The 72,089-nt window shown below is 33.9% G+C and overlaps 2 protein-coding genes and 1 long non-coding RNA gene across 3 annotated transcripts; 2 read left to right on the top strand and 1 right to left on the bottom strand.

Moving 5' to 3' along the window:
• Window positions 1-27,782: 27,782 nt before the first annotated feature.
• On the bottom strand, window positions 27,783-28,759 carry PDE337 (VQ motif-containing protein). The gene has a single exon (XM_079016101.1). It carries the CDS (start codon window positions 28,645-28,647, stop codon window positions 28,099-28,101), a length of 549 nt encoding a protein of 182 aa, XP_078872227.1. The 5' UTR covers window positions 28,648-28,759; the 3' UTR covers window positions 27,783-28,098.
• A 23,183-nt stretch (window positions 28,760-51,942) lies between these two features.
• LOC145066919 (uncharacterized) lies at window positions 51,943-52,386 on the top strand. Its single transcript, XM_079014158.1, has 2 exons — window positions 51,943-51,982; window positions 52,052-52,386. Exons 1-2 carry the CDS (start codon window positions 51,943-51,945, stop codon window positions 52,384-52,386), a joined length of 375 nt encoding a protein of 124 aa, XP_078870284.1.
• Window positions 52,387-67,040: 14,654 nt separating this feature from the next.
• On the top strand, window positions 67,041-68,940 carry LOC145071255 (uncharacterized). Its single transcript, XR_013690328.1, has 3 exons — window positions 67,041-67,887; window positions 68,019-68,120; window positions 68,742-68,940. It is a non-coding gene; the product is annotated as an uncharacterized LOC145071255 (long non-coding RNA).
• The last annotated feature ends 3,149 nt before the right edge of the window (window positions 68,941-72,089 follow it).

The raw sequence follows: 72,089 nt of genomic DNA, 5'->3' as shown, positions 1-72,089 counted from the left end.
GGGGTTCCCGGGGCACCTAGGTGTAAGATCTTCGAGGGTTTCCACAATATTCTAGCTAAAGACCTCGGGGGGGGGGGGGGGGGGGCTCCTGAGGCATTAGGGTTTAAGAGCTTGGAGGGTTTCTTTGGCATCCTTAGTTAAGACCATGTGGGGATTCCCATGACATTGTGATAAGACCATGTGGGGGTTCCCATGGAACCCAGTGTAAGACCCTGGAGGGTTTCCAGGGCATCTTTTCAACATCTTATCCAAGTAGGTACTTTGACTAAGTTCAGTTAGTCTTTTAGTCCTGTCTCTCAATAGCCTTATCCCAAGAATATAGGCAGCTTCCCCAAGGTCCTTCATAGCGAGACACTTCCCAAGCCAGGCCTTAACCTCCTGCATGGTCGGGATGTCATTTCCTATGAGCAGTATGTCATCCACATACAACACCAGAAAGCTAACTATGCTCCCACTAACTTTGACATATACACAGGACTCATCCTCGCTTCTCGAAAATCCAAATTCCTTGACTTTCTCATCGAAACAAAGATTCCATCTGCGAGATACTTGTTTCAATCCATAGATGGATTTCTCAAGCTTACACACTCTATTAGGGTACTCTGCATCGACAAAACCCTTTGGCTGACTCATGTAAACATCCTCAGCCAACTTTCCATTAAGGAAAGCGGTTTTAACATCCATTTGCCATATTTCATAATCATGAAATGCAGTTATGGCTAGCATAACTCTAATAGACTTAATCTTTGCTACTAGGGAAAAGGTTTCATCATAATCAACTCCCGGAGTTTGAGTAAAACCCCTCGCAACCAGTGACGCCTTATAAATGTGTACACTCCCATCCATGTCAGTCTTCTTCTTGAAGATCCATTTGCACCCGACTGTCTTATGACCCGGTACATTGTCAACCAAGTTCCAACCTGATTTTCATACATGAACTGAATCTTGTTGTCCATCGCCTCCTTCCATTTAATAGACTTGGGGCCAACCATGTCTTACATGTAGTTGTTAGGTTCATCCAAATTTATTAGTGTGATGTCATTGATAAATGTGTCACCCTCAGATGTTATATGGAAACCATATAACACAGGTGGAACACTAACTCTACTGGAACGCCTCAGAGGTATGGACTCGTCAATCGGCTTAACATGAGTTTCCTCCTCAGGTTGATTGCAAGTGTTTGAGGTTCCTTCACCATTTGAATCTTGAAGTTCTTCAAGGTCAATTTGCCTCCCACTTTCCTCTTGGCTTATGATCTCTCTCTCACGAAAGACTCCTATCCTCGCAACGAAGACAATATTGTCACTCGGTCTATAGAAGAGATAACCAAAGGATTTATGTGGGTAGCCGATGAAAATACACCGCTCACTCCAAGTTTCAAGCTTGTCGTGAGTCTCTCACCTCACGAAAGCCTCACAACCCCAAACCTTGATGTGGTCTAATGTGAGAGCTTTTCCTATCAACATCTTGTGAGGTGTTTTGGCAACCTTATTAGTTGGGAGTAGATTAAGGATATGGGCGACAGTCTCTAAGGCATACCCCCAGAATGACATAGGTAACGACGCTCGACTCATCATGGAACGAACCATGTCCAACAAGGTTCGGTTGCGCCTCTCAGCCACACCATTAAGTTGTGGTGTCCTAGGTGGCCTCAACTGTGAAACAATTCCATACTTCTTAAGATAGTCTAGGAACTCGATACTAAGATACTCACCACCCCGATCAAATCGGAGCATCTTTATCTTCTTGCCCAGCTGATTCTTCACTTCTTGTTTAAACTCTTTGAATTTCTCAAAGGTTTCTGACTTATGCTTGATTAAGTAGACATATCCATATCTACCGTAATCATCGATAAAAGTTAGATAGAAGCGGTTAGCATCGCTTATGGCGGTTCTGAAGGGCCCACACACATCGGTGTGTATGAGATCCAACAAACATTCACCCCTCTCACAAGTACCATTGAAAGGTGACTTGGTCATCTTTCCAAGTAAGAAAGATTCGCAAGTGTCATCCGACCTTAAGTCGAAGGACTCCAAAACTCCAGCCTTTTGGAGTTGGCCTATGCGCTTCTTGCTGACATGTCCAAGACGACAATGTCACAAGCATGCTTTATCCAATTCATTGGAAGAACCGATATGCAACACATTATTTCCTAAGTTGTCTACAACATTCACAGTTTCATATACACCATTACAAGGTAATGCTTTAAAATAAAAAATACCATTATAGTAAGCATTAATAGCACCAATTTCATTATCAAATGAAAAACTATAGCCTTGTTTGTACAAACCACGAAAGGAAATAATATTTCTTGCCATATCAGACGAGTACCAACAATTATTCAAATCTATTTCTAACCCACTACTAATAAATAAAGAATAAACTCCAATCTTGGTGATAGGTGAAACCTTCCTATTCCCCATGATCAGGTTCATCTTCCCGTGCTTCACATCCTTACTTCTTTTTAGGCCCTACACATAAGAACAAATGTGAAAACCATAACCTATGTCAAGCACCCCAAGAGTTAGAATGTGATGATTTTTTAGATAGAATAATATAAATACCTGCATGAGTAGGTTTAACCTTCCCATCCTTGACATCTTGCAAGTATTTGGGGCAACTTCGCTTCCAATGCCCTTTATCGTGACAATAGAAACACTCTGCTTCCTTTGGAATGGAAGAGGGAGCAGCAGTACCAGCCTTGGTCCCACTTGAAGATGATCCATCAAGAGACTTTCCCTTGTGGCTCTTTGAGGGAGCCTTCCTCTTCTTCCCTTTCCATTGTCCTATTGCCAGAATAAGGGCAGTTGCGGTAGGAGTAAAAACAACATTTTTACCTTTGAGACCATTTTCAGCGGTTCTCAAAAGCCCTTGAAGTTTGCTAAGTGTGACCTCCTGCTTGTTCATATGATAAGTCATGCGGAACTGATCATAACATGGAGGTAAGGAGTGTAGACTGGTATCTATGGCCAGCTCCTCAGGAAAGTTCAGATTTAACTTTAGCAAACAGTCCACAAACCTTTTCATTTTCTGCAAGTGGCCCGTGATGGGTTCACCATCCTTCATTCTTGTTGTTATCATGGAAGAGATTATTTCATACCTCTCTTGACGAGCACTCTGATGGTATCTTTCCATCAGGTCCTGGTGCATCTCAAAAGGGTAGAAGTTCTCATAGGAATTTTGGAGTTCAGCTGTCATGATGGCCAGCATGATACAAGACACCTTGGTGGCATCCTTCTCATGTGCCCTATACTCAGCGATCTCCTCAGGAGTAGCAGAAGATTCATCAATTTCCTTCAGCTCCTTGTCAAGTACATCTTCCTTGTCCTCATAGCAAGTGACCATCCTGATGTTCCTAATCCAATCATTAAAGTTGGAACCATCAAAGATGACTCTCCCAAAAAGGTTCATGAGAGAGAAGGAGCCAGTAGGGTTTGAGCCAGACGCAGTGTTGGAAGACATCTGAAAAAGAAGAAAGACAAAGTTTACATTAGATATAGAGTCCTTAATATGACACCCAAAACGAAATATTAAGGCTAGGACCCAACACAATATTTTACAAATTGGAAGAGGGATGCCGTAATCCAACTTGCAAAATACTTTAAGGTAGGTAAATGACGATTTACCAATTTCCACAATGAAAAACGAAATAGATATTCAGTTTTAATTGGATTGAAATTCCTAGATCCTTTGAGATTCATTGAACAATTCAATGGCATGTTTGAATCTCGATTATGCCCTTCGAGTTTGTGACTGGGATACTAAGGATCATAAACAAGGTGTGAATGACCATGCAAAATGTGCTTGGTACTCCCGATGTCATTTATCACCCAATCAATGTGCCAATTAACCACACACGCTCCATTAATCTTATGATAAACATCGAGCAACCCTTTGCCACCCTTACTAGTCCAAGTTAATATGCCGGTTAACCACACATGCTCCATTAACGACTTGGCAAGGTGCAAAGTGCAATTTTCATGGATTAGCATCAATTTCACATTTTCCTAAAGTAACAAAGAATGGGAATTTATAAAAGGTTGAGTTACTTTATTACTATCATTATACTTAATGAGAATTATAGTCCTATCCTACCCGTTCGGCTAATGACCCTCCACCAATCAAGGAAGCGATGGGTGAGAGTGGACACCCATTAAACTATCATTTTATAAGCAGTAACCTTATACCCCCCTTATAGACTAGCTTCATGAATGAGGCCTACTAATGGTAAGACTGACTTGATCTTATATATATATATATATATATATATATATGTATATATATATATATATATATATATATATATATATATATTATTAACTTATAATACCATAAAGTATAAGGGTTGAATTTTAATATATTAAAATTCTAGGGTTTGGAATTAAAGTATTCTAAATTGAATTTACAAATTCCAAAACTTGAGGGCAAGTTTTGAAACTATTCAAAACCTTTCATTTCTATAACTTATGAGTTTTAATGACTTTTAAGGAAAAGATTTTTGGAATTCCATAACTTGAGGACAAATTATGGAGTCCATTAAAAGGAATTTTGGTCAACAATTAAACTAACATGAAATGTCAAATGATATCTATGATCTAGCAAAACTTATAGGCAAAGATAATTCACATCAAAAATTTTCAAGAAATCATATAAACTAATGTAAAACTTGAAACTTTGACAATTATCTTCTAATTGGACAAACATGATCATTACCCTATAAAAAAAACAGGTTTCATAGTTCCAAAACAGTTTAGGGTAATGATCCTAATCCAATTGCGAGCCAAAACTTGAAATTCTGCTCACAGATGCATCACCACGTCGTGGTATATAATAGCTTCCACGTCGTGGTGGGCATGCAGAAATCAAATTGGCAGATTTTCTCACTTTGAAAAACAGTAAAACATTAAGTATAATCGAAAACAAGCCTAGGCTCTAATACCACTGAAGGGTTTTGAGCATTCTAACACTCCTAAGGTGTGCATGCAACCCTGAAAACCTTGGATCTATGTTTTCTCTATTATACATGCAAACTTTCATTTTTCCAAGGTTTCATCCTAACTAGCATACTATGAAGTATATGTAATACAAAAATCTAGTAGAATGACATACCTTTTCTTGTAGCTTGATTCCTTAAGCCTTTAAGAGCCTAGCACCCCAAGTGTGATGCCTCAAATGCTTCACACAACACCACCAACAATTGGAAGAACTAGAGAGAAGTTTCTTGCACTCAAAATCGGCTAGCCTCTTTCCTTTCACTTAAGTGCCGATTTTGGTAGCTATGGGGTCTTTTATATAGCATGACACAACTAGGGTTACACCATGTAAACCCTAATGTACATGACTTTCCACATTCCTCATGCTCCATGGTTTTTAACCTCCATGGAGTATCCATGGGTCACCACATGGGTTTAGCCAACATAAAGGATTATGGATCATAAGCCCACTTTATAAGAATGAATGGTTTACACAATCAATCCCCATTTATTTAGTTAGTCTCTTTTGATCATAAAATTAATTCCAAACTAATTCTTGATCAATACTAATTAAATAATATGATTTCATATTAATATATTAGAACTTATAATATATTAATAAATCATAAATATCCTTTTCTCAAAAGTCCATCCTACAAATTGTTCCGGTGTCATGCAACCCAAATGGACCATGCTAATCTCGGGTCAAGTACATATCAATTATAGTTATGGGCTTAGACACTAAATCCAACAGTTTCCTCCTCGGGTTGAGTGCCAGTGTTAGAGGTTCCTTCATCGCTTGATTCTTGAAGCTCTTCACAATCAATTTTCCTTTCATTGTCCTCTTGGAAAATGAGTTCTCTTTCTCGAAAAACCCCTCTCCTCGCAACGAAGACAACATTGTCACTCGGTCTATAGAAGAGAAATCCAAATGACTTCTACGGGTAGCCGATGAAAATACATCGCTCACTACGAGGTTTGAGTTATTCGTAAGTCTCGTCTTACGAAAGCCTCGCAACCCCAAACCTTGTTATGTTCCAACGAGGGAACCTTCCCTATCCACATCTCGTGAGGTGTTTTGGAAACCTTCTTAGTTGGGACTAGATTAAGGATATGGGCGACAGTCTCTAAGGCATACCCCCAGAATGAGATAGGTAACGAAGCTCAACTCATCATGGAACGAACCATGTCCAACAAGGTTCGATTGCGCCTCTCAGCCACACCATTCAACTGTGGTGTCCTAGGTGGCGTCAATTGTGAAACAATTCCACATTCCTTAAGATAGTAGTGGACTCGATACTAAGATACTCACCACCTTGATCAGATCGGAGCATCTTTATCTTCCTGTCCAGCTGAGTCTCCACTTCTTGCTAAAACTCCTTGAACTTTTCAAAGGTTCCTGACTTGTTCTTGATTAAGTAGATATACCCATATCTGCTATAATCATCGGTAAAAGTCACATAAAAGCAATTCGCATCCCTTGTGGTGGATCTAAAGAGCCCACATACATCTGTATGTAAGAGATCCAATAAACCCTCACCCCTTTCACAAGTACCAGTGAAGGGTGACTTGGTCATCTTTCCAAGCAAACAAGATTCACACGTGTCATCGGACCTAAGGTCAAATGACTCCAACACTCCATCCTTTTGGAGTTGGGCTATGCGTTTCTTGTTGATATGTCCAAGATGACAATTCCACAAGCATGCTTTGTCTAAACCATTAGACGAATCAATATGCAACACATTATTTCCTAAGTTGTCTACAACCATAACAGCTTCATATATACCATTACAAGACAATGCTTCAAAATAGAAAGTACCATTTAAGAAAGCATTAATAGAACCAATTTCATTATTAAATGAAAATCTAAAACCTTGTTTATACAAACCATGAAAGGAAATAATGTTTCGTGTCATTTATGACGAGTAGCAATAATTATTTAACTCTAAACCTAACCCACTAATAAGCAATAAAGAATAAACTCCAATCTTGGTGACAGACGATGCTTTCCTATTCCCCATGGTCAAGTTCATCTTCCCATGCTCCACATCCCTACTTCTTCTTAGACCCTGAAAATCAGAACAAATGTGAAAATCACATCCTATATCAAGGACCCAAGAAATATCATGTGATGAGTTGTTAGATTGAATGGTATAAATACCTACGAAGGTGGGCTTTATCTTCCCACCCTTGATGTATTATAGATACTTCAGGGAGCTTCGTTTCCAATGCCCTTTGTCGTGACAGTGGAAGCACTCTGCATCCTTTGGATTGGAAGAGGGAGTAGCAGAACCACCTTTGGTCCCACTAGAAGAGGATCCGTCATGGGATTTTCCATTGTGGCTCTTAGAAGGAGCCTTCCTCTTCTTCCCTTTCCCTTGTCCAATTGCCAAGACAGGGGCAACAACAGTAGGAGTTGATGCAACATATTTTCCTTTCAAACTACTCTCAGCAGTTCGTAGAAGGCATTAGGGATTTCTTAGAGTGACGTCCTCCTTATTCATATGATAGGTCATACAAAACTGATTATAACAAGGACGCAAATAGTGTAGAATGATATATATATATATATATATATATATATATATATATATATATATATATATATATATATATATATATATGGCCAACTCTTATTCGAAGTTGACATTCAACTTCAGCAAGCGGTCCACAAACCTTTTCATATTTTTAAGTAGGTTGTGATGGACTCTCCATCCTTGATCTTCGTAGTGATCATGGAAGCGATGATCTCGTACCTTTCCTGCCTCGCACTTTGATGGTACCTTTCCATCAAATCTTGGTGCATCTCATAAGGATAGTAGTCCTCGTAGGACTTTTGGAGTTCGGTAGTCATGGTCGCAAGCATGATACACGACGCCTTTATCGATTAGTCTCATGAGCATCATATTAAGCCATTTGCTCAGGAGTAGCAGTGTTATGGTCAATCTCCTTTAGCTCCTTATCGAGAACATACTCCTTGTCCTCGTAGCGGGTGACCATGTGAATGTTGTGAATCCAATCGTTAAAAATGGATCCATCAAAGATCACCCTCCCACATAAGTTCATGAGGGAGAAAGAGCCAGAAGGGTTGGAGCAAGAAGCGTTGTTGTTTAAGGTAGACATTTGGAAAAAAAAGAGACAAAGTTTAGATTAGATAAGAATCCCCAATTTAACACCTAAATGAAAAATTAGGGCTAGGACCCAACACAATTATTTACAATTCAAAAAAGGGATACCGTAATCTAATTGCAAATAATTCGAAGGTAGGTAAATGAAGATTTACCAATTTCCACCATGAAAAACGAAAAAGAATATTAAGTTTTAAATGAATTGAAATTCATAGATTCTTTTAAGATTCATTGAACTTTTAAATGGTATGTTTAAATCTCGATTATGTCCTTCAAGTTTGTGACTGGGATACCGAGGATCACAAACAAGGTGTGAATAATGATGGGTTTTGAGCAATACATCATTCCTATGGTGTACATGCAAACCCTAATAGCTTTTGGATCTAGTTTGTCTAATGAACATGCAATTGAATATCCAAAGCTATAAACCCTAGATCTAGCATACAATTAATCATATTAACATAAAATAGAGTTTAGATTCGACCTTATATTGTTATATAGCAATAACAATCAATCCTTAGCTTTAGAAAGCTTAGTGCCTCAAGTGTTGCACCTCTAATGGAGTCACAAACACCACTAAGCAACTAGATGAAGAAGGAGAAGAGAGGAGGCACCCAAAAACGTCTAGAAACCCTAAGGAATTAGTCAACCACGTTTTTGGTGCCTAAGGGCTCCTTATATACTTATGTAATTAGGGTTATCTAACAAGGAAACCCTAATTTGACTGCTTAAGCCCTAAGCAGCCCATGGACTCCTTCTTTAGAAGCCTTGGACGATTTCTAATGGGTTTCCCCATAGAATTCGTCCACTCCACCTTCTATGGAGTCCATAAGCCCATCTATGTAATTATCTTATAATTACACAATAAGTCCCTTAAGTTTAATTAATCTCTTTTAGCCACAAAATTAATTCTTAATTAATTCTTGACTAATATTAATTAAACATTATGATTTCTCCTTTAACATATTATTCTTATAATATATTAATAAATCATAATTAAACATTTCTCTCCTTAATTCATCCTACATATTGCTATGGTGAAGGCAACCCAAAAGGACCATGCTCATAATCGGGTCAAGTACATACCAAAATAGTTATGGACTTAGACACTAATCCAACAGTCTCCCACTTGGATAAGTCTAATAACTATTTTCTGTATGACTTCAGAACCTGATCAGCAATCTTAGCTTTCACAAGCCGCTATCAACTATGATCTTATCAGATACATGTGTCCTTTAGATAAGGGATCATATATGTTGGATTAGTGTCTAAGTCCATAACTATTTTGGGATGTACTTGACCCGATGGTACATGGTCCTTTTGGGTTGCCTTCACCAAAGCAACTTGATAGGATGAATTATGGAGAGAAAGGATTAAATATGATTTATTAATATATTATGGGAATAATATATTAAAGGAGAAATCATATTGTTTAATTAATATTAGTCAAGAATTAATAAGAATTAAGTTTGTGACTAAAAGAGATTAATTAAACTTAAGGGATTGGAATTGTAATTATAAGATAATTGCAATTGGGCTATGGATTGCCTTATATTATAAGGGTGGACGAATTCTATGGGGAAACCCATTGGAAATCGTCCAAGGCCTTTAAGGAAAGGAGTCCATGGGTTGCTTAGGGCTTAAGCATCCAAATTAGGGTTTCCTTGTTAGATAACCCTAATAGCCTCACTATTTAAAGAGACCTTATGCATCAAAAACGTGGACAAGCTTCCTTCTAGGGTTTCCTCACGTTTTTGAGAGCCTCTTTCTCTTCTCTTCTTCATCCTCTTGCTCTTGGTGTTTGTGAACCATTAGAGGAGTGACCTTTGTGACTCTAAGCTTTCTAAAGTCATTACAAGGAGGATTTGAGATTGTTATTGCTACATAACAATCAAGGTATGATCTAAACCCTAATTATATGTTATATTGACTATCATATGCTAGATCTAGGGTTTATAGTCTTGGATAAATTGCATGTACAATAGAGAAACCTAGATCCAAGCATTAGGGTTTGTATGAGCACATAGGATGTTCTTGTGATCAAAACCCATCAGTGGTATCAGAGCCTAGATTGGTTTCTATTGTATTGATGCATTATGTAGCTGAAAATCGAAATCTGGCTTACTATTCGACCTGACTCGGCAAGTCACTACTTGGACTCGGCGAGTCAGCCCTACTCGGCGAGTTCCAATGTGTGACTCGGCGAGTCGGAGCGTCAGACAGAGGAAATTTCGGATTTTGTTGCTGTTTTGCTTAAGAATAATTACCATATTCGTTTTAAACCTATAAAATACGAATTTTATTGTTTCTTAAAGAATATCCTTGCCAAAACACAAGATAATTACCAATTGATTAGATAATAACTTCCTTATATGATAAAGATTGAATTATTTGTATTAATTGGGTAACTTATTTTGCAAGAAATTGAAATTAGGTCAAATATAGATAATGATGAAATTAATTGTTTAATTTATATTATTTGTCATTTGATCCTTGTGTTATGAAAAGTTTCAATTTTTCCCTTTAGGTTTTATAGTTTAAATTTATACTCAAAAGTTTAGTTTTGAAATTTAAATAGTTGAAACCCTAATGTTTTGAAAAGGTTTCAAAACTTGCCCTCAAGTTTTGGAATTTAAATTTTGATTAAAAGTTTAATGTATATTTAAATTCTAAACCTAAATGTTTTGAAATGTTTCAAAACTTTCCCTCAAGTTTTGGAATTTAAAAGTTGATTAAAAGGTTTAATTTAGGAATGTTAAATTCTAAAACCCTAGTATTGTTTTGAAAAGTTCAAATCACACCCTTATGGTTTTATTAATTAATTAAGGTGTATAATTAAAAGAGGTTTAATAAATCCATAAAAGTTTAGGTTTACAATTTAATTGAATTAAAAGTATAATCGTTAAATTTGACCACCTAGTATTTTAAAAGTGTAAAATACACCCTATACTATATATAACATTAAAAGTCTAACATTATATATATATATATATATATATATATATATATATATATATATATATATATATATATATATGTATGAGTAAAAGCCAGTCTTACCGTTAGTAGGCCTCATTCACGAAGCTGGTCTATAAGGGGTGTTTAAGGAAATTGCCTATAAAATGGCGATTGAATGGGTATCCACTCTTACCCACCGCACTCTTGACTAGTGGAGGGTCGTTAGCCGAACGGATAGGATAGGACAAAACCTTCCATTATAAGTATAAAGAAGTACAAAAAGTAACTAAATGTTTTACAAATTCCCAATCTTAGTTACTTAGGCAAAAGTGAATTGATGCAATTCCATGAAATTACACTTTGTGCCCTTGCGAAGACGTTAGTGGAGCGTGTGTGGTTTACCAGCACACTAAATGGTTCTAAGCAAAGGTAGCAAAGGGTGAATCAATGTTTGTCATAGTTCGGTGGAGCATGTGTGGTTTATCGGCACATCGAATAGGTGACTGTAACATGTGAGGGCACCATGTAAGTTTGCATGGTTATTCACACCCGCTTTGTGATCCTCGGCATCCCAGTCACAAACAAGAGGGGCATATCGAGATTTAAACATGCCATTGAAATGTTCAATGAATCTCAAAGGATCTAGGAGTTTTCATAAATTTAAAACTTAAATTTTTTTTTCGTTTTTTCGTGGTGGAAATTAGTGAATCGTCATTCACTTACCTTCAAATATTCTGCAACTAGATTATGACATCCCTTTTCTAGGTTGTAGTGTATTGTGTTGGGTCCTAGCCTTAATATCTCATTTGGGTGATTTATTAAGGACTCAATCAATCAACTAACTTGAATTTGTTTTCTCCCATTTTGTAGATGTCAAAGTACGACAACTATGGTCTTCCCAAATCCCGTGGAACAAGCTTTCCACATGAAGATGATATTCCACGATTCGATCGAGGAACAAGAAATCATGCTTCACTTCCTCCACCTCCTCCAATTATTCTCCCTAACCCACAAGTTCGAAGGCTTGAAAAGTTCAAGCTCACTCAAGCCCTTTTGGCAAGTAAACATGAAGAGGGAAAGTCGGTGTGTGCACACGTCCTAGGGATGAAGTCACACATTGATAGGTTAAGAATGTTGGGATCCGTTGTCTGTGAGGAGATGGTTGTTGATTGGGTTCTTCAGTCACTTCCTAACTCATATAGTGAGTTTGTAAGAGACTACTATATGATGAATTGCGACGTGACCCTTATAGATCTCACTTATATGCTTATTGCTGCTAAATCAGCAATGGTTTGGCGCAATAGAAAAAGCAAAGTTGATTGGTGAATCTGCCTTCAAGACCTCTATGGATATAGACAATGGCAACGAAAGACATGCTATGATCGAAAAGTTTGATCATAAGAGAATGGCAATGTCTGAAGTAGTTCCATGTCCTGTTCCAAAAGAGTCAATTTGCTTTTATTGCCAAGAGAAGGGGCATTGGAGACGAAGCTGCCCTATTTACCTAAGAAATCTAAGAGATGGGAGAGTCAAAATGTATGACTCTGCTTTAGGTAAAATCCATTGACTAACTCTTTTAAGCTCCTATTCTAGATTCTTAATACATAATGTGATAAGATTACAATTGATGTTTTGTAGGATCGAAGAAAAGAGAGGAAGCTTAAGGGAAGAAGTGAACAGAATCTAACCGTGAAGAAATGGATTTCGATCGCATTACTTGAAGATTAGATTCTTGAGCTACTACTTAGAGTTAGAATTAGATTGCTAATAAATATGCATTAGCATAGTTTTTCAATGAATTGCATTGTAAGGACAAGATTTTTCCGCAATAAAATAAATTTTGATTTTATATTATTTATTTATCCTTGCAATGGCGTGTATGAAAAAAATTGATGTTTGAATGTTTCTATTATTAGCAGTAATGGATTTGATTCTTAATTATGGAAATGTCGAAAATTTACCAAATAAGGAGAGTTTCTCATTGCCCAAGTTTCAATTGGACAGAAACTTGGAATCATGCAACTTGGTTGCACGATGAATGAGAAATTTCATATTTGAAAATTAGACTAATTCATTGACAAAGTGTCAAGTGAAGGACTAGGAGATCGAGTACACAAAGTTGTGTGTTGATCAAAGTCCACCATAAGAGTAACAAAGATATTCGTCATGATTTACTAAAGGTTTAGTAAATATGATTATACTTATAAGATTAAGTGTAATTCTGATTGAAAAGGTTTAAATCAATAGCAGAACGAATAAGAAGAATAAAGTAGGCAGAAAGATAAGAGTTTCTCCATTCTAAGAAGAAGGGAGAGTACCTTTTACGCTTTATGATAAGTCTTAAGGATTAAGAACCATATCTCAATTGATCCTCTAAGTGAGTCTTAATACAATTGTATGTCTAAGAAGAGGAATCAAGAATTAAGGAAATGGTTAAAATCAAGAAGTCAATGATACTTCGTTCCAAAACAAGTCTTAGAGTTAAGATTGTGACATTGAGTGATAAGTATTAAGAAGGTTTATAACATTCATCAAATGAGGAAAGTTGTGATGTCTTAGAAAAGACAAAGACCAACTAGGACCTATTTATGAAGTGTTTTGATAAAAACTATACTAACTCTTGAATATTTGTCAAGAAATGTTTATTGACAAGAGAATCTTGTATGTCGAGGAGTCAGTGGGAGTTTTAATGGTCTTGAAAGGTTTCAAGAACAAATCAAAATAGAGCTTATTGATCATCACTAGCACACGAGTTGAGGTTTACAACCTATCGTGTTAACACTATATTGTTTCTGTGCCGTTCCAATTAAGTTAATTATGCATGTGAGCCCTATGAGTGCTCATTTGAATGCATAAAAGGCAAGGACCTTGATCAATGAAAGGTACATTGATAGGAAAAGGTGAGCTGCTTAACTACTTGGAAGACATGGTGGACAGTTGTGCTACCATAAGGCAAGAAATCAAGATTAAGAAAGTTCGGTCCATATGAGTTTGAATTTGTCGTAAACTTTGGTTTTGACAAATTCACATGGATAAGAACACATACACCATTAAAATCTAAGTGTCATAAGATTCCCTCCTTCATGAAAGTGACTGTGAGGAAATGCTTTCACTAAGAAAGATTTTAATAAGATAGTGATTGTGAAATTGAATTCTCGAATTCGATTATGGTTACAGTATCCCTTTCCATGATTCGAATTGTGAGATTTGGCAATTAGTCTGAATTGTTTAGACACACATATGAGCTATCTGAAGGAAAGGTGTATAAGCTTAGATAAAGGATTATCAAAGCATTAGGTATTAGAAACATGAACTTAAGGAATTCAACAAGTATTGTTTTTCTAGAAGTTAAGCTGGTTTCTGAATACATGTCAAAGCTAGTGGGAGCATAAGTGTTATGTTTATAATAATCATCATGATAGTGGGAGCATAAATGTTATGATAGAGTATGATTATTATGGAAAGTATTGCAAGTTAGCAATATTAATTATAGAAAACAAGAGTTATAATTTGCAAAGTCGCAATAGTTGAAAAGTTGTTTTGCTATAATTAAGGGAGAGAATATTATGCTTCATTTCAAATCTAAAGGCTTAGGTTGTGGAATGTTAATAATTTAGTCAAGAAAACATAGTGTATTCACAAATTTCGATTATGATTACGGCATTCCTCTTCATAGTTCGAATTTTGAGAACGTAGCACATAAAATATTATGGCAGAAGATTGATAAAATATCAAATCTTTATGTAAGACGTTATGCATCGTGTCCAATACGCTTCGGGTATGGGATCGATTGCAAATGATATAATATTTGACCATTCTAAAATTTTCCAAATGTCTAGCGCATTTAGAGGGAAGAAGGACAAGAATCGGTTTTGACTAAGATAATTAAACAACTATCAAAGGACAATCCAAAGTTCGCCTAGGATTGGTCGCTTGTGAGTAGTTGGAAGTATAGTATTGGATGGACCATATCGACATTATTATGAATAGATAAGATTCTATTAAGAATGAGTTGTCATATTGGGAATTGAATATTGAAAATCTATGTCTAGATTAGAAACTTTTATGCAAAAGGATGTTCAAAGGAATATACTTTGAGTGAGAGACATCATATCTAAGGAATTGCATTGTAACAATCTCCGATAGAGGACTTTGTAATATCATTGGCAATAGTCATTGTGACTTTTGTGCTATGACATTACGAAAGGATCATTGCATAAAATGTTAGAATCTAGCATATTCTATAAGTGGCAAGAATTTGATATTCTTTCACTTATGAAAAAGGATTTGGAGTTGTGAAATGAGTATGATTGGAAATGTGTTCATTTGATCTATTTCACAAAGTAAGAATCATAGGTAAACATTGTGTGCATGCTAAGAGTGTGGGACAAGTGTTGTAATAATTCAAGTAAAAAGTTGATTACCTGAAACAACAAATAATGAGTAATCGATATGGTGATAAATAACATGTGTTTTATTTATGCTCAAAGGTTTGAGGCCATATGGGATTAGTATTATTCTTGTGTTTCACTTTGCATGTTTTGACTTTCTGAATAATTTAATTGGTTTAGAACAGTCAAATTATTCGAATGGGCCACAGTCGTTCATATGTTGGAAGTAGGTATGAATAAAGACTGTCGTGAATTGGTGTGTGGATTGTCTAAAAAGCATTAGACATAAGCAAATGTTTGCTGCAACGTTCATGAGTGCTTATGAATATGATTTGAGCATTGGATTAAACCCAGGCTCACTTGGATCACTCCATGAATTGTATCACAAGTGATTGGTGAGACGATAATATCTTATATTCTTGAAACCGAGATGTGTGAGTTGTATTGTGCAAATCGGTTGCACATTGATAATATGTAAACGCACCAGTAACTTGATGTCATAAAACATATTGTTGTGTGTGATTCGATGAGTGAGTGCAAGCGAGCACCGAATCAAAGTTTATCCGTTCCTTTTATCCAAAGTAGGATAAAAGCAATATCTTTGGGCCCCTCGATGATTTAGTGATGACAAATGTAAATGCTCGGCCGGGTTAGGGCTAATTTGATTTGTTCAATTAATCAGTCGTCATAAATCGGAAGTCGAGAAATGGTACAGAGAGAATGATTAGAAATCATGTCTTATACGATATCTAGAATGGAGGAATATATGATCCCTTATCTAAAGGACACGCATATCTGATAGGATTAGAGTTGACAGCAGCTTTGGAAAGCTACGATTGCAGATCAGGATCTGAAGTCATACACAGAATGGTTATTAGACTTATCCAAGTGGGAGACTGTTGGATTAGTGTCTAAGTCCATAACTATTTTGGTATGTACTTGACCTGATGGTGCATGGTCCTTTTGGGTTGCGTTCACCAAAGCAACTTGATAGGATGAATTATGGAGAGAAAGGATTAAATATGATTTATTAATATATTATGGGAATAATATATTAAAGGAGAAATCATATTGTTTAATTAATATTAGTCAAGAATTAATAAGAATTAAGTTTGTGACTAAAAGAGATTAATTAAACTTAAGGGACTGGAATTGTAATTATAAGATAATTGCAATTGGGCTATGGATTGCCTTATATTATAAGGGTAGATGAATTCTATGGGGAAACCCATTGGAAATCGTCCAAGGCCTTTAAGGAAAGGAGTCCATGGGTTGCTTAGGGCTTAAGCATCCAAATTAGGGTTTCCTTGTTAGATAACCCTAATAGCCTCACTATTTAAAGAGCCCTTATGCCTCAAAAACGTGAACAAGCTTCCTTCTAGGGTTTCCTCACGTTTTTTAGAGCCTCCTTCTCTTCTCTTCTTCATCCTCTTGCTCTTGGTGTTTATGAACCATTAGAGGAGTGACATTTGTGACTCTAAGCTTTCTAAAGTCATTACAAGGAGGATTTGAGATTGTTATTGCTACATAACAATCAAGGTATGATCTAAACCCTAATTATATGTTATATTGACTATCATATGCTAGATCTAGGGTTTATAGTCTTGGATAAATTGCATGTACAATAGAGAAACCTAGATCCAAGCATTAGGGTTTGTATGAGCACATAGGATGTTCTTATGATCAAAACCCATCAATATATTCCTCCATTCTCAAGATATCGTATAGACACAAGACATGAATTTCAATCATTCTCTCTATACTGTTTCCCGACTTTCGATTTATGACGACTGACAACAGACTACAATTGAACACATCAACTTAGTCCCGAGTTGGCCAAGCGCTTAGGTGTCATCACTAAATCATCAAGGGGCCAACATATATCGCTTTTATCCCACTTTGGGTAAAAGGAATGGATAAACTTCGACTCAAATGCTCACTTGCATTCACTCCTCAAATCACACACAACAATAAGTTTTATAACACCAAGTTACTGATGTGTTTACTTATCATCAATGTGTAACCGACCAACAAAAAACAACTCACACATCTCGGTTTCAAGAATATACAATATTATCGACTCACTATCACTCGTGATAAAATCCATGAAGTGATTCTCGTGAGCGTGGGTTTAATCCAATACTCTAATCTTATCAAAGCACTCATGAACTCTGCAGCAAACTTGTGTTATGTCTAAACTCTTTAGACAATCTACAGACTCTTCATGACAGTCTTCCTTCATACCTACTTCCAACGTATGACCGATTGTGGAGATTCGAATAACCCAGTTATTCTGGAAGTCAAAACATGCAAACTAAAACACAACAATAATACTTAATCCTATATGGCCCCAAACTTGTGGGAGTAAATAAAACACTTTTGTTTAAACACCATATTGATTACTCATTATTCATCGTTTACTGTTTCAGAAAATCAACTTATTACTCAAATTGCAACAATAGTTGTCCCATGCATAGAGCATGCACACTATGTTTCCTATGGTCCATACTTTGTGAAATAGATCAATTGAAAACTTTTCCAATGATGCTCATTTCACAATTCCTAATCCTTATCATTAGTGTTAGAACACAAGGTTCTTGCCACTACTAGAATATGCTAGATTCTAACATTTATGCAACGATCCTTTCGCAAAGTCATAGCACAAAAGTCACCAAGACTTGGCCAATGAAATTACAAAGTACTCTATCGGAAATTTTTACAAGACAATTCCATAGACGTGAAGTCTCACATTCAAAGTACATTCCTTTGAACATCCTTTTTGCATAAAATTTTCTAATCTAGACATAGACTCTCAATATACAACTCCCAATATGGAAACATTTCCATATTTGCCATATGACAACTCATTCTTAATAGAATCTTATCTATTCATAATAATGTCGATATGGTCCATCCAATACCATACTTCCAACTACTCACAAGCGACCAATCCTCAGCGAACTTTGGATAGTCCTTTGATAGTCTTTTAATTATTTTAGTCAAAACTGATTCTAGACTTTTTTCCCTCTTAATGCGCTTTGGAAAATTTTAGAATGGTCAAATATTATAGCATTTGCAATCGATCCTATACTCGAAGCGTATGGGACACGATGCATAATGTCTTACATAAAGATATGATACTTTATCAATCTCCTGCCATAATACTTTATGTGTCATGTTCTCACAATTCGAACTATGAAGAGGGATGCCGTAATCATAATCAAAATTTGAGAACACACTATGTATCCTTTGACTATATTTATTAAAATTTCTCAATCTAAGCTTTAGATTCTGAACGAAGTATAGTATTCTCTCCCTTAATTATAACAAAACAACTTTTCAACCCATGTAACTTTGCAGATTGAATCTTTGTTTTTCTATAATTAATATTGCTAACTTGCAGTACTTGCCATAATAATCATACAAGCATAACACTTATGCTTCTACTATCATGATGATTATTATTATATAAGCATAACACTTATTCTCCCACTAGCTTTGACATGTATTCAGAAAACAGCTGAACTTCTAGAAAACAATGCCTATTGAATTTCTGAAGTTCATATTTCTAATACCAGATGCTTCGATAAGCCTTTATCTAAGCTTCTTAAACTTATACACCTTTACCTTAGATAGCTCATATGTGTGTCTAAACAATTCAGAACTTATATCAATAAGTCCCAAATGTTAGACTAATTGCCAAATCTCACTATTCGAATTATGGAAAGGGATGCCGTAACCATAATCGAATTTGATAATACAATTTTCACAATTTCTGTCTTTTTAAAATCTCTCTTAGTGAAAGCATTTCCTCACAGTCATTTTCATGAAGGAGGGAATCTTATGACACTTAGATTTTATGGTGTATGTGTTCCTATCCATGTGAATTTGCCAAAACCAAGTTTGTGACAATTCCAAACTCATATGTATTGAACTTTCTTAATCTTGATTTCTTGCCTTATGGTAACACGAGTGCCCACCATGTCTTCCAAGTAGTTTAGCAACCTATCCTTACCTATCAATGTACTTTCCATCGACCAAGGTGCTTTGTCTTTATGCATTCAAATGAGAACTCATAGAACTCACATGCATAATTAACTCAATTGGAATGGCACAGAAACAAAATAATGTCAACACGATAGGTTGTAAACCTCAAGTCGTGTGCTAGTAATGATAAGGTTTATTCTTGATTTGTTCTTGAAACCTTTTTCAAGATCATTAAAACTCCCACTGACCTCCTGACATATATGATTCTCTTGTTAGGAAACTTTCCTAGAAAAAACAAATATTCAAGAGTTAGTGTAGTTCTTATCAAGACAAAACACTTAACATAATTGGTCCTAGTTGGTCTTTGTCTTATCCAAGACATCACAACTTTCCAATTTCAAATGTGCAAGAATTAGAAAACCTTTCCAAATTCCACATTTGATGAGTGTTATAAACCTACTTAAGACGTTTCACTCAAGTCACAATCTTGACTCTAAGACTTGATATTGGAACGAAGTATGATTGACTTCTTGATTTAACCATTTCTACAATTCTCGATTCCTCTTCTTAGACATGCAATTTCACTAAGACTCACTTAGAGAATCAATTAAGATATGGTTCTTAATCATTAAGACTTATCATAAAACACAATAAAAGGTACTCTCCCTTCTTCTAAGAATAGAGAAACTTTTATCTTTCTGCCTTCTTGATTTTTCTTATTCGTTCTGCCATTAATTGAAACCTTTTCAATCAATTCAGAATTACACTTAATCTTATAAGTATAATCATATTTACTAAACCTGAGTAAATCATGACGAATATCTTTATCACTCTTGTGGTGGACTTGATCAACGCACAACCTAGTGTACTTGATCTCCTAGTCCTTCACTTGACACTTTGTCAAAGAATTAGTCTAAATTTCCCAAATGTGAAAGTTTTTCATTCATCATACAATACACGTTGCATGATTCCAAGTTTCTATCCACTTGAAACTTGGGCGATGAGAAACTCTCCCTATTTGGTAAATTCTCGACATTTCCACAAATAACATAATTAAGAATTAAATCCATTATTGCTGATAATAGAAATCTTCAAACATCAATTTTTCATACATGCCACTGCAAGGATAAATAAATAAGACAAAATCAAAATTTATTTTATTGCGGAAAAAAATTGTCCTTACAATGCAATTAAATTGAAAAACTATGTTATTACATATTTCTTAGCAATCTATTTTAACTCCAAGTAGTAGCTCAAGAATCCAATCTTTAAGCAATGCGATCGAAATCCATTTCTTCACGATTAGATTCAACTCACTTCTTCCCTTAAGCTTCCTCTCTTTTCTTTGATCCTGCAAAACATCAAAATGTAATCTTATCACATCATGTATTAAGAATCTAGAAGAGGAACTTAAAAGAGTTAGATAATGGATTTTACCTGAAGTAGAGCCATACATCTTGACTCTCCCATCTCTTAGATCTCTCAGGTAAACATGGCAGCTTCGTCTCCAACGCCCCTTCTCTTGGCAATAAAAGCAAATGGACTCCTTTGGAATGACACAAGGGACCATCTTAGAGTTTACCTTTTCTGGATTTCCAATGTCCATTTAAGTTTGGGAGTTTGATTCACTAGAAAAATTTTCTTGACCAGCACGCCAAATCATTGTTGATTCAGCAGCTATAAGGAAATAGGCGAGATCAATGAGGTTCACGTCGTGGTCCATCATATAGTACTCTCTAACGAACTCACCATATGATTCAGGAAGTGACTGAAGAACCCAGTCAACAGCCAACTCACTTGAAATCTCGACACCCAACTTGCTTAACCTATCAATGTGTGACTTCATCTCTAAGACGTGTGCACACACAGGTTTCCCATCTTCGTGTTTACCAGCCAAAAGGGCTTGAGTGAGCTTGAACTTTTCAAGCCTTTGAACTTGTAGGTCAGGGAGAACAATTGGAGGAGGTGAAGGAAGTGAAGCATGGCTCTCATTTCCTTGATTGTATCTCGGAACGTCATCTTCATTTGGAAAGCTTGCTCCAAAGGATTTGGGAAGACCATTGTAAGATTTAGACATCTACAAAACGGGAGAAAATTCAAGTTAAGTTGATTGAGTCCTTATTAAAACACCCAAATGAGTTATTAAGGCTAGGATCCAACACAATATTCTATAACCTAGAAGAGGGATTTCGTAATCTAGTTGCAGAATATTTGAAGGTAGGTAAATGACGATTTACCAATTTCCACCATGAAAAACGAAAAGGAAGTTTCAGTCTTAAAGGAATTAAAACTCCTAGATCTTTTGAGATTCATTGAACTTTTCAATGGAATGTTTAAATCTCGATTATGCCCTTCTATTTGTGACTAGGATGCCGAGGATCACAAATAAGGTGTGAATAACCATACGAATCACGTGGTGCACTCAATGCTACTATCACTTAATCAATGTGTTGGTTAGCCACACACACTCTATTGATTTATGACAAACATCGAGCCACCCTTCGCTACCAATGCCATCCCCAAATTAGTGCGCCGGTTAACCACACACGTTCCACTAACGTTTGACAAGGGTACGAAGTGTAATTCCGTGGATTAGCATACAATTTCACATTTTGCCTAAAGTAACTATGATTTGGGAATTTGTAAAAGCATTTAGTTACTTTGTACTTCATTATACTTATAATGGAAGGTTTCTGTCCTATCCTACCCGTTCGCTAACGACCCTCCACTAATCAAGAGTGCGGTGGGTAAGAGTGGATACCCATTCAATCGCCATTTTATAGGCAATTTCCTTAAACACCCCTTATAGACCAGCTTCGTGAATGAGACCTACTAACGGTAAGACTGACTGTTTACTCATACATATATATAATATTAGACTTTTAATGTTATATATAGTATAGGGTGTATTTTACACTTTTAAAATACTAGGTGGTTTAATTTAGTAAATTATACTTTTAATTTAATTAAATATAAACCAAAACTTTATGGGTTTACTAAATCTCTTTTAGTTATACACTTTAATTAATTAATAAAATCATAAGGGTGTGATTTGAACTTTTCAAATTACTAGGGTTTAGAATTTAAAATTTCAAATTAAGACTTTTAATTAAATTTTAAAATCCAAAACTTGAGGGCAAGTTTTGAACATTTCAAAACATTATGGTTCAACTATTTAAATTTCAAAACTAAAACTATTAAGCTCAAATTTAAACTATGAAACCTAAAGGGTTAATTTAAAACTTTTCCAAACTTTATCAAGAACATTCTAGATCACAAAATTCAAATAAGGCAATTATCTAATTTTAACCTAGTCCAATTTCATGCAAGATAATTCACCAAATAATTCAAATATTTAAATTTTATCATATAAGGAAATAATTATTTAACTAATATAAAGTTATCTTTATTTTGGCAAGGATAATCATCCAATATCATAAAAATCTGATTTATATCAATAAAAAATGTTTTGGTAACTATCCCACAGCCAAAGGAGCACAAAATCCCGAAATTACCTCTTTCTGACCAACTGACTCATCGAGTCAAGCATGGACTCGTCGAGTTCACCATGGACTCGGCGAGTTCAGCCGTGAACTCGGCGAATCCAGCCCCTAGAAACCCTAATTTTCGATTTTAAAGCATGAATAATCAACTATAACATCAAATACATCAAACAAACAACCCTAGGCTCTGATACCACTGATGGGTTTTAAGCAATACATCATTCTTATGGTGTACATGCAAACCCTAATAGCTTTTGGATCTAGTTTGTCTAATGAACATGCAATTGAATATCCAAAGCTATAAACCCTAGATCTAGCATACAATTAATCATATTAACATAAAATAGAGTTTGGATCCGACCTTAGATTGTTATATAGCAATAACAATCAATCCTTAGCTTTAGAAAGCTTAGTGCCTCAAGTGTTGCACCTCTAATGGAGTCACAAACACCACTAAGCAACTAGATGAAGAAAGAGAAGAGAGGAGGCACCCAAAAACGTCTAGAAACCCTAAGGAATCAGTCAACCACGTTTTTGGTGCCTAAGGGCTCCTTATATACTTAGGCAATTAGGGTTATCTAACAAGGAAACCCTAATTTGACTGCTTAAGCCCTAAGCAGCCCATGGACTCCTTCTTTAGAAGCCTTGGACAATTTCTAATGGGTTTCCCCATAGAATTCGTCCACTCCACCTTCTATGGAGTCCATAAGCCCATCTATGTAATTATCTTATAATTACACAATAAGTCCCTTAAGTTTAATTAATCTCTTTTAGCCACAAAATTAATTCTTAATTAATTCTTGACTAATATTAATTAAACATTATGATTTCTCCTTTAACATATTATTCTTATAATATATTAATAAATCATAATTAAACCTTTCTCTCCTTAATTAATCCTACATATTGCTATGGTGAAGGCAACCCAAAAGGACCATGCTCATAATCGGGTCAAGTACATACCAAAATAGTTATGGACTTGGACACTAGTCCAACAAATAACCATGCAAATGTGCTTGGTACTCTCGATGTCATTTATAACCTAATCATTGTGTCGGTTAACCACACGCACTCCATTGATCTATGATAAACATCAAGCTATCCTTTTCCACCCTTGCTAGTCCCAAATTAGTGCGCCGTTTAGCAACGTATGCTCCGCTAACGACTTGGCAAGGTGCAAGTGCAATTTCATGGAATAGCATCAATTTCACATTTTTCCTAAAGTAACTAAGATTGAGAATTTATGAAAACATTTAGTTACTTTATAAATCATTATACTTATTAATGAGGAATTAGTTTGTCCTATCCTACCCGTTCGGCTAACGACCCTCCACTAATCAAGAGTGCGGTGGGTAAGAGTGAATAGTCAACCTCAATCATTTTATAGACCGCTTCCTTAAACACCCCTTATAGATCAGCTTCGTGAATGAGGCATACTAACGGTAAGAATGACTCGTCTTATACATATATAAAATTATTAATCTTTTAATATTATAATAGTATAAGGGGTGAATTTTAAACTTTTAAAAATGTAGGGTTTAGAATTTAAATATTTCAAAAATAAAACTTTGTAATTAAAATTTAAATTCCAAAACTTGAGGGCAAATTTTGAAACTTTTCAAAATATCTTTTAGATCAAATTTGAGAAATAATTAAATAATCATATAATTAATATTTATCACATAATTTGACCTAATCCACTTTCAAGACAAGATAATTCAAATCAAATAATACAAATAATTAATTTTATCATATAAACTAGTAATTATCTTTCAAGACAAGATAATTCAAATCAAATAATACAAATAATTAATTTTATCATATAAACTAGTAATTATCTTATAATTTGACAATTATCTTCTAACTGGATGAGGATAATCATTACCATATTATAAAATTTGAATTTTATCAGTAAAAATAGTTTTTGGTAATTATCCTAACCCAATTTTAGTCAAAATCCCGAAAATCTGCCAACAGACCTGCGAACTCATCGAGTCAGACTTGGACTCGTCGAGTTCACAGTGAACTCGTCGAGTCCATGCTACAGATTCATATTTTTGACTTTTTCCGCTTTAAACAATTAAGCATAACATCAAATACAATAGAAAAACGACCTAAGCTCTGATACCACTGATGGATTTTGAGCATTACATCAATCCTATGGTGCACATGCAACCCTAAAGTTATAACCCTAATCTAGCATGCATAAATCAAAATTTATATCTAAAACAAAGTTAGAATCTCACCTTTCAATTGTAGCTAGCTTGATCTTCAACATTTGAGAACTTAACACCTCAAATGTGATGCCTCTAATAGATCACAAACACCACAAGCAATGGAAGAATATTAGGGACAGAGGGAGAAGCACAAAATTGGCTCAAGATCCTTCTAGGGTTTCTAATGGCCAATTTCTGCATGCCCAAGGGTTCCTTATATAGTTGAGGAACTAGGGTTTCAGTCAAAGCCCTAATCCAGTTGCTTAGTCCTTAAGCAGCCCATAGGATCCTTCTAGAAGGCCCCTTGGACGAATTCTATGTGGAATCCCACCTAAATTTCGTCCGTTCCTTCCTTATGGACCCTAAGCCCAACTTTGTAACTATCTTATAATTACAGTACCAGTCCCCTTAATTTAATTAATCTCTTTTGACCATAAAATTAATTCTAAATTAATTCTTGACCAATATTAATTAAATAATATGATTTCTCTTTTAATATATTATTCCTATAATATATTAATAAATCATAATTAACCTCTTTCTCTACAGTCAAGTTGCTATGGTGAAGGCAATCCAAAAGGACCATACTACTATCGGGTCAAGTATATACCAAATATAGTTATGAACTTAGACACCTAATCCAACATATAAGTGTTTCAACCATTACCACTGTCATTCATTTATGGGATCATTCTTTCATACAATTTACATACAAATGCTGTTATCAATAGTACCATCAAATACAAATGTTCCCAGATTTCCAAAAACTATATCAACCATACATTAACCTGCCCTAATCATGTACCCATACATCTAAAAACCAAAAACTTTCTAATATGATGATAATCTACCCATACACTATCCAAAAGACTGTTCGGAATTATATATCATCAACCATTAATACTACCATATAATCAGTCGCAATTCAAGCACACTTTAACCACATCCCAATGATTGTAATGAACAAAAAACAAGGATAAAAATTTAAGGTAAGTCTCCAGCATAGCATTTTCCTTGTTCAGCTCCATAAACTCTCTTGAAAACTTCCTTCTCAACTTCGCTAGTTTGCTGCAGTTAAACACTTTCTTCTGAGCCTTCAAAACCTCATTGTAGTCTTCCTTTTTATGTAGCTCAAACCTTATCTTACGAAACTATTCATTGTAATAGCCGTCCTCCATTTCATCATCTTTCCATAGGAAAAAAATTTCATTTTGGATCTTCATTTGATTGATTAAAAAGGAAGAACACAATTAGGGTTACTATGAAAAAAATATGTACATTTTCCAACTAAACATACCAAATAATGTGTAAGTAAAGAGAAGGAATACTCACCAAGGAATTTTTGCAGTTCCAAAACCTCCGAGCTACATTATCATCAATCCACACAGTCCTTTCGATGTTGATTCCATCTTTACAGTCACATGGGGGATATTGTTCATCATCGCCATGGTATCGGAGACGAAGACTGTTGACAGATCGACCAGATAAGGCAGACATTGCTTTGGTTTTACCGATCAAGAAGATGGGTATCCGGAAGGAGAGAATGATCTAATTTGGGGTAAGAACGTATTAAACTTGGTTCGATTGAGGGTTCCATTTAAGGAAGGTATGCCACTATATACAGTGACATGGTCTAGCATAAGTCCAGATATGTCAAGACACGTCAACATGTGACCCATAAACCGGATACAATTTCCTCCAAACCCTTAGTTAGTTGGTATTTTCTAATGTTAAGGACAAATTACGCACAAAAAATACTTTAGTGACTAATCTGTAAATTTGTCAAACTTTGTTGTGTTACAGTGCCAAAACCCTAATGGTATCCCAAATCTCAAGTGTTGTTCAAATAATACTTCTTCTTAAGCTGCAACAAGATGTCGAAAATCTCTTATGTAACTTCCCTATTAGGTTTTATTGGTAGCCTTTTGGCTTTTTTTTTAATCTAGCTTTTTTTTCTACTTTTTTTTTTCTTTTAATAATATTGTCTTCCTTAGAATTGTAAATTCTTGATTTTCATAAATATAGTAATTTTAAACATAAGGTGTTTACGGCAAAACAAGTTGGTAGCGGATAATTGGTATCTGGTAGCATTTTGTTAAACGTTATATGATATAGCTTATGGATTTGGAGTGTTTTATTTAAACTAAACGTTAAAAGTTTGTAGTGTCAAACGAGGTTTTTTTTGTTCAAAACGGAACGTTTTGTTAAACGCTAGAAGCTAAAAGTTTTCAAACGCTCTGTACCGAACATGCTCATAGAATATTTAATTAAAGAATATCTTATTGATGGTAAAATATAAGAAATCGTGAATCAATTCATATAAATCTAAAATGTTTGTCTTAACTCAGCATAATTTAATGATTTTTTTTTACAATTATATAATTCTTAGAAATGTTTTTTTTTAATTTACAAATATAGTCTAGAAATCACAAAACAATCAAAAAATTTACAGAAAAGTGTTGCTTTTTTATAGACACCAAAGAAGTTCAACTTTTTGCAACTTTGTGTAACTTTGTTAACAAGTTAACGTTTGAATTTAACACTTGGTTTATCAAAGCATTAAATACTTTGTTAACTTAATTGATAAGAAAGGTACTATAAGTTCATAGGATAAACAAACAAATACTTTGAAGACATGATGGCCAATTTACGCCATATCAATTTTATTCGACTTTGATCTAATTATATATGATTACATCAAGAATCCCTCACAAACCAAAGAACAAATTAAACATATTCTCATCTGACAGATCTACCTGTGGATCAAACCCTAATCACAAACAACTATTTTCGAAATCATGAAGTCTTTAAAAGAACAAGAACTCATGAAGTCTAAAACAATGAACAACAAAGAACAGCGTTTAATTATGGACATATATATGTATATAATATTATGTTCGGATGTTAATAAATAAAAATCAGTAAGAGGTTGAATGCTTCAGTCAATATTCAGGAAGTATTTTCATGAGCTCGACTAGGGAACTAGGCGATAATGAAGTACTAATATTTGGAGACGACGATACCATATCAGTGAACCGAAATAAAGGTCGAGGCGAGCAGAAGTAATCACTTGAATTTGGTGTAAAAAGGGGGATATCAGCCATGTAAGGATTCAAAGGAGCATTAAACATCGGACTCTTGGCTTTCATAATCGTACTTTTCTCATGTGTGACACCAAAATCATTGGAAATTTCATTATCCTTTCGATCATATCCATCTTTCTTTACGGTTTTCGATCTTCTTTCTTGATCTTTAGAGCCAGAATGACCCGTGAGCTTCTGAACAAGAGCCATGAAATCATGAGGTTTGGTATGGATAACTTCAGGAGAATAAGTGTAGATTATGACCGGCTTTCTGATCTGCTGCTGTTGTTTTTGAATGGTGTGTGATTCTTGTTTGAGCTTTAATGGCGTCGGTCGTGGACCATTGATCGCCACTCCACTTTTCACCTGTTGTTTGTGATCACCTTCAAGAAACCTTCTAGGGCTCATGTTGCCAATGAAGTTACAAACTTTTATCACGCAACAAGAAAGAAAGAGATGTTTTCAATCAGTTGATGTAAGGTTGAAGAGGGTATCGGAAATTGGAATGGGTTGTTGTAATAAGGCAATGATATAAATAGTTGGTTCGAAAGGGAAGGTCAACTATTCTGACTGTCATGGCCGCAACACCATTGTTGAACATTTTATTTATCAGAATAAAAAACAAAGAAAACCCTAATCTGACCTTTGACTTTTGTAAACAGACGTATTAACCACTGTCAAATGTCACGTCTGAGAAAAGTCAACTGCGGCAAATGTATGGCGGTCGTGACAGAAAAATATTGCCGATGCCGGTTGCGTTTCCAAGAAAGAGACATTTTCCATTAGCTTTCTATTTTATTCTTTGTTTATTTTCTTCAAAGACTCTATATTTTATCTTTTTTTCTTATTAGACCTAAAAAAAAAATTCTTTTTCAAAAAAGACCCAAGTTTTACTTTTTACTTGTTATTTTATCCTAAGTATCTTTATTTCATAAAAAACCCTATATTTTGTACTTTTTTTCAGTTTAGACCTAAAACGTTTTTTATTTCAAGACTAGCTGTATAAAAAAACATGAGTATATCATTTTAGTTTAAAAATAGACATCCATTTAAGCAATGTAATTATTATGCCTACATTTATTTATGATTGAAAAATTCTTTGTCCACATATATTTATAAAAAAAAGTAGTTGTAAAAGCTATTTCTTTACTACACCAAGTTCATGTAGCTTAATTTAGTCAAGTCATAAAAAACATAATTATATTCTTTTAATTTAAATAATAGACAACGATTTAACATCTCTTGCATCTTTTTGTATTATATTGATTTACGCATGAAACATTTTTTAAAAGCATTACACATACAAGGAAATTGTGTAGTATAATCTTTTTTTTTCACAAGTATAATATAAATAATAACAAAATGTTTTATCTACATTTGGGAAAATTTAGAGTTTCTAGCTCCAAAACCTTTTTTTTATATATTATTGGTTTGATTAGTTTTTCAATTTCAATTACATAAAACAATTACCAAAAGCTATGAGTTAAATACATAGACATGTGAAGTCAAATTTCCTAACAACACAAAAACGATTTAATATAATTTTAAGATCATAAATTCAATTGAGTACCAAACACCTTCAAGCTTTTTTTAAATTAAAATGAAATCCTAAATTTTATTTTGGTGATTATTATGATTATACTTAAGAATCAATAACCGCGATAAACAAACACTATGTATTGATCTAAACACCATGCATACATAAGATAGATTAATAAAATGATGTAGTAGGCCAACTATTCAAATTTCTTTTTTTCTACAAAAATTTCATAGTTTTGTCATTTTTGCTCATTTACCACATTCCAACCATTAATAATAATGTCAACAATCGTATTTGGATATTTAAGTGTGCGGTATCATTTTTGTTATTTGGATTTTCAACTTATGCTCAAATGGTTTCATTACCATAATATGGTTTTATGTGTTTATATGTGATGTTAACATTTTTTAAAAATGTCTTAAACTTGAATCTGATATATCTAAACAAAACTATCACAAATGTTTAGGATTAATATTTTTATGTGTGTATTTGATATAGTTATAACATATTATTCAATAATAGGATAATGCTACAAAATATTCGATGACTTTGGTTTTGGAGTATGATAATCAGTGCATTTGTTAACCGTTCTAAAAAACTTGATTAAAAAATTAGACCAAAAAAATAGTATTGAAAAGTGAGAGAAGGAAATATATCCAAACTCACGAAATAAGTATAATAGACAAACTAAAAAAATTTATTTTGTATACAGTTTGTTAAATTACATGGTATGTTTTATTCTACAAATAAAAAAAAAATTGATATTATGCTAAAAGATTCTTCCTAGCCATGTATTGTCCATTTACCACAAAATATCAAATTAACATCGAACTTTTTATTAGCGGTAATAATAATATTTTTTATTAAACAATATATCAAATTTAATGATATAATATATATCCAAGATAAAGTTTAATTATATTTTTTAGACAAAAATAAAATTTTGCAATTCTTCTAGGTTATATTCGCTCAAAAGATAATAGATCAATTAACATTTTTTAATGTATATATGTATATTTTCTGTTTCGATGTAGTCAAGAAGTACCTTATATATTTGGTCTCGAAAATTACAACCAATTTTAAAGTTGAGTTTATTTTGGAAAAAAAAAACTATAAAATATAGGGTCTTTTATGAAACAAAAATACTTTATTTACCTGTTGGTGACCTGCTAAGGTCTGAAATAACAAGTAATAGGTAAAAGTTGAGTCTTTTACGGAAAAAAAAAATTCTAAGTCTAAGAAGAAAAAAAATCAAAATATAAGGTCTTTTATGGAAATAACCCTTATTCTTCCAAACGATTTACAAATTCAAACAAATTATATAACGACTTAACGATTAAGCATTAAAGCAACTCTATGCTTTATATTTATCTTTAAACTCGTGAAAGAGTGTAATACAAACAAAAACAACTTTAATGTCTTTTTAAAAAATAAGAATATTCAAAACCGGCCAAATTATGTTCAAAATATGTATAGAAAACTACATGTCATTATTCTAAAAATGATTTCGTTTAATGCATTTGTGTATTAAGTTTTTGTTTTATATATTTTCATATTTCAACTCTTTTACATAATTTGTTAAATAAAAATCAAAATTTTTTGTTAATATTTATTCTAAACTAAACATACTACTAAAAAAAGTATTTCTAGGTTTTTTTATTGTTTTAAATTGAAACCTATATATTACAACACTAAGCTACAATAGTTAGGTTGGTAGGTATGAGTCATAACATCGTGAAGGAGGCTGAGGTGGCCTCCCTCCACGTGATGCTCCATACGGAAAAACTGCCCTAAGGGCCACGCAACGTGGCTAATTGTGGATGCACCATTGGACAACATCAAGGGAGAGAAAGAAAGGGGAAATGTCATTGTAGCATCATAAAGTTAACGTTTTTTTTTTAATTTGGTTACTAAAGTTTCTTTTTTGCACATTCATCATTAGACCACTATACTCCTTTTTTACCTGTTAATTACACAATATATGTTGATTTGAACCGATTACCTAGTGACCAACTCTACATGGAATTTAATTTCACTTTCCTTTTTTATTTTTCATTCTTTTAAATGATATTTTGTTATAATAAATGGTATTGGATCCCACCCACCAACCCCTAATCTAAAGAGTCAAAATCAAGTCATTACCACCGTGATTAAACACCCTCCAACATACATCCATTTTCACTCAATACAAAAATCAAGTTTCAATTTCTACATCACGATAACGAATCTTTCCATTCTTAGTCGTAATTTTAGTTTCGAGTTTTGTAGCAAATAAAGCTCTGGGAGGGAGGATGAAGGTAACTGATGTGAAGTCAAACAAGGAGCTTCAAGAGCTCGGAAGGTACTTAGTCGAGGAGTACAATGCTTTTTGCAACAGATCTCATTGGGGAAGAACGACGAAGATGTAACTTCTTTCATGTGATGGAGGTAGAGAAGTAGGTAGCGGCGATTTCCCAACTAATTTGGTGAAATTTTGTTGGAATTGGAATGGAAGCCATCATCGGTGTGTAATGTAATGACCTAGTTGTTGTAATTCCGTTTTTTTGTCTCAAATCATTATTTAATCTCGTGTTTATTGTCAAGATATGGTTGGTTGAATGTGCTTCAATTCAGTTTTTGTGTAATCGATGTTTCTTTAGTTCATGGATTTGGGCAAATAGATGTTATTTAAATCGTGGTTTGTAGAGGCATCCTTTGGTGTTGCTGCCAGAAAGGAGAGAAATGACAGAGGACAGAAAGATGAGACTTAAATGTGGTGCGGAATAGTACATCTGCCAGAAACTTACACATGCCAGAAGCCCCTTACTCTGTAATTCATCCCCACTTCCACTGATTTCTGTTTTTCAGTCACCTCAGATCAACGTCACCATTGGAGCCGTAAACTGAGTTCTTTATCCCTACTCTTACTCGTCTTTTCTTCCAATGCTTCTTGTTGTTCATTAGAAATTATACAAATAGTTCAACACAACTAGTAATTTTATGGATCTAGTGGGTATTTGTATTTTCATTTTGAAGAAGATAGCGAACTCAAGACTTATCAAGAACCAATCTTTCTCTTTCAAAATACCAGCAAATCAAAATCGAAATTAGCAAATTTGGAAAAAAAAAACCCTTCTCAAATCATGGACCCCGCTTAGGTTTAATCCAATCAAATCAAAACCTAGAAGAAACAAATCGAAAAAAGAACCAATAAATCGGAACTTAATTTGGGCAGGTGCAAGGATGAAAGCCAAGTGTGAAGAAGAAGCAGAGGAGGAGGGGGCACGAAGATGAAAGAGATGTCCAATGATATCAAAGGTTAATTAAACCTTCTAAATTTTGAAAAATTAAAAATGTATTGTTATCTATGTGGATTATATGACGTAACTCCCAAACTATAAAGATAAATTAATTATAAATGTCACAACACCCTTGTTATAGAACCTACTAAATTCAAGCAAAGTGGTGTAATTAATAGGTCAAAATGAGTTGTATGGTCTTATGTGCAAAAAATAACTTTAATGACCAAATCGGGAAAAACCATTAACTTTATGGTGCTACAGTGACATTTTTCCGAGAAAGAAATGTATCCTATCCACTTTGACGTTCAACCATCTCTCATTTCACATGACATATAATAACAAACAAAATGATGTTCGGAGGAAACTCATACCCACCAGCCTTATTGTTAACTAAAAGTTCAATAAGAATAATTGAAAATGAAATGCAATATTCAAATGAAACTCCTAATTTTTATATAGTAATTTAGCAATTAATAGTTTGGAATTTCATTCACATTTAATTCAAAGTAAAAATTAAACTTATTCGATAATAATTATCTAATAAGCGAACAATAGTTGAGGTTTTTTCATTCTGAACTTTTATTATCATCATATTATTTTTACTAGGTGATAGGCCTGTCTGAATACAAGAGTGAGGATAATGATCTTAAAAATAATTATACGGCATACAAACATACTATTGAAATTAAAATCAAGAATTAATTAAATATAGCAAACACATACACACACACACACACACACACACATATATATATATATATATATATATATATATATATATATATATACCATATATTTTAACATATAGTCAAACAACATCAACCCAGTCTTGTAGACAACGTTAATTGTTGTGTTTAATAGGTTCCTTTTCATTCATTATTACTATATTTATACCCTCTTTGACACAACATACAGTTGTCCGTGGGTGAACACATGTCTTCACAAGAATAACCCAACTTTAGAAAGCGATTGACATTGGCTTTTTATTGATTGTCATTGCAAAAGACAACACCAAGGGGAGTTGTTTATGGATAAATTTGAATGGCATCCGTTTTTTAGATGGAATTAAACGAATCCTAAGTATGAACGGTTGAGCTCCAACATTATTTCTACAAATGATTTCTGCTTTAATCGCACATGTTGATAGGTTGATTACATGTATGTGTGTCCTATTACATATCCCTAGAGATTGATCAAGATTGTGCAACAACATTACTGAAGCACAAACTTTCAAGTTTAATCCATGATTTGGTATTCCTGATAGTTTGATGGGGTTTAAAACATCAAGTGAGTACAACACTCCGGTCAAAGAACTGTATTGCTCAAAATTGCACAATTTGTCTAAACTTAAATATGTTTTAATCATTAGGTATCTAATTAAGCATATACTCATTTATCTTGTCTTCTTCTTCATTTGTAGGTACTAAAATAGCACATTAATGAAAACAGTTACTAGTTTCAGTACTTTGTAATTCTAATAAGAAAGAATGGTATACCAAATCAATAATTTCCTTAATAGGATCACAAACATCTTTAATCAACATGTAATTCGATATTCAATCCTCTGCTTGCCATCATTATCCTTACCTACAACACCATCACCAATGTTCAATATCCGTTGTGCAAATTCTTGTATTTCAGCCAATTGTTTTAGATTGCAACCTACTCGTAGCCATAATAGACAATCAAATTTAATACCTTACAATTCTACCAAAGTTTTGAATAATTAAGAGATGCATTTATGATATCTTGTTTGCTTCTTTTTCGTATGACATGTAGTGTTCACCTAAAATCCCCTTAAAAAACAACTTTTCCACTAAATGGTGGAACATTCATGCCATTATTTTCATTCCTAAAATGTCAACAATGATCTGATCTAAAGCTTCAACACAATGTTTATGCACCATTAGAGCCTCATCCCAAATAATTAGTTTTGTCTCCTTAAGCAACTAACATAAATTATTATCGATAGCAATAGGACACATTAAGTCTTCGTCAACATTAATTGAACCTCTAAATCTTAAATGAGAAGCGCACCTTCCTGTAAGAAATAATAAAGCTATTCCACTTGATGCAACCAAGGTCGACCTTACTATATATGAAATTAAGCCCTTGCTTAGGGCCCCTACTTCTAAAGGGCCCCACTTAACCCAAACTTCAATTTAGGGAATTATGAATTGTCGATTAGGATTCTCCATTCACACGCATCAGTTGCAGAAACCATTCGGTAGAAACGAGAAACCATTGTCCACTAAATGCGACTCAGCAGTTGTTCTTCACTTCTTCTTCTTTCTCTGTCCTCTGAATCTGATTAACTAATGTCATTAATTCTTCAATCTTTATGCTCCTTAAAAACACAGAAAGCCAGAAACCATTACCAGTGATTCTATGATTCTCGATTCTACTTTCTTGCTCTAAATTCTAATCGACTCTATTTCTTGATTGTTCAAAAACCAAAAAAGTGGTTAGCTCCATTGTTGATTCTTCTTCTGAAAGGTTGTCAAGTGACAAGAACTCCCTGAATCCTAAAAGGCTGAATTCTAAAAAGTATGTTCTTCTTGAATTTGTGATAATTTGATAATCTATTATCTTTGATAAATTTTGTCATTTTGATGAAGTTAAATGTATTATGATGTAGAAAACTAGAAATTTGTTTTTTATTTTCTTCACAAAAGAAGTAATAAATCTACCTTTTGAAGGGCCCCGAAGTTTTGGAGGGTTTATAACAGTAGGTATAATATGCAAATGGTCCCAAATTTTTAGTTTGCTTAAAGCCTCCAGACTTGAGCCGCCCTGGATGCAACAATAAGAAAAACATGTTTCATGATTTTTATGACATATTTACTAAAATTGTCGTATTTTAGTCTTTTATATCTACATGATGTCTTATATGGTGTTTAATCAAATTCATGTATTTCAAACTCAATGTTACTATCTAATAACTTCAAAATGTTCAACTTTGGCCAATTTCTAAGGCTCTTTACTTGAGCATAAACCAATAAGCACTTTACTTACTCCATTTATTTTGTTAGATGATTAAATTCCTGATTTCATTCCATTTATTTCTTAATCATCTTGCTTGTGATTTAAACTTATCATTATCATGTAAGAATATATTTTCTCCTAAATAGAAAGCTTTCATTATCCCTTTCAACCATAAACATGTAATTTCATTTGATGTTAAAGGTTAGACTTTAACCGAAGAGTCAAATTTGTCCATTTTTAGGTAGATTACATTAACTAAACCTCTTAAATCCAAATGCTTGATTGTTGAGTGTTTGTAACTCATTACAAACTCAGATTCAACACAAATCAATGATATTCAAGGTAATTTTGATTTTTGATTACCAACAATTTCAACATATATCAATGATATTCAAAGCAACAACGACAGAACGTCAAAGCTACATATATCAATGATATTCAAAGTAATGACAGAAAGTCAAAGCTGTCAAATCTTTAATAGCCAATTTACATGTTTTTGATCATTTCATAAACCCAACTTTGACGTAAGATATATCTAATGGATTCCAACTAAATCTTGTATGTATTTAACAATTTCATATGTCATTCCATGAATCAAATTCAATTTCTAATCATGCATTAATAGTTCCCAAGTACCAAATACCATTTTTTTTCACTTAGGTTTAGTGAATACATATAAAAGAAAAGGTGAAATTAGAACTTCCATTGGTGTTTCAAAACCTATTGCAAGAAGTAATTAGTAATTCCTAAACCAACTATGACATGTATTCAAGAAAACTTTCAAGGGTTCAAAAACACTTTCCAAAATCTGATGTGAGTAAAGAATGGGAAGGATTGAAGTTGTATATTTCAACTTCCGACTTTTGTGACCATTTCCGGCCATCACCTCCACCACCGGCAGCTGAGCCGTCGTGGTCAGTACCATATATCAATGCTAACAGCAGCAGCGCAGCTGCTGCTTCGCCTCCTTATGTCCCTCTCGGTTTCTATCTCTTTCTCGCAGCTATTCCACCTTCTAGCCCTTGAGATTTCCTTCTTTCTTCCTGCTGATCGCAACCCATATCTCCCTCTCCTTTCAAATTACGCATCACAAACACACACACGACTCAGTAGAGTTGTTTTGTCATTTCTTGTGTCCGCCAACAAGAACACGCCCGCAGTTTCTCTTTTGTTTTCAATTTTGCTTTTGTCAAAGTTGTGAGATAATGAATCCCTGTTTTTTTTCTTTTGACAAAACTGCAAAATTGGTCATGTGGTATTCAAAAATCTTTTTATAGGGTCCAAAAAGTTTTCAACTTGTATCGAAGGTCCAAAATCAAAACGCTTTTGTGATTTAGGTCCAAAAAAACTTGAAAAGACGATTATGCCCTTTTATTTTCTTTTTTGTATTTTTTATGATTATTCTAGTCCCATTTTAATTAAAAAATAAAGAAAAAAGAAAAAAATATATCCCTCGTCCTACCCACCCACCGTTCTCTCTCTCTCTCTCTCTCTCTCTCTCTCTCTCTCTCTCAGTGACATAACTCCTGAAATCCATCTTATTCATGAACTACTGAGTTGTTTTTCTTAGATTTCATTATCTTTGAAGAACACCTGATGAATCACATGGTCAGAGTCATACACCATGACAAATTTTATTATCACTATCTGATCCTTCTCTCATAGCTTTCGTCTATGTCCCCATCACAAACCCTAACCCTAATTCTATGATTTCCTCCACCGCCACCATTAAATCGACGACATCGCAGCTTCCCTAGCTCCATCTTCAGTGATTAAATCGACAGCCATTTTATGATTTTACTTCAACTTCTGGATTTTATTTGGGGATTCAACTTCATCAGTAAAAACCAAGGCGATGAATCAACTCAAACAACACAACTCTATCGATCTGTGGCGGAGAAGAGAAGAGGTCGGCGAAGGTGGAGAAGAAGAAATCGATGAAGGCGAAGGTGGAAGTGGAGGCAGAGACAGGCGAAGATGAAGATTTATGGTGGGGTAGGTATATCATTGTTCTCGTTTTCTTTACAGTACCCACTTGCAACTGCAATACATAAATCACGTAGAGAGGAAGAAGAAGACCACTTTTCTCGTTTTCTTTACACTCAAACCTGTAAAATCAGATTCAGAGTAGGAGCTGGGCATATCACTTTTTTTCTTTTGGATTCTAACCTGCAACTGCAACTGTGAAAGAAAGAGACCTATAATTATAAACATTACTTGTAAGGAGAGCTAGGCTAGATTAGAATGTACAGATCGATCCATCCCAATTGTACAAAGTTGTGATATATTAAATAGCTCGAAAGAGAGAATTATGGATTTGAATTTGTTGATTGCATTTTTGGTATGGGTTTCTACGATTTCTGGTATGGATTTCCAGAGAGAGAGAGAGAGAGAGAGAGATTTTTTTATTTTTCTTTATTTTTTAGTTAAAACAATATTAAAATAATTATAAAAAATACAAAAAAGAAAATAAAAGGGCATAATTGTCTTTTCAAGTTGTTTTGGACCTAAATCACGGAAACGTTTTGATTTTGGACCTTCGATGCAAGTTTGAAACTTTTTGGACCCTATCCAAAGATTTTTGAATACCACAGGGACCAATTTTGCAGTTTTGTCTTTTCTTTTATTATCTTAATAAATAACCTAATTTATTTTATCTTTTCTTTTATTCTAAAAATAATAATAATACCAAAAATGTAATTTCTTTTTTTTTCTAATTTTTTTTAGAAACAGAAAATAATCATAAAGAGACACCACTAGCAAGTAGCTAAGCGGGCAAGAACACTACAAAGGAAAAAGAGAAATGAACCGAAATTATAGTAGAAAATGAGAAAAATGCGAGATACTCCCGGTGTCTACAGCCAAGGTTACCATGATGTTTACACCAAATATATGATAAAGAAATGATGTTGTCAATAATTTTCATGGGGGGCACACCAATCTCTTTGAAGACTTTATCATTCATTGTCATCGAAATGTTCTAAATAAGACAGTGAAACACCATATTTAAGATCGATTTCTTTCTAGGACAGTTTCCCCAAGAAGCCGCATATTCAATGAAATCTCTAACGGTTCCAAAGCTTTTTTTTTTATACCACACCATTTAAATACCCAATCAATTACTTCTTGGGTATATTCACATGTAATGAATAGATGATCGGTTGTTTCATTCACCTTATTGCATAATGGTCAGAGGGGAATGGAGATACTAATGCCCTTATACATTAAGGCATCAGTGTAACGACCCAAAAATCACGACTAAAAATTTCTTTTAAAACATTACTAAAACCATATTTATAAAAATCGTATCATAAGTCATAACATAATTTCCGAGTATTAATTCAAAACATGATCTCATTATCAAAGTAAAACATTCCCAGGCTAACTGACTATGGTGTGTGCACTGCAACCTCTCCGAGCTCCTCTTTTGAAAACTGAGTACCTGAAACCAAAAACTGAAACCGTAAGCACGAAACTTAGTGAGCTCCTCCAATCTACCACATACCATACAATAACATATAAAGCACATACTGGGCCTTGCCCACTGCATCGGACCGAGGTCCGGACTAACTGGGGCCTTGCCCCCTGCATCGGACCGAAGTCCGGAAACTAACTGGGACCTTGTCCCATGCATCAGACCGAAGTCCGGACTAACTGGGGCCTTTCCCCTGCATCGGACCGAAGTCCGGAAACTGACTGGGATCTTGTCCCCTGCATCGGACCGAAGTCCGGACTAACTGGGGCCTTGCCCCCTGCATCGGACCTAAGTCCGGAAACTGGCTGAACAAAGCATAACATAAACATATCAACTAGCATGAACACAAATATACTGCATACTGCATCGAGCCGTAGCCCGGAACACATAACCCATAAATCCTGTCTGAGCCACGAAGGCATCAAACATACTAACTACTGCATCGGACCAAAGTCCAGAAACTACTGCTAGCTAAACGGGCCGGCATTGTGGCCTTAGACTTGTTCCTACTGGAAGGAAACTCACCTCGAAATGTTGACTACTGAAAACTCGAGTGAAAGATCCTCGACTGCTATCCCGGCAGCTCTCCGGCTATCATGACAAGTCAAACACTAAATCAAAAGGGAAATCTTTTGATGGGTAAAATGACTATTTTACCCCTACTATGGTATGGGTCATAACCAAGGCCCCAAACCTTTAATTCTTCTAAGTCCATCAATGGCCCATTAAAGGCCCACTACTGGCCCAATTATACTAAATTGGGCCTACTTCACATATGGCCCTGCCTGAGCCCAAACTGTCCTTGGCCCATAATCTGACTTCTGCTGGCCCACTAAGGCCCAAGGACCTATAGTCCAAATCACAGCCCATACCAAGGCCCAAATGCTCAAAACCCAACTCTGCTGAGTACGCTGGGCGTACTCCATTGTACGCTAAGCGTACTGGCCTGCTAGCGAGTACGCGGGGCGTACCTTCACTTACGCTCGGTGTAATCATCCTGTTAAGGCACTTTTCCATTAAGTTCTTAATGCTCCACTCCAGAGGCTCCTAACTTAGATCCAGGTCCTTACTGATGTCTTAGTCCATAAAGTCACTAACTTGGTGACTTGCAATCCACCAAATACACTCAAACTTAAAAAGGTGACCATACACCTCTAAAACCAAGGCTAGATCTCATGCATGAGCTCATTGGGACCATAAAGATTGGAAATTTACTGCTTATGGGACTCATATGACTCTAAGGGAGGCAACCCTGGTCTTAGAAACGAGCTTAAGTCATAAAGTCCCAATCTTGGGACCAAAAGGTCCATAAACTTGTACTAAGGAGATCTAAGAGGTTAATCATCAAGCTCAAGACTTTTTACCTTGCAGAGGTCCAAAATGAAGCACTTATCCCAGATCTACAAGCTCTACCTTCAAAGGTTCCTCCTTGCCAACCTTCTTCTCTTTGCTTCCGAGCTTTAATCCACCAAAATGGGTTCTCCAAGGTCAAGATCTCATAAAATGAAGGTAGGGACGTTCTAGGGTTTCTTCTGAGGTTGGGGAGGCTGATATGGGGGCTAGGGTTGGAACCATAATGTCCTTTATAAAGTGCTTAACCTAAAAATTAGGGTTTTGAGACTCTGAGCATACGCTGGGCGTATGCCTTGAACACCCGCGACCACTTGATCTTCTACGATGGGCGTACACCAGCCCTACGCTGGGCGTACCCAGCTAAACACGCGTGCACTACATGCGTGCAAAAGGGGCTGCCTTGCCAATTTTTCCATTAAGGGCCATTATTGTCAATATCTTCAAAGTATTGTAACTTCTTTATTCTTGATCCGTTTCCGGCGAACTTTATGTCCACGGAAAGGTGACGAGAAACCCTACGTTTCTAACAACACACTCCGGCCCGAAAACTTCTCGAATAATACCTCTAAATTTAATAAAGGAATAAAACGCCCCTGGCCTTGGCCTCTGAAATTCCATAAATGAATATTTTAGAACAGGGCGTTACAATCAGCCATAAGTAATCTACACAGCGAGGCTCTCCAAATAAAGCATTGCACTTTTAGAGGTATCATTCTTTAACCAACAAATTGGTTGCCCGCTATATAAAATAAGTCTTGAGTCAATTAAACTTCGCATGGATTTGACAGTGTATTCCCCATTGGAGTTTAGATTAAATCTAAAACCAAACTTGGAAATGCTCACATTTGCCGATTCACCAATATCATTATACAATTGTAAAAGTTCATTTAATTTTTGTTGGGCCTGTAGGTTCGAACTTCAATGTCCACGAGAAACCATTAATGGATAATCGGTCCTCTAATAACCAACATTTGATTGATTCGATCAAATACAAGTATGGGAATTTAATTTGAAATGGAGTAATACCACACCAAGCATCTTTCTAGAATAGATTTTTGACTCCCGATCCAAGAATGAGAGTGAGGATCTCATTTTTTTTCAATATTAAAATTATTGATGGAATTCATCGCCTTGGAAATGTTGCACCATACACAATTTGCAGTTTTTCTAGCTATGTAGAGTGTCGGTTTGTTGTACAAATTGTGAATGCTCGTAATGACATATTTCCACAAACTTTTTTCTCGTTCATAAACTGTCACCACCATTTAACTAGGAGAGATGTATTCTGAGCTAGGAGAGTTCCAACTCCAAGACCACCAGCAGATTTTGGGGCAATGACTTTCGATCAATTCACCTAATTTAAGTTCTCCCCCCCCCCCCCCCCCCCCCCCCCAAAAAAAATAAATAAATAAATAAATAAATAAATAAGAATAAAAAAATTTAAAAAAAAAAAACATGCGCCTGATCTTTTCCAAGTTGTCACTAATGCCCTGTGGTGCTTTAAAATAGGGACATATAGTAGGTCAGGAGGCCGCCAATGACGGATTTGATGAGTGTGAGACGTCCACCAAACGATAATGTCTTGGCTTTCCAAATCGATAACTTGGAGTAAAAACTATCAAGGATCGGCTTCCAATTTTTTTAGCGACATATTGGCTCCAACCGGGACCCCTAGATATGTGAATGGAAAGGCACCCTCCAAACATCCAAGCAACCGAGCAGTTTCACATAATTCTGCAACAGAAACTCCTACTCCAAAGATGTGAGATTTAAAGAAATTCACTTTTAAGCCTAAAGATATGTGGAAGCATTTGAGAATTCGAGAAAGATTTTTTATACTGTCACAGTCTCCCTCCCCCACAAAAATCGCATCATCCGCGTAAAATAGATGCGATATGGAAGGGTCATCTCATAGAACAAGGATCTTTCACAAGCACTCTTGATTGCGATATTTAAGCCCTCCATGACTAAGATGAAGAGAAAGGGAGATAGCAGGTCACCTTGCCTAACACCCCCCCCCCCCCCCCCCCCGAGATATAGGAAATTCTTTAGTAGTTTTAACACCCCAATTTTCATATATCGATTAAATGAAAAATAACCGTTCCAACATATCCCAAGATCAACTATGAACTTACTTATAGACTAAACTATAGTGGAAACAAACAATAAAATAAAAGAAAATAAAGTCTTCAACCGAAGAGCTTCGGGTGTTACGTCTTTGCGGAACTCATTTGCCGTCTTGTTGGTCAATCCTTCTCCGTAGCCTTCTTCCTGCCACTTGATAAATAGTTTCCTGGGTTGGGCACATTTAAAGTTTCTGAAAGGGTAAGGCTAGGGACTAGTGAGTTCGTGTTGCACATACATGTTCATCACTTAAAAAAACAAAAGGTATTATCATATAGTTTCAATAAATCATATAACAAAACATATCACCCGATGACATGATTTAGGGGAAAGATTAGTTATCCAGAGAAAGAACTAAAGGTTTTTTTTCCTTCTCCTTGAGACAACTCATCATCCATTATACTCAAGTATTTTAAATATCCAAAGAAATGAGTATAGTTCTCAATTCTCATCTCTGCCGATCACACACATCCGTCATGCTCACGGCAATTAAACACCTCACTCGTTCCCACTAAACATGTCACCCAAAAACACACAGTAGATAACAAGTCCAAAATAACATTTGCACGTAATCATACTTATCATAAAACATACTGTCTATAAATAAATAAAAACCACATAATAAACGCATGATAAACATTTTTGTACAAGCAACCATAGAACACAAAAAACTCATATTGTTGTCGTTAGGACTTAAGCGAATCTTGTTGTGCTACATGGGCCTTATATTCCACCAACAAAGTTTTTTCTAAGACAGTGATCCTAGAAAATCATTATATGCATTTATTTTGGTTTAACCATCCACATATCTCATTTGACGAATAAATATCAATTTACATTAATTACAATACAATACATATCTCATTTGACGAATAAATATCAATTTACATTAATTACAATACAATGTTCATAATAACCTTTTTGAAACTATCCTTTAAATAATACTTCATATTAAAAATAATACTCTAAATTAAATACATTTTAAAGCGTCATATAAAAATTCCAAGAAAACATGTTTACACGGCAATTACAAATATACAAGGTTTAAAAGTAAAATATTTTATTTTCCTTGAATGTCTTAAAATAAATAAAAGTTCAAGGGCTAAAATTATACTTTCCTAAAAACAAATGAAAAAAACGTTGGAAGCAAAAGTTCTTTTATAGCATATTAACACAACAATTTTTTTCTATACATAACAAATAATTTATGAAGTTGCCACTTACCACAAATAAAATATACTAGATCCAAAATCTCTTTCTGCTTCACCGACCTTGTTTTTTTATTTGTTGCCATTGTTGAACAAACTGAAATTTAGATTTTACTTAAAATAACCTCAATTAATTTATAAAAATTATCAACATCTATCTCCTCCTTTTACTAACAATTATCCATAAACAACTATCAATTTTATGTTCCAAAACAATGTGAATTCAAGCTATTATTTATAAAAAAACGTTTCTTAAAAATCATTGTCAAATTGCTACCGGTTAATTTGAATTGTGACAAGAGGTTAAACCAAAACACGTTTAATATGCATATAAATTTGTCTAAGCAATTGTATCCACCTTAAATCGAGTTAACATACCTTAATTTCTCGATAAACCTTAAAATCTTCACAACCTTCTATCTTCGATTTTTCTCTTGTTTCTTCGTCTTTTTTCGCAATTCCAGTGGGGTTTCCACCAGAAATTTCGAGCTCTATATAATGCCTATGAGTTTGGATGTTATAATTTGTTTATATGCACGAATTTATGATGCTAATCAAGGTGACAAGTTTTGGAATTAAAAATTCCATAATTTCTCTATTTACTCCTAATAAATTCCTTAATTATAACTATAATAATACATTTATACCATATATTTATTTTAACTTGAGTTATCACAACAGTTGAACATTTTACAAGTATGGATGCCATCAATGAGTATAAACAACACATTATTCATTGTCTCCATTTGTTTTCAAATCGCATTTGTTCTATCACAGAGTCCAATTAATCCCAATTTATCGAGTTGAATGCTTTTTTAAAAACGACTTTGAATAACATATTATCCTTTATCATACATATCTTATAATTTTAGTAACTAAATTTAAATTTTATTTTATTAATTTTGGGTTTTTTATTCATTTTTAACTTAACAGAGTGGATACTCTTTATTTTGAGCAGAATTTCCGTTCTCCATGTTTCTTGACATTTTAGAAGTATATTAAATGTTTTAAAAATATTTAGAAAAGATGTATGCATGCTATAAAACGTTATCTAAAAATGTAAAAAAAAAAAAAAAAAAAAAAAAAAAAAAAAAAAAAAAAAAAAAAATTTAAGGTTGTAAAAAAAGGTTCAAAAATTCATAAAATACTTTGTTTAAAGACACTTATATGAAAATTGTATTAAAGTTTAAAAGAACATGACAAAAGTGTAAAACGTTGTATTAAATATATATATAATAAGTTTATATTTTTTTATAAATAAGTATAACAAGCAGTATGTCTTTCTATAAAAAAAAACTATAAAATGTTGTAAGAAAAATAAAAATATTTGATAAACAAATTAAGAAAATTTCTAAAAATTGGTTGTAAAATTTTCTAAAAATTGGTTGTAAAATTTTCTAAAAAACTCTTTAAAAAGTTATAGATAATAAATTTGTAAATTAAACTAAATTTGATATAAATTCATAATAAATTTTTAATATTCAGATAAACTTTTAAAATTTAGGCCAAAAGTATAAAAATATAAAAAAAATAACATGTTGAACTTAAGGTAACATATAAATATATAGAAAATATGAGTTGGTTACTATTTTAACAAACGAAAATGTTTGTTGGAAACTTGATGTTAGGGTGCAAAGTTCTTATTGGATGTGGTTTAACCTCATGTGATGTGTAATGGGTTTAGCATTTTTTATAAATAAGAAGTAAAGTGAGTTGTTCCTATTTTATATAAGAACCCATTTGGAAAGATTAGTCTAGTGAGAGAATTATTACATATCCACTTTGTAATATCTTAGTAGACCTAATGAGAGCTTAAAGGAGATTATTTAGGGGGTGTTTGGATAGGAAAAAAAGAGATGCTTATTGCTTATTCCTACAATAAGCTAATTTAAATGTTTGGATAAAATCCAGCTTATTAGGCTAAATAAGCTAATTTTAATAAGCATCCCTCCCCATACTTATTGCTTATTCCCACCACAAATAAGCTATAAGCAATAAGCTAAAAATCTAATTCAAACACTCCCTTACATTGTGTGTTCTTCAATTTTGTTTTAGATTCACTTGATTATTACAATTCTGCATAAGTCATTATAATTGGGTCGCTACAATTCGTATCATTTTGAAAAAATAAACATTCTTGATAGAATACGTTTGAATTCTTAAATGAATGTGATTAAAATCAAACGGATGTTCGATTGGTGTTACTCTGAATCGAAAGTGAATATTTCAGTTGACGACTCGAGTCAAAATTGAAATCGGGTTAAGTCGACTGTGATTATTTGGAGTCAAAAATAGGATTCCGATGGTAATCTCAATAGTCGAAAGTTGTTAGCTTGGAGTCAAACTCATGGATTGAAACGTATTTCGACTTGTATGGTGTTGAGTTGGAATCGAAATCGAGTTCGACTGGTGTATGTGTTTCATTCCAATTTTGCATCGAACAATTGGGGAAGATCATTCACTTTTCGAATTTGGTCCTTACAGTTTCAACAATTTGACAGAAAATACCCAATTTCGATGTGGGGATTAATTTTTTGTGAAGAGTGAAGATGTTGTAGTTCGAGTCCCTTTAGTGTAAGAGTTTTGGCAGTTTATACCCAGTTTCGAATTAAGAGTATAATTCTGAGAAATGGGAAGATTTTTCAGATTCAGTCCCTACAGTTGATGCGAAATGACACTTTATACCCAGTTTAGTATTTGAGGGTAAAGTTTCGCATTTGAAGTTGATTTTTCGCAACGGGTCCTGCAGAATTTGTGAAAATGACAGTTTTTTCCCAGTTTTCAAATTTCTTGCAACTCTCACCCAAAAATCGAAATTTTCACAACTTTTGAAAAAAAATTCTTCGACTTTTTATGATTTTTTTCGTGCAAGATTTTTGTGGTTTCATTTTTGTCACACATTGAGAGGGAGTTTCGTCATGTTTATTCCTCGAGCGTTTCTCATACCTTTGTGGGTTTTATAATCATTTGTTGATTATAAAAAGGGGGAGAATGTTGAAATGGGTATTCGAAGATTATTGGATATTCCTTTTCAAAGCGGATTTGAAGACTGGTATTACTTCTAGGGGGAGTTGCTCTTGATCGCATGGAGCTCGTTTGTAAATTGAAGTCGGGACATCCAATTCTAATTTTGATGCGGAAGATGTTAGGGTGCAAAGTTCTCCATAGATGTGGCTTACCCTCTTGTGATGTGTAATGGGTTTAGCCTTTCCTATAAATAAGAAGTGAGTGGCTCCCCTTTTATGTAAAAACCCATTTGGAGAGATTAGTCTAGTGAGAGAATTATTACATACCTACTTTGTAATAGCTTACTAGATCTAATGAGAGTTTAAACTAGATTATTAACATTATGTGTTCTTTAATTTTGTTCTTGATTCACTTGATTATTACAATTCTGCATAAGTCATCATAATTGGGTCGCTACAATTGGTATCATTTTGAAAAAATAAACATTCTTGACAGAATATGTTTGAATTATTAAATTAATGTGATTTTTAAGCAATAAATTCTTAAAGAAAAATCCACTGAAAATACATAAAAAAAAAGCTAACAAATTCATAAAAGAATTCAAAAAAACAAAAAGATCTTATTTATAATCATCCTTTAAAATGGATACATCCATGAAAGAATTACATCAAAAAACAACACAATCTTGAAAGAATTACATAAAATTTTAATAGATCCTTGAAAGAATTACATTAAAAGCTGACATATTCATGAAAGAAATGCATAAAAAAAACAAATATGTTCTTGAGAGAATGCATTATTGAAGAATAATAGAGGAAGAAGCGGATACTCTAGTGGGTGGTCATTTGACATTAGCTTGTTGAATTCTCTTTGTGTTCTTCAAGAACTTGGACTTCAAGTTTTCTTTCAAACATTTCCACAAACACCTGTCCTACAACATAAATAGAAAACAAAGTGTAACATTTGAGTTTTGAGGTACTTTCTAATTATTTTTCTTTTATGTTTAGGGCTACCATTATGGTGAAGGACCACTACATCGTGGAAAATCAAGATTAAAATGCGGATTTCATTTAGTCGCCATGGCGTGACAGCATGTGGCTACGGCGTGGCAGCCGCTTGATGGCAAAAACCCTAATCTTTCAAGTTGTTCCATATTTAAAGGAATGAGCAGGCTAGGGTTAATTCATCCTCAACCTCTATTAGCCTCCTCAAGCCTTGAAGAAACCCTAATCTCTTCCCTCCCTTGTTGAAGCTCTTTTTGTTGCTCTCGGAAGCTTTTTAAGGAAGAATGAGGAATTATTGAGCTAGGATCCAGCAAAGAAGTTTCCATTCTTTACCTTGGCACTCTTCTAGACCTTTGTAAGTGTCCTAAACTCGACTTGTATCATGTTAGGATGCTAGATCTTGAGGTTTGTATCATAATCTTCTTGTTCTAGTTAGTTAGAATGGTGAGATCTCATAAAGTTTGCAATTTTATGACTCTTTGGGAAATTTGGTGTAGTTTGTGGCTTAGATCTGAATTTTGGTTGTATTTTGAAGTCATTCATGAGATTTAGGTCATAAACTCTCATTTTGACCTAATACGGATTCAAGACATGCATTCGAAATGAATGTTTATAAAGCACCAATTTTCATGTTGGTTTTAGTGTTAGAAAAACTTCTAGAAAAGATGGACTTCGAACTTAAAGGAATAAGTGCTTAATGGTTGAGTTCATGCCTTGTGGGATCTAGGGTTTGTGTTTTTGACCTTTTTGGATGGTCCTAATGGGTAAAGTTAAAAACTTTATCCTTCTAGATCATGTTTTGAGTTAGATCTGGGCTTTGAAGCTCACGAGGTTGAAGAAAACAGCTTAACCAATTAAGTTGTTTAGAACCCAGTTCCCACGACGTGTCATCAGGTCGCCATGTCGTGGCCACTGGGGTCAGAACTTATGTTTTATCCATTAGGGACCACGACGTGGCCAAGGATGTCTACGACGTGGTGAGTCAATGTTGACCATTGACTTTGACTGTTGACTTGCATTGACTTTTGGTCAAACCTCTAGTCTTGGAGGAGAAGCTAGGGGTGTACTTTATATGGCTGCATAGGTGCTTGGTAGCATTTGTGTTCGCAATTGTAATAGCAGTTGCAGTTGATCATCGTTTGATAGGTGAGTTCCTTCACTATACTCTTGGGTCGAAGGAACCAATGCTAACCCACTGGATTATGTTTGTAGGATGATAATTGTCTTTGTGACACTTACTGTTATGCTTGTATGTGCTTGTTGTATTTTTGATTCTTGCTGATGTGATTGTATGCTTAGCTGTAAGGTGAAATAGACCTGATACCGATTAAATAAGACCAAAGAGGGTGAAATAGACCCAGTACCAGTTGAAAGAGACCGAAGGGGGTGAAATAAACTTAGTTATGTTTTGACTGTTATGTATGTATGATATGGCGTATTTTAGGGAAAATCACTAAGCTTTGTGCTTACAATTATACGTTTATGATTTCAGGTACTTCCAGTTCGAAAGGGAAGGGCATGGCAAGATCACACCGCATCCCTCAGTATTCCACATTTTATAACTTGGTTTATACTCTGATATCTAATTTATACATTATCATGTTTTGAGGAGTTTTTGAAATGAGTAAATGATGCTTCTGTTGGTTTAAAAAAGAAACTTTTACTTAGAAAATTTTGGGACGTTACAAGTTGGTATCATTGTCTTGGTTTGATGGATTCGGGCACACTTACGGGTATGTCTGAACTCAAACTGAGGAATTGATAATCTTTTTAGAAAGAAAAAGAGTTTTCTAAATAAGCTTTTATAAAGAAAATGGGTCTGATGCATGCAATCAGCCGAGCTCAAGTAAGTATTCCCAAAATACCCATACATGTTATTGTTTCACTATATGAATATATGTATAACATGCTAGACTATGGCTAAGGATCTACTCATAATTTCATAATAGGATACTAAGAGAGATGCCTTTGTATGTTGGTTGTATAAACCCTTAGAACTACATGCTAGTATGGATTTGAGATGATTAGATATAGTGGCCTGGTTAGGTAGTGCTCTAGTTTAGAACTCAATGCTCGAATGATGCTTGCTTTGTTCTTATAAGGACTCCACTAGTGTCGGTTAATTATTAAGCGAATACTTTAAATTACATGTTGTGGGGGTTAAATAATTCTCGAAGGTTAGGTTCAAATCTATTATGCAGCTCTTGTATGAGTTCAACCGTTACAGAATGGTATGTAGCAGTCGAAAAGTATTTGGTGCTGGTAACATGTAATTGTATTCGTGAGATAGTTAGAAGGCATTGGAGGGGAGTCTATTCTATATCTGATAGCAGAGAGTAGTGTGGGAAGGAACCCTAGGAAAGCCTAGGAAATGTCTTAGAATGTAAGGTGCTCTATAGTACAAGTGAACTAACTACTAGTAGGGAAGTGACTTGGAAGATATGAGACAATGCTTAAAGAAGGTACATATAGGTGTAGAAGGTAGTATTGGGCCCATACTACTAAAAGCACAAGATATATACCCAAGAAAAGGAAGGCCTTGATGAATTCGAGAAACTTTAGGAGTGTGAACCTCTTCCTGCGTATACTGATTGTTTAGGTATTATGTTTCAGCATGTTGATGATACGCGGCGGAGCAGGATGTTTAGGATCTAGATTTGGTTCGGGCTCAGGCACCGAACCAATTTACGAGGGATTGTGCAAGTTTAGTGCATCTAAGGTTACGAAAGGCATCTTTGATGCGACCACGGTGATGTTTGGGTCAATCAAGGAGGGTATCATCGAGTTAATAGAGGATCGTCTTCAGATCTTTAGGGTCGATCTAGTTGTTAATCAGTACGGAGCCCACACTATCTCCTTCAAATATTTCAGGGGATGTGGGGCGTAGGATTTCTATGGGGCGAAGGATCCCATTACCATTAGACAATAGATAGCAGACATGAAGTGTGCTCAGATGACTAACTTCTTCCCCGAGGGGTTGAATGTGAGGTTTTTTTCAAGGTGTTTGAGGGAGTGAGCCCGAGGTTGGTGGGAGGAGGTTGGTTATGCTCTGGAACCCCATCCATTGAGGCCATGACTTGGTCGTATTTTGTGACCCGGTTCCGAGCAGAGTTTGCACCAGCTGGTGAGGTGCAACAGTTGGCGAGGGAGTTCCTGGATATACGGTAGAAAACTGAGACCATGGCGGAGATCACCGCTAAGTTCTGAGAGAGAGCTTTATTGGTACCCCAGGATACTACAGATGAGGATTTGAGGAAGACTCGGTCCCATGACATGCTGAGATAAGATATTAGGGATTTTGTTAGATTTTCATCATGTCCGCCATTGGATGAGATGATATCTAGGGCCCAAGGACGGTAAATTGATTTGGAGCACATCGTGAAGAGGAAAGCATAGCAGGTGCAGACAACTGGGGTTTTAGCAAAAAAAACCCAAGGGTTTTGACTCTAGATCAAGGGACCAGCAGGGTCAGGGCTGTTGTGACAAGTGCAACAAGACTCATGATGGAATTTGTAGAACGGGTGGTTCGGGTTGCTATAAGTGCGTAAAGACGGAGCACTTCAGCAGGGATTGCACTGCCACTACCACTACCCACGTTTCATGTTTGATTTGCTTTCATTGCAATCAGAGGGGCCATAAGAAGGCCAATTTCCTGAGGTTGACTAGATCAGCGGTCACGGAACCCGCTCTGGCGATGTTAAGGATCATTGATGGCCGGGAAGGAAAGCAAGAAACCCCCATAGTGAAGAGTAGGTAATTTCAATTGATGGCCGAGGAGGCGCGTGCGACTCCTAACGTGGTTACATGTATGTTTTTCCATTTGTCTATGCGCTTTCATTATTGTTTACGCTTGTGTTTCATGTTGTAATGTTTAGGGACGTTCTTAGTGAATGGATTGCTTGCTCTGGTTCTTTTTTATTCGGGTGCTACCCGACCGTTTGTATCTCATGCACTCAGTAAGAGATCTGGTGATGCTCCTGGGGAGCTGGATTATCCGTTGGAGGTAGAGATTTCTGATGATCGTTCAGTGAGAGTATCGGGGGCTCATCGTGGTTGCTCTCTTAATCTATTCCGAGAGAGGTACCAGATTGATTTGGTTCCTATCCCTTTACATAAGAGCAAGGTTATTGTGGGGATGGATTGGTTGATCCCTAATGGGGAAATGATTGATTGTGGTCACCAATCCGTGCGGGTTCAAACTCCAAGTTGAGGAGAACTAGTTATTCATGGCGAGGGTGCTCAGTGCGAATTGGATCTTTGTTCAGCTGTGAGAGCTAGGAGATGTCTTCAACTGGGTTGTTCAGGTTTTATGGTCTATGGATTGGACACCAGGATGGGTAGAGAAAGGACGATTTACTATGTACTGGTAGTTCGAGAGTATTCAGACATATTCCCGGAAGACTTGCCTAGAGTGCCTCTAAAGAGGCAGGTGGAGTTTCGTATTGATCTAGTAATAAGGGTGGCTCCGATAGCCAAGGCACCTTATCGGTTGGTACCACTGGAGATGCAGAAATTGTTTATATAGTTGCATGAGCTGTTAGACAAGGGTTATATCAGATCGGGTACTTCACCATGGGGAGCGCCAATTTTATATATGAAGAAGAATGACGGTTCCCATAGGATGTGCATTGATTACTGGGAGTTGAACAAGCTAACGGTGAATAACTATTATCCGCTTCTAAGGATTAATGATTTATTCGACCAGTTTCAGGGTGTGTCTTGGTTCTCCAAGATCGATCTGCGTTCAGGCAACCATCAGATGAGAGTCAGATATGAGGTTATCTATAAGACTGCTTTCAGACCTCGTTATGGCCATTACGAGTTCGTAGTGATGCCTTTTAGGTTTACCAATGCCCCACTCGCGTTCATGGACCTCATTAACCACATATTTAGGTCGATTTTGGATCGGTCTATCATTGTATTTATTGATGATATCTTGGTCTATTAAGGTTTCATTTAGCTACCATGGCGTGGTAGCATGTGGCCACGACGTGGCAACCGCCTGATGGCAAATACCTTAATATTCTGGGTTGTTCCCTAGTTAAAGGAATGATGAGGCTAGGGTTAGCTCATCTACAACCACCTCAAGACTTGAAGAAAACCTAATCTCTTCCCTCCCTTATTGAAGCTCTTTTTGGTGCTTTTGGAAGCTTCTAAAGGAAGAAGGAGGAATTATTGATCTAGGATTCAGCAAAGAAGTTTCCATTCTTTACCTTGGAACTCTTCTGAACCTTTATAAGTGTCCTAAACTCGACTTTTATCATGTTAGGATGATAGATCTTGAGCTTTATCCCATAATATTCTTGTTGTAGTTGGTTAGAATGGTGGGATCTCATAAAGTTAACAAGTTTATGAATCTTAAGGAAATTTGGTGTAGTTTGTGGCTTGGATATGAAGTTTGGTTGTATTTTGAAGTCATGCATGAGCTCTAGGTCATAAACTCTCATTTTGACCTAATACGGGTTCAAGACATGCATTAGACATGAATGTCTATAAAGCACCAATTTTCATGTTGGTTTTAGTGTTAGAAACACTTATGGAAAAGATGGACTTCGAACTTAAAGGAATAAGTGCTTAATGGTTAAGTTCATGCCTTGTGGAACCTAGGGTTTGCGTTTTGGACCTTTTTGGATGGTCCTAATGAGTAAAGTTAGAAACTTTATCCTTCTAGGTCATGTTTTGAGTTAGATCTGAGCTTTGAAGCTCCTGAGGTTGAAAAAACAACTTAATCAATTAAGTTGTTTAGAACCTAGTTCCCATGACGTGGCAACAGGTCGCCACGTCGTGGCGACTGGGGTCAGATCTTCTGTTTTGTCCTTTAGGGCCCACGACGTGGCTAAGGATGGCCACGACGTGGTGAGTCAACTTTGACCATTGAATTTGACTTTTTACTTGCATTGACTTTTGGTCAAACTCCTAATCTTTGAGGAGAAGCTAAGGGTGTACTTTGTATGGATGTATAGGTGGTTGGTAGCATATGTGCTCGCAGCAATAGTAGCAATTGCAGTTATCATCGTTTGATAGGTGAGTTCCTTCACTGTACTCGTGGTTCAAAGGCACCAATTCCAGCCCACTAGATTATGTTTGTAGGATGATAGTTATCTTTGTAACACTTATTGTTATGCATGTATGTGCTTGTTGTCTTTATGACTCTTGTTGATGTGATTATATGTTTAGTTGTCAGGGTGAAATATAACTGATATCAGTTGAAAGTGACCGAAGGAGGTGAAATAGACCAAGTACTAGTTGAAAGAGACTGAAGGAGTGAAATAGACATGGTACCGGTTGAAAGAGATCGAAGGGGGTGAAATAGACTCTGTTATGTTTTGACTATTATGTATGTATGGTATGAAGTATTTTGGGGAAACTCACTAAGCTTTGTCTGTTTATGGTTTTAGGTACTTCTTATTCGAAAAGGAAGGGAATTGACTTGATTGTACTCTGATAACTAATTTATATATTATCATGTTTTGAGGAGTTTTTGAAATGAATGAATGATGCTTCTGTTGGTTTAAAAATGAAATTTTTACTTAGAAAGTTTTGGGACGTTAGACAAAGAATCAAAGCTCATGCATAAAAATATACGATCTTTTTTAATCGATTCAATGTTCACGAACTTGAAACAGAAAAAAGATCATTTTTCAGAATTAAAATATGATTTTAGATATTGATAGAACATAATTATATTTATATATAAAAAAAACTTTTCAGAATTATAATCTGATTTATGAGAAAATTTTGAGAATAAGGGAGTAACAAAGTATAGGTCACGAAAGAATCGATCCCAACCAACCCATTCTTGAAAGAATAATATGTCATTAGGAGAATCATTATCAATGAAAGTCTTGAATACTACCAACAAAATGTAATTTGATCATAAAAACAGACATAAAAAGATAATCATAAGTGTATTAAATAATCATACAATGTATACATACTCGGGTTTAGAATCATAAAAAAAAAATCTAACATAAAAAAGAATCGAAAGTGAAATATCCAATCGGGATTACAAAATCGAAGACTGTACATACACTAGGGTTTGTGAAATAGCACTTTATATCCAATCGGGTTTACATATTCACAAAATATATATATATATATATATATATATATATATATATATATATATATATATATATATATATATATATATATTATGTAAAATAATCAAAAGTGTAATACCCAATTGGGTTTACAAAAACACAGATCGTGCACCCACTTGTTTTTATAACAATTGCACACTATATACCTAATCGGTTTTATAGAATCGCAAAAAAAAAAAAAAATCAATATATAATTGTTCCAGAATCGCAAAAGTGGGAGGTGTAACTTGAATTCAATGATGTTTTTTTTGGTGGTTCCACGACGGTAGTTCTGGTTCAAATAAAATGTGAAGGACGTGCCCATTAAGTCAAACCAGATTAGATTGGTTACCCTTATTATAGAATGCAATTTCCATAATTATAAGATTATATTAAAATATGAATAATTAATTAATATATTAATTTATCATAATGACCTTATCCAGATTTTTGAATTGATTTGCTCATATTAAGTTACAAAGTTACACAATGATTGTTAGTTTATATATATATATATATATATATATATATATATATATATATATATATATATATATATATATATATATATATATATATATATATATATATATTAGATGTGAGACCTGTGTATTATACGGGTTGAATAAAAAGAATATATCAAAGTGTAAATATTAAGAATTTTTTAAAGTAAAATTTTGAAATAAATAGATATATTCAACTAATGAACAAATAGAATAAAAAAAATCACAATCGAGAACATCATCTAGAATATCAATAATTGTTTTTCTATCATTTAAATCATCAACCTTTCATTCTCGTATATCTAAAAGCTAGTTCGCAAATGTTGTTGTTTCTTCAGTATTAGATGTTTAAACAATTAACCTTATGCTTTTTTTGTTAATCTTAGGACTTTGCATGTTGACCAGATATAGGAAGAACTTAATGAAGCATTTTTGTTAAAAACTTGTGTATAACACGGGTTGATTTAAAAAATATATTAAAAACTAAGGATTAAATATTTACGAATTTTAAAATGATATATTTCAATAGGATTTAACTGAAATAATAATTTATTAGGTATTTTTTAAAATAAATTCTTGAAGTGTTAACCATAGTTTGCAATAACTTCAACCAAATTACTATAATTTTTTAAAGAGTGGTTACTGGTTAGAAGTTAGTATCACCGAGTTAGTAGAGTTCGCCAACATACGGATTAATACTCGAGACCTCCAATCTAAGATGCAAAGCCTCTATTAATCAGGCTAGTCCCACATTGACAACCAAATCAATTTTGTAATCATGGAATGAGGAATTAGTTAGCACTTTTAATAAATGGCGAATGTCATAAAAACCCTCAAGTTTTCAGGGTTTTGTCGGTTTTATCCAAAGTTGAATTTTATGTCCGTTTTTACCCTAACATTTTCCAAAAAATGTTCGGTTTTACCCTTTTATCGGTAATAACAGGTTACCATTATATTAACTTCACAAAAAAACCCTTAGGTTTACAGTTTTTTACGTTTTTACCCTTAATTTTATAATTTTTTTCACTTTTACCCTATGTATTTTTTTTCATATTATACGTATTCAAGCAGAAAAATCATATTTATATACGAAAAAAATTTAATTAAATATTGTATTTACATTTTTTTAATGTTATTTCTTTATATATATATATATATATATATATATATATATATATATATATATATTTGTGTGTGTGTGTGAGTGTGTGCGTGTGTGTATGAGTTTTTTTCTTGGATAAACCATTTAAGATGTAAAAAAATAAATTAATATGTTTTTAGAACTACAAATAGGTATTTTTATGTACTTAAAAAATACATATCAATAAAAAAAACTTGTTCATTCATAAACATGTTTATATAAGTATATACATATATTTTTAGAAGTGTAAATATGTATTTTGATATATGTTTTTTTAAAGTATAAATATATTTTTAGAAGTATAGATACATATTAATATATAAAAATGTAAAGATATATATTTATACTTCTAAAAACTATATCTATAAAACATGTATTCATAATTCTAAAAATATTATTTATCTTTTTAAATGGTATAACCATGCAAAAACACACACACACACAAATAAAGATATATATATATATATATATATATATATATATATATATATATATATATATATATATAACATTAAAAAAATATAAATACAATATTTAATTAAATATCTGTTCGTATATAAATTCGATTTTTCTGCATGAATATATATATTATGAAAAAAATATACTTAGGGTAAGAGTGTAAAAAAAATTATAAACTTAAGGGTAAAAACGCAAAAAAAAATGGTAAACTTAAGGGTTTTTTGCGAATTTAATATAATGGTAACCTGGAAAACCTGTTATCATCGGTAAAAAGGTAAAACCGAACATTTTTCGAAAATGTTTGGATAAAAACGGACATAAATTTCAACTTTGAGCAAAACCGACAAAACCCTGAAAACTTGATAGTTTTTATGACATTAACCATTTAATAAAAACATATCCTCGAAGCATTAATCATAGTTTTCCATAACTTAAACTAAATCACTCTATGAATCAAAAAATTACAAGTGGTGATTACACTTCTCATATCATCTTCATATAGTGAAAAATATGCTTACGTGTTGCACCTGCACTCGAACCTATCACAATGGAAGAAGTTCAGGAAATGATGTGAACCATGATAGACTGAGAAAATAGAGGAAATGAGATGGCTTACGATAGTGAATGACACCTATCAGAAGATACCGTAAGAGATGTATCTTGCCTTTAGAATGTGTCTTATAAATAATACGTCTAGTACGGGAGAAGTACACTTTCGATTGGCAGAAAGAAAGAATTTTTGGTATAATACATAAAGTTATCCCATGGTCTGGAATATCCAATACCAACCGAGTGAAAGCAGAATTGATGATTGAAGATGCGCATGGAAGAAGTCCTAGTATAGTCTAGGGAAATTTTTATGATTATTTGAACACATTCGTATGTGTTAAATTGTTTTGTGATTTTAGGAATTGGAAAACTGCGAGACAATACTTGGGACGAGTATGAGTATGTGTGAATGGTAGTAGAGGCCTATATTACCAGAAGTACAGGACTCGCACTTGGATCAGGGAAAGTCACAAGGTTATTAAGGAGCTAGTAATTGATTATGTTTTATTCAAATATCTCGTTACCATTGTTTCGGTAATGACTAAGAAAATGATTATTATTCCGACCCTAGTGGTCATATCAAATCGAGTCCGACTAAGAGGAGTATGTTACGTGGTTCGGAGAACCAAGATCGATGTAGCATCTGACTTAAGCCATAAGATTGAAGTGAAAGATAATCGAAACGATCAATAGAAGTATCGCGGCCATTTTTTAAGTAACAAGTCTATAGATAGAAATGCTACATGCTAAAATGTGATTATATCACATTAGAACATGAAGGAAGGTATATTCCATTCTGGAATTTGACTCTAAGAGACCTGAGTCTAAGCATTGCATCATACGATGAGAGGTCATTAGAACATGACCCATCGGTCTGTTATGATAAATGAAGGAAAGAACTTATCTTAAGTCATTTAAGAAGAAGAAGGAGTCTTAAATAAGGATTGATTTTGTAACTCGAAGGTTACAATTGAAAGTCCAACGCAAGATAGAGAGCGGGTGCAAGATTGAGCACTGCCAACAATCAAGAAGTCCAAGAGTTAGATACTCATTCGAAGGGACATAGAAGTTATGTTTATTACCTAAGATGAAGATACAACGCATGGAGTCATTATACAAGCCCTGTTTTGTTAATGATTCCGGGACGTAATCATCCTAAGGGGGAGATAATTGTAACGCCCGCAGATTCGGGCTAGTCAATTTAGAGATGATAAGCGTCAAAAATGACTTTTTTTATAGATGATTATTTAGAATCAATAATCTTAACTAAGTTGAAGTATATGTCACAAGGTTTTCGTACATATAAAGAATGTTGAAATCCGAGTTATAACGAAGAAGTTATGACCTGTCGAAGTTTCGCAACAAAACCGGCACGACACCGAGAATCATAAAAAGTGAGTTTATGATAGACTAATTTTTAGTCTTAGAGTTCTAAATGAAAGTTGTATAGTACGTCTCCACCTTCGCGTGGATATAAAAAACGTCAAAAACGGAGCTCATATGCAAAGGTTATGGTCTTCCGAAGATGTAGCTGTTTGAGAGCATGATACATGTCAGAAACCCTAATTTGACTGAACTCACGATGTGAGCATTATTTCTCATGACGTGAGGAGTCAAATGGACACTATTCAAGCCTAGAACGCAGATGGCGAAGCTACGAGGTAATTCAGGCATGGCTGACGACGTGAGCAATGAATTCTCACGACATGAGAGGCCAAAAATCAGCCTATAAATAGACATTTCGACCTCAGCCATTCTTACACCAAAAACTCTTTCCTCTCTCTCGTTTGTTGAAGCCGTTCCGTGTCCCGAGCCCAACGATCAAGAGCAGCTGACCGTTTCTAGTTAGATTCTATCAAAGCACGCTACAAGTGAGTACATAGTTACTTTCATCTTACGCATAGATATGAAGTATTTAATATAAATTACGTGTTATGTGTGCATATTATTTGTGTTCTTGATATCTATGTTGGATCAACGATTTATACATGTTTACGTGATTTAAACTGTATACGTAATTTTATACTTATAAATATATATTGGGTAGCAACGGGTGATGAGAGATAGATGATGATAGAAATGTGATGATAATTAGATGATGAGAGATAGATGATGATAGAAAGGTGATGATAATTAGGTGATGAGAGATACATGATGATAAAAATGTGATGATAATTAGGTGATGATAGATAGGTGATGATAAATAGGTGATGTAAGATGAGAGGATATATCATAACCTTGACCGACGATATGACAATGTAGTCATTTACCAAAGTATAGATGGCGACCACAGACTATTCTAGACAGTCATGTGGAATCACTAGCAGACTCATAACCTGTAGGTGATGAATTATGAGTTCAGGCGATGTTGTAACTACGTACTCATGCGATGATACTCTAACCCCTTACTATGAATTACGAGTTCAGGCGATGTTGTAACTACGTATTTATGCGATGATACCCTAACCCTTATTGGACATGTATTGAGGGAGTAATCCCTCAATCAGTACTGTCTATGTGATGTAGGCGATGATCCTTAGGAACAAACATATAAGGAAACGCGATGTAAGGAGATGAGAGATAAATACGATGTAGGAGATGACCCTTAGGATAAATCTTTAGAGAAGGTACTTAGGAATAAAGACGATAATGGGGATGGGTAATTGGGTTATTTGCTTAAAGGAACATAATAATTATATTATTGTGGGTTGAAAACCCTATGTACTCACCATGTTTTCCAACCTGACCCACCCAGTTTATTTGTATCACAGGTATCGATACGAAGCTACTTTACACTGAGAGTTTAAAGGAGATGTAGATCACTAGTGTAAATAAATGTAAGGTCTGTTTATGCTTATGTTTCAGTATTGACGATGACATCCCAAAGTTTTAATATGAATAAAATACATTTCTTTGGAAATGCTTTATTAATATATTTATCATGTTTTTCTGGGAACAAATTCCGCAATATATTTATTTAAAAATATACTCTGATTTTCAAATAAAGCATAAACAAATCGGTCTTTTCTGTCCGTGAAAATGGGGATGTCACATGATGTATATCAAGTTGAAATTGTTGTATCTCATTGATTGTATATCATTGAATCAAATCATTGATTGATATGGAAAGTTTTTCACATGACTCACATATGTCTTTGTTGTTCCTTGTTCCTCTTTGCTTCTGCCATATTGATGTATATATGGCATAACGTTATGTTGTATCTATTATTGAACTCACTAAGCGTCACTGCTTACCCCTCTCAATGTTTAATAATTGCAGGTGATAAGCATCCAGTATAGTCATGTACTGTTAGAAGAAGCAAGGTCTGGACTTTTTACCTCCAATAAACAGGAAATGAAGCAAAACCTCTGGATCTCCTTGTTCCTTCTGAAATCCCAAGCTCCTTCTTCTTCTCGTCAACCTTCTAACTTGCACAAAATGGCACAAAGAGCTCAAAATCACTCAAAAACGGTTAGGGTTTCATGGGGATGGTTTGAGGGTGTTGGAGGCTGCAAAGGGAACCACTTACGGTGTTTAAATAGGGTGCAAACCCTAAATATTAGGGTTTTGTCCAGACATCTCCTACTCGTCGAGTCGGTCTCCCAAATCATCGAGTAGGTCACTTAAAATCCACGCGTATTGTCGAGTCTACTTGACGAGTTGGGCCTTCAACTCGCCGAGTCCCAGAGTAAAATATAATAATACTTGGAATTAAATACGTACCAGGAACCGGGTGTTACAAATCTTCCCCCACTTATTTTAGACTTCATCCTCGAAGTCTGTTGCTGGATCCGGAAAAAGCTCGGGGTAGTGCTATCTCATCTCGTCCTCCGGCTCCCAAGTCCATTCCGATTAGTTTGTATGTATTACCCGACCGACTAGAAGGCGCCTATCGATTAATCTCTTCTTATATAATGCGCGAAGCAGTAACAATAATAGAATTTTAACACTTTGAGTAAGTTTATCTCAACATAAACTATTTAAGTAATGATTAGTGTTGCCTTAATCATAGTAACCTAATTTGTTATGATATAGTGGTATTTAAGAACTTTGTTATGATATTAATCATATTTAATTTTTTTAAAGTCAAAGAACTACAATTTAGGGTTCCCAGCTAATCCCTGTCTAGCTGATTAATCCCTTAACTTTAGTCCACCGACTCACTAACATTCGACTCTCTACCAAACCTGTAAGACGTAATATGTATCTGTATGTTACATTTTAGTTAGCCCATTTATTGTGTTCTTTAGATAGCCCACTATTGTACATTTATACCAATTCTATATTCCATCTATATATTCACGTAAAGGCTTTATGCCTCTTCATGGGGAAATTATCTTTGTAACATGGTATCTAGCCTCTCTCCTCAACCCTAGCGATTCTGGTTTTCCCTCCTGCAAAGTCAGGACTGCTCTTCTCGATCTCCCTCTCTTCACGACTCCTCTCCTTTTATTCTTCATGACAAACGACAATTCAGGTGGCGTCAAACTCAACCCCACTAATTGCATCTACGGAATCATTAATACTAAATCCTATGTCCCCCTTATTGTTGATTTGGATCGCTTGAATTATGATTCTTGGAAGGAGCTAATGAAAACCCACTACATTGAGTACAAAGTGTATGATCATCTTGATTGGTCATCATCATAAAAAACAACCACTGACTTGGAGTGGGAGACCGTTGACAACATTGTTAAACAATGGTTGTATGCTACCCTTTCTCAATCTGCTCTTTAGGCTATCCTCAAACCCGACACCACCGATATCGAAGTTTTGAATTATATTCAAGAATTTTTCCATGAAATCAAAGAAACCAAGGCCATGGAATTAGATGATGAATTACATAACATAACTATCGGTGATTCCACCATTATGGAATATTGTACCAAGATCAAGTCCATATCCAATTTACTTACCAATAATGGAGCCCTGGTGCCTGAACGCAATTTGGTAATTTATACTATCAATAGGTTATCTTCCAAATATGCCCATGTTATCCCCACCATATTCCATCAGAAACCTCTTCCCATTTTTCTTGAATTGAGATCCATACTCACTCTTGAAGAACGGTCCGTGGAAAAAGATCACTCACACCAAGTTCAACCTTCGCATCAGGATCATGCCTCATTACCCACTATCCTCGCAACAAAGCATCAAAATCGACCTTCTAATTTTCGATTTCACAACTCCGGTAGTAGTGGTGGTGGTCGGAGTCAGTGAGGCGACAACAGGGGTGGTCAGAATGGAGGCAGAGATGGCGCCAGACAAGGCAGGTCTTGTGGTGGGGCTTTTGGTAGCAGTCAAAACAACTAGGGAGGGTTTTACCCCTAGTTGACGTCGCCATAAGGTCAAAAGCAGCAGCGTGGGATGCTTCGCTCTCCGCCGTTCAATCAAGCCCCATGGCCCAACAGTACAAATTCAACTTTCCAACAACACTAGCCCAATTCGCATTCATCCTATCAACATGCTCTTTTTTCTGTGGCTCTGCAACCCAACAACCAACCCAATAGATGGAAATAGTTTCAATACCTGAATAATATGGATCAACCGACTGCATTACCGCAAGAGTTCAACACTATGACCCTTCAAGATCTGAACAATTTAGATTGGTACATGGACACCAGGGCAACCACGCACCTTCACGCCGATTCAAATATCCTCAAGTCTTTTAGTAATACTTGCAACAATTCAAATTTATCAGTAGTAGTTGGCGATGGATCTCATCTTCCAGTCACTAAAATTGCTCAATCCCATATTCATTTAAATCCTTTTCGTACCCTTGTCATGAAAAATATTCTTATTACACCACAAATTATTAAAAATCTCATTTGTGTGCGTCAATTTACTTGTAATGCTAATGTGGTTAATTATTTATCGGTCTTCCAATGCTAATGTGGTTAATTGTATTTGTTTGTTCAAAAAGAAACTTAATACATATGGATCTTTTGCTCAATAGAAGGCTAGTCTTGTTGCAAATGGACAAAGTCAATGTCCAGTCATTGAGTATGATGAAACCTTTAGTCCGGTTGTTAAACTGGCTACCATCCAGATTGTTCTTAGCCTTGTTGTCTCCCATCACTGGTATGTTCATCAACTGGATGTGAGGAATGTGTTTCTTCACGGTCATCTTCAAGAGACCGTGTATATGCACCAACCACCGGGTTTTCGACACTTGTCACTTCCTAATCATGTTTTTCTTTTGCATAAATCGCTTTATGGTATCAAGCAGGCCCTTAGAGCATGGTACCACAAATTTGATGGGTTTTATACAAACAATCCTATGTGTGCATGCAACCCTAGAGTTGGATCTATGTTATCACTATTAGGTATACAACATTATGAACACTTGAAGAACCCAAAAAAGCTTTTAGGAATTTCGAAATCCACAAGGAAAGATGAAATACATACCTCTTGTTTTTATATTGTAATAACAACTTAAATCTTGAATCTTCTTGTCTTTGAAAGCAAGTACCACAAGTGTAGTACCTCTAATGGCTCACAAACACCAAGAGCAAATGGAGAGGTAATAAAGAGAGGGAAGAGGTGTGAAATTCGTCCCTAGGAACCCTAGACAAGGGATGGCCAAATTCTTATGGCCTTAGGGGTCTTTATATAGGTGTAAAGATTAGGGTTTCAGTCCCTATCCTTATCATGTTGCTTGTCCACCAAGCAACCCATAAGATAAGCCTTGAATCCTTATCATGGACGAATTCTAAGGCCTTATCACCTTAAATTCGTCCAACCTATCCATGGGGCAACCAATGCCCTAATATGATTTCTCCTTTAATAAATTATTCTTATAACATATTAATAAATCATAATAACCTCTTTCTCTATTATTTCTCCAGTCAAGTTGCTTTGGTGAAGGCAACCCAAAAGGACTATGCACAATCGGGTCAAGTACTTGAAAAATATGGTTACAGGCTTAGAAACTAATCCAACAGTAATTTGCTCAGTTTAGCACTCGATTTGGCTTCCTCAACAACAAATCTGATTCATCTCTTTTCATATACAGACGGGGATATAATATTGCATACCTTCCTCTTTATGTGGACGATAATTTGTTAACTGTATCTTCCACAGGTCATCACTACCTTGAGTTTAAAATTTTCGATGACTAACTTGGGCTCGTTAAACTTCTTTCTTGGTATTACAGTCACTAGAGATAGTCATGGAATGTTTCTCTCTTAACAAAAATATGATACCGAGATTCTAGCTCGAGCAAAGATGTCAAACTGCAAACCCACTCACACTCCTGTAGATACTACTACAAAATTTGATGGTACAGGCCCCAATTGAGGATTTGACTCTATATGTAGTCTTGCTGTTACTCTCCAACACTTGACATTCACCTACCCAGACACTTCATATGTTGTTCAGCATGTCTGCCTTTACATGCGTGACCCCAGAGAGCCCCATTTTGTTACTCTCAAACAAATTCTACGATATATTCATAGTACTTTGGATCATGGTTTACAGTTATATGTTTCTCCAGCTCGAGGCCTTATTGCTTATTCGGATGCTGATTGGGCTGGCTACCCCACTTCCAGGCGCTCCATTTATGGATATTGTGTTTTTCTCAGTCAAGATTTATTCTCATGGTCTTCTAAAATATAGGGCACTATTTTGAGATCTAGTGCTAAGGCAGAGTATCGCGGAGTTGCAAATGTGGTTGCTAAAACAAGCTGGCTTCGAAACTTATTACGAGAATTATATTATCCTCCTCTCACTGTTATTCTAGTTTTTTGTGATAATGTTAGTGCAGTTTACCTATCTACTAATCTTGTTTAGCACCAACACACCAACTTTATGCGCAACAAAGTTGCATTGGGTCAGATTCGTATCCTTCATGTTCCATCATCATCTCAATATGCTGACATCTTCACCAAAGGGCTCCCATCTTCTTTATTTCTCGACATCATATCTAGTCTCAACGTCCATTCTAGACCTCCCGTTCAAACTAAGGGGGTTGTTAGATGTAATATGTATTTTTACGTTATATTTTAGTTAGCCCATTTATTGTGTTCTTTAGATAGCCCACTGTTGTACATTGATCCCAACTGTATCTTTCATATATATATATATATATATATATATATATATATATATATATATATATATATATATAATAAAACATATTAGTCATATCTTGAATTTTAAGAACTTTAAGATATGAAGCTTTTCATACAACTCAATTTTGCATAACAAAATCATTAATACTTGCTGAATTTTTAAAGACTTGAATTAAGGAAGGTTATTAAAATTTTAATTTGGAGCAAAATGACAATTTTAAACTATTAAATTCATCTATATAAATTAATTTACATTTCTTAAACTAGACACGATAATAATTAATTTACATCAAATGTATAAACAGACAATATAAATATAAGTTCTAAATATAAATATTTTAATTAAAAGTAGTAATTATTTAATTACATAATAACTAATAATAAAATCTAATAATTTTTCCCCATAAGAAAATTATTCGCCAAAAGAACTAATTTATCTTCGTCCGCGCACATCTAGTGTGTGTGTGTGTCTGTATATATATATATATATATATATATATATATATATATATATATATATATATATATATATATATATATATATATACATATATTATGTGCATGTAAGACTAATTCTGGACCAATCATTTTAGTTATTTTAAGAAAATAATTAATGCATATTAAATGCTAAAGATTTAATTAATACTTATTATATCTTCAACATGTAATATACATTAATTACTTTATTAAAATAACTAAATGATTGGTCCACAATGAATCCTAAATGCATACAATAGATAGTTAGAATACAATAACCTAATCATATATATATATATATATATATATATATATATATATATATATATATATATATATATATATATATATAGAGAGAGAGAGAGAGAGAGAGAGAGAGGATCATTTGAGAACTCATAGTTTTCCGAGAACCAAACAAGAGTCGTTAGATCAAAATAATAGAAGGTCAAGATGATTTGTGACATATTTGTAAATAATTGGAAAAAAAATATGACGGGGGTATGCCAATAAAAGTTAATCAGGGGACAATTTTGGAATAAAATAATTGATAATTATTTCCCCAAATTAAATCCCTCATTCATTCTCTCTATCTGTCAAACGCATGATCTGCCCTCCTCCTCCCCATGAACTTCTTTTCTCCCTCTCATTCACTTTTTCTAACGTAACCTAAATTCCGTCATTGCTAATCGATGTTGTTGCTGCGATGGTCCTGATCATCGTGTTTTTCACATTGACGACAACTATTAGTGGCAAAGGTGATGATGCTACAACATAAGCGGTATATTTCGTTTGTTTTGAACTGGTTCGTCATCATTCTCTCCTCTCCGGCCGATTTTGTATCCACTGCCTCCGCGCCTTCACTATTTCATCTAGATCTGGAATTATAGATAAGTTTAACATTTTTTTATCTCCTTTTATTTCGATTTTGTGAATATTATGTTCAGTAATCAATATTACGATCTGCTCTAGTTATAAGGCCTTAGTTTTTGAAATTGGAGATATGTTCAACGTGATTTACTTTTCGCATGTGGCTCTGTGAGGTTAATTTTGATTATTAATAATTCTTCTTTGTATATTTTAAAATGATATAACTAAAGGTGGAAAAATGTATATGGATTCGTATCTTGAAATGTAAGGAAGTAATTTAATAGGTTTATCAGGTGACTGATGTAAACATAATTTAATGAGATTTATTCTTAAAAAAGTGTATGCTTAATAAGCCTACTCAATAAAGTTTCATTTTAACTTGGTTTACTAATATTATTATCAACATATTTATTTATTCACCTTATTTGTAATTCATATGTATAGATGTTTGTTGTTGTGGTACAACAAGTTTACACACCGAAGCATGAGGCAAGGTTGAATGGTGGATTTTATGTCAACTTTGAAGCAAATTGTTGTTCATTATTATTTTTATTTGTGGGGTATGTTTTGTAGCAATTTTTTATTCTATGAGATATTGTGAAGAACTTAAATTTGTTAAAGTACTAACTCTTTTTAAATTGAATCTGAATAACTCGAAATAACTAGTGTTTTTATCTGATGTGTTTTCAAGGGCAATGTCAGAAGATTCACATGGAATGAGTGTATTGCCACAAACTGGATACATTGCAAATCATGAACCTAAAAACTGGATACACCAAATCAGGCCTGTAAAGTAAGCTTTTCCCTAGTTTCAATATAAATTCACAAAATTACCTAGTTTTAATCATGTGATTCACATATAAATCACATGTAAATCACATATGAATTACATGTGATTCACATGTAAATCACATATAATTCACATGTAAATCACATATAATTCACATATGAATTACAAGTAAATCACATATGAATTATATGGAAATCACATATGAATTAAATGTGATTCACATTTAAATCACTTGTAATTCACATGTAAATCACATATAAATTACATGTGATTCATATGTAATTCACATATGAATTACATGTGATTCACATGTAATTCACATATGAGTTACATGTCATTCACATGTAATTCACATATAAATTACATGAGATTCACATGTAATTCACATATGAGTTACATGTCATTCACATGTAATTCACATATGAATTACATGAGATTCACATGTAATTCACATATGAGTTATATGCATGTAATTCACATATGAATTACATGAGATTCACATGTAATTCACATATACATCATATGTAATTCATACGTGAATCGTCTGTGATTCATATGTTAATCACATATGTATTTTGTGAGTGTTTTTGCATCAATCAATTTTTTTTTTTAATTTTCTTGTAGATTTGGAAGAAATTGTAGTGAATATTTAAGAGGTGAAGATGATAAATTGAAGAAAATTATAGAAATATTGACACGAAGACATAAAAACGCTTTGAAATTTTGTACATTTTTTTGTTTTTAATATTTTTTTGTATCGAATAAAATACTTATTATATTGTGTTTATAGATTGGTAAATAAAATAAGTTTTTTTATGATCTACGTACGAATATTATAGTATAAAATATATGAATATATGCATTTGAAAAAATATGCATATATGCACCTAAATTTTTTTTTAAGTGTAGTTTTTTTTTTGAAAAAAGATGTAACTTTTTTTTTACAAACTTGCAGTTTTTTATTAAAATATGCAGTTTTTTTTTTTGAAAAAATGTAACTTTTTTAAAAAAAACTTGCAGTTTTTTATTAAAAAATGCATTTTTTTAAATTGCAGTTTTTTTAAAAAAAAAAATGCAGTTCACTTTAAAAAAATTGCAGCTTTAAAAAAAATATATTTTTTTCAATTTTTTTTTCAAAAATACATGTTTTCTATAAAAAAAAATTAAAAAATCTGCATTTAAAAAAACGAAAAATACTAGTTTTAAAAAAAATCTGAAAATTTAATTTATGATGTAAATTTTTAGACATTTATATTAATATATTAAATAACACAAAAAAAATTAAACATTAAATGAGATTGGTAAGATGACGATCATGTCCTTAACGAATTACTTTTGATCCAACGCTCCACTTTTAGTTCTCGGGTTCTTGGGAAACTTTGAGTTCTCAACCGATCTTAACCCTATATATATATATATATATATATATATATATATATATATATATATATATATATATATATATATATATATATATATATATATATATATATATATATATATAGGAGTATGATCAAATGAGAACACCAAAAAGGTTGAGAACGCGAGAACAAAGTATATTTATTTGTGATTCAATATATTCATTTGTGGAGAAATGATAAATTTTTACGCTTTTAATTTCAATTGAAGAGAAAAATCATATTCATGTTGATTGTGTGTAAAAATTTATCGTTTCTCCACAAATGCATACATAAAATCACAAATGAATATACTTGTTCTCGCGTTCTCAACCTTTTAGGTGTTATCATTTGATCATTTCCCTATATATATATATATATATATATATATATATATATATATATATATATATATATATATATATATATATATATATATATATATATATAGAGAGAGAGAGAGAGAGAGAGAGAGAGAGAGTTAGATTCAAATGTTTTCACTATCTATTGTGTGACTGTATGATTGATTCTGGACCAATCATTTTAGTTATTTTAAGAAAGTAATTCATGTTTATTAAATGCTGAAGATGTAATTAATACCTATTATATCTTCAATATGTAATATGCATTAATTACTTTCTTAAAATAACTAAAATGATTGGTCCAGAATCAGTCATACATGCACACAATAGATAGTGAAAACAAAATAACCTAACCCTATATATATATATATATATATATATATATATATATATATAGGGTTAGGTTCATTTGAGACCACTTATATTTTGTGCGACCGTGAGACGCATTTGTTTATTTTTTTTTATTTTTTTTTTATTTTTTTTAGTTAATTCATGTTCCGAAAATAATATTTAAAAAAAGAATTTTTTGATTTTTCCATTTATTTTGCATTTTAAAATTATTTTTAGAATATGTACAGTGTAATATTCTATTTAGAATATTTCACGTATTTTTCAAAAAAAAATAGAATTTTTTTTTTATTTTTTTTATTTTTTTTTTATTTTTTTTAGTTAATTCAAGTTCCGAAAATAATATTTAAAATTCTTTTTTTTAGATTTTTCCATTTATTTTGCATTTTAAAATTATTTTTTAGAATATGTCAGTGAAATATTCTATTTAGAATATTTCACGTATTTTTCAAAAAAAAAACGGATTTTTTTTTATTTTTTTTATATTTTTTTAATATTTTTTTTAGTTAATTCAAGTTCCGAAAATAACATTTAAAAAAAGAATTTTTGGATTTTTCCATTTATTTTGCATTTTAAAATTATTTTTAGATTTGGTCTCACGGTCTCACAAAATTAGAATGGTCTCAAATGAACCTGAACCTATATATATATATATATATATATATATATATATATATATATATATATATATATATATATATATATATATATATATATATATATATATATATATATATATTCACGTAAAGGCTTTATGCCTCTTCATGGGGAAATTGTCTTTGTAACAAAACCAAAGAAGAAAAAAGAAGAAAGTCATAAAGTCGCATAGATGATAATCAGATTGGATGTAAGGAAGGTAGAATTAATAGATAGAGCCTACTTTAACTAGTTTTTATCAAGGAAAAAAACCTTTATTAGTCTAATAATCATTTTATATTATAGGAATACTTAAATGAAAAAAATGAAAAGTCCTTAGATACGTTTTGTTGGTTCTTGAACAAAGACAAATACTTCAGTCAAATTTGATGGTTAATTACTTGATTAAGTAATTAATTAACACTTCCAAGTGTAGTATTTTTCGCTTATTACGATAGTCCAATTTGAGACAAAGTCAACTTTACATGTATTGATCAACAAAGGAGATATAAGACTTCAAAGATTTTAAATCGTTTAATCTAAAAATAAATTGATATGTTTAAAATATATTTTTTTTACAAGCTTCTATTTCTAAACTATTTGAATGAGTAATATAAATGATTTTAATGCTCTCTAAGATAAATCATATGTCTCTTTTACAAGCTTCTATCTCTAAACAATTTAAATAAGTAATATGAATGATTTTTATGCTATCTAACGTAAACCATATATTATTTATTTTCTAAATCTTATTATATATAATGTAGACCGGGCTATTTTTACCATAGTCCAATTTGAGACAAAGCCAACTTTACTTGCATTGAACAAAGAAGATATAAGGCTTCAATGATTTTTAATCATTCAATCTAAAAATAAATTAAATTGTTTAAATTAGAGTAAATTACACGAATGGTCCCTATGGTTTAAGGTAATTTGCATATTTGGTCCCTAACTTATTTTTTTAACTCGAAAGGTCCCTACTGTTTGTTTTTGTTACGTACTTGGTCCCTGTCTTACCTAAAAAGACTATTTTTTTCTTGCTTTATTTATTTATTTAAATAAACACACCTCCAACTCCATCCTTTTCATCTTATCTTACCTACCTCATCATTTCCCCCTACTTAAATAATAGTATTTTTAGGTAAAACCGGGACCAATCGTGTAATAAAAACAAATAGTAGGGATCAAGTAAGTAACAAAAACAAATAGTAGGGACCTTCTGAGTTAAA

Source organism: Lactuca serriola, chromosome 8 (assembly GCF_051521515.1).
Source record: "Lactuca serriola cultivar US96UC23 chromosome 8, Lser_US96UC23_V15, whole genome shotgun sequence".
NCBI classification, from domain to species: domain Eukaryota; kingdom Viridiplantae; phylum Streptophyta; class Magnoliopsida; order Asterales; family Asteraceae; genus Lactuca; species Lactuca serriola.
The sequence above is the reverse complement of the archived record's forward strand: the minus strand, read 5'-3'. Positions and strand labels throughout refer to the sequence as shown.

What these genes read in the sequence shown, in the direction of transcription:
- LOC145066919 (XM_079014158.1), top strand. Translation starts at nt 51,943, where the DNA reads ATGGCCGAGGAGGCGCGTGCGACTCCTAACGTGGTTACAT. An exon ending in GACTCCTAACGTGGTTACAT is followed by an intron (nt 51,983 to 52,051) that starts GTATGTTTTTCC and finishes TGTAATGTTTAG; the next exon opens with GGACGTTCTTAGTGAATGGA.
- PDE337 (XM_079016101.1), bottom strand. Translation starts at nt 28,647, where the DNA reads ATGAGCCCTAGAAGGTTTCTTGAAGGTGATCACAAACAACAGGTGAAA.